At 37.9% G+C, this 72,089-nt stretch overlaps 1 protein-coding gene across 1 annotated transcript; it reads left to right on the top strand.

Annotated features, from left to right (window-relative positions):
* The first annotated feature begins 32,428 nt into the window (after positions 1-32,428).
* On the top strand, positions 32,429-61,240 carry LOC146001437 (uncharacterized). Its single transcript, XM_083138756.1, has 2 exons — positions 32,429-32,556; positions 60,827-61,240. Exon 2 carries the CDS (start codon positions 60,857-60,859, stop codon positions 61,238-61,240), a length of 384 nt encoding a protein of 127 aa, XP_082994882.1. The 5' UTR covers positions 32,429-32,556; positions 60,827-60,856.
* The last annotated feature ends 10,849 nt before the right edge of the window (positions 61,241-72,089 follow it).

Below are 72,089 nucleotides of genomic sequence, written 5' to 3'. Positions count from 1 at the left end.
AACGTCTGTCCTGTAAATCGTACATTATATTTTCAACACAATTTCTCAACAATCGCACATAAAGTAAAGTAACACAGTGCAATTGTTAATTAGTGTTGGCTACCTACGAGATGTTCAAAGTATTATTTTCGCGGGCGATGTTTCAACTTCAAAGCTAATAAATCTTATCTTGCACTCAATATTCAATGAAGCAATACTTAGAAACAGAGTTCGTATTGTGTAAAGGTTTTTGAAAGTTACATAGCTACGTGATGATATGGAAGGCGAGTGTGGAAGTAAGACCAGAGGCGCAACCACGAATTTTCGTCTGGAGGGGGCAAGTGCCAGGATAAACGTACCAATAATAATAATAGTAATAATGATAACATTAATAATGGCATTAGTATTACTAGTGGTAGTAGTAGTAGTAGTATCAAAGACGTTATTATCCTCATAAATTACGCAAAAGGGAGGTAGATGTCTGCTAAAGCATTTATTTGGAACAAAATATTGAATAAAATTTGAAATATTCTTTTAACACCAGAAATTTTACATTAGCTAATAATTGAAAACAAGCACACAAACTGTATTTTTGAATGGCAGAAAATGAATGTTAAATGCATGCCGAAGATATTGTTTTTGTACATATAACATGTATAACTTTCATATGTTTTACACATATGCAACATGGAGCGACATAAAATAAGAAAATACATATGCAAGATGCTAACACTAAATTATGTACGTATTCAAAGTTTATTCATTACATATATACAAAACATATTATTTAAATACATCACATTACAGAAAACAATTATATTGTGAGCGAAGCGAGAAAGAAAATTTTTAGATCCAATTTTTGCAATTTAAAACAATATTGATTTAATAGGGAACAAATAATATCACATGGCGCCAAGGCATTCTCTCTTTCACAACTTTATTTTTATTTAGATTATTTGGCGCCCATTGCCGACTCCCGCCGCCCCCTAGCTACGGCTTTGAACTTGACGAGACTGAGAAAAGCAAGCATTGCAAGCAAAGCGAACTAGAACATTTTACGAAATGTATTTTTATTTGTATAACATTTGAAATAGAATGGGGCAATTGCTCCTCTGTGCCCCCTGCAGGTGCCTTTGGCCATCAATGTTTGCCGCTCCTAGAATTGACTTCCGTCGAAGGTTGGGGCAATGCCCCTGCCCACCCTGTGGTTGCACCACTGAGTAAGTCCGAAATTTGGAGGAACAAATTGAATCAATCCTGCTGCAGCAACTTCTATTTTGCGAAGCGATGATTATTTTATTCCAGGCGATTTTCTTCTATTATTATTGCACGTGCCAAGAGCACAAACAGGGTGATTTGTTCTCATTCTACCGGCATTCAAGAAAAGGTGTGTATAAGTAAAAAATCGCTGGTTTCACTCGAAAATGATCCTCTAGAGGCGCTGGTGTTGACCCCGGTGCTTGGTGATCGCCTGCTTATAATGGAAGTACATGGAGTTTTCACTGCAACGTCTGATTCTTTTACATGAAGCATTTCTATGAATGTGATAATTGCTATGATATTTGGTACAGTGGTCGCGAAGATATTAACGAACATTCTTTCGTCATACTTTCGTTAATAATACGGGAGGAAAAATACTCGTGGACATGGACGTCCGCAGGATTTTTTCCAGGGAGGGGCAAGGAAGGTATTTTTTTCAAGGGGGGCAAACAAGGCACATTTTCCCCCAAAATAGTGTTGTTCCCTAAAAAAAACATTGCTTAAATTTGAATTTATGGTGTTCATGCAATAATTAACACATATTATTGTGGCTAAAATGAAATTATAAGTGTGAAATACATAATTTTTGGTTGACTTTCATTTTCCAGGGGGGCCACGGCCCCCCCTTGCCCCCCCTTCCGGACGCCCATGCGCGTGGAATGCTCTTCGCAACTAAATTTTTGTGTATGAATTAGTTTCATTATTATCATCATCATCATTTCTTTTAAAGATATACACACTGAAGCATTTGTATTGTTGATATTTACTGTCTCTTTTCTTCCGCTTTAAACTAATAGCGGCGATGATGATAATGATGATTGCATGAAACGACAAGGGGAACCCCACAAAACTTTCTTAGTGCCATCGACATGAGTATAAGGAAACTTTCAAACCAATGGGACAAGCGACACGGGATGTTCACACTGTCACACTAATGACACACACTTCCAGACTGCAAAATAACATTCATTGCACATGAGGGTCTAAACAGCAAACGACACGTTCATATGGCGTATTCGCGTTCTACTTGTTACTTCGGTCGGAAAACTCCTTAAAGGAAGGGTGCTCAGACCGAAGCGACGCGCTACAGGGGGAGTTCCCAACTAAGTGACAAGCGACATGGTGCCTTCAGTCTATTAGCAAGCGTTGCTTGCGAACAACAGATAGGCGACACGATAAACCACACATTACAACAACAGATCTAGGCGACACGATAAGCCACACGTGTCGCTTTGTCGCTTCTGCGTCGCTCAAACTGGGCCATTCCCTCAATAGCTTGCAACATGTTGCCGTGGTTTGTTGTTCGCGCATACGCGATGCAATGAGTGTCTTGCTTTAGTGAGATTCCGCACCAAAGCGACAAGCGGCACGCGACACTTATCGCTTGAGGATTTCACCAACCGAACGCTGGCCTGTGCTTCCCGTCATGCCGCTACGATGTGAAATGTTGCTCTTGATTGGCTCCTTTCCAAGCAACATGTGTCACTTCGGTATGAAAGTTGCCTTGGACCGAATGACCCGTGTCGCTTTGGTGCGAAATCCTCGTCACGTTTGTCGCGTGTCGCTTGGGTGTAAAATCTCCTTGAGGAAACGGTGCAGTCAGAGCTTTTGTCCCAACGGTTCGAAAGGCTGCATTGATTTCCGACTGCTCGCTTTCAAGCGACATTTGTGGTTTGTCGCCTCGGTATGAAATATATCTCAGGATACTATTTATATTCCAATAACATAGAAAAATAAACTCTAATACACAGTCCAAGACCTGACGTCCGGAATCACATTTGCGATGTTTCTTCTTGTGTTACGCATGCTATTTATTTACTAATTTTATTTTACTTTTCTTTCCAAATTAATGCCATTTCGTGACTGCAAATCACTCCACAAATACAACTGTTTCCATCAATTCACTTACCGCCTTTCAAGACAAACAAATCTACATAATATATTCCAAAAACTAACAAAGCCGCATTACTTTCATAAGAAAACCAGCACCGACATTGATCGCACTGCCATCTATGTTTCTCATCCGTCTGGGGAACCAGCTTCTTGGGTCGTTTTCCACACTACGTTATTCAAGGCGCTGTCAGGGGGTGCTATTCCGGCTTCCCGCGCTACGGCGGCACGTGAAGGTCTTCTGCTAGAGTGACGTCAAAAAGGGGATCCCTCAGCTGCGGGCCGCTTAATAACATGTAAAATCATACAAGTTTATCGCCTCATAGAGGCGATTATAACTCTTGGGAAGCAATGTTTATAACATGTAGTTCTTCTTCACTGCTTTCCCGTATCTTCTCAAGTTAACTGAGGATGGCAAACGAACAAATTCATGCTGAATTCAGCAAAAAGGGAATCAATGTATTTGGTTCTTTAACACTATTTGTCTACACTTCTACACGCAGCAATAAAGTTGGTTGGTTGGTTGATTGGTTGATTTGGTGTTTTAAGTCCACTTTATGCACAGTAAGGCTAATCGGGACTGGACCTACAGGTTAAAGTGGAATTCGAACCACCATGTGCCTTCACCGGGTATCGACCCCGGGACCCCTTGATTACGAGACACAGCAATGAAGTTAAATGATTATTAGATGAGAGTCTCATCTTGAGACAAGCACAATAGATAGAACACCCTAAAAATCGTAAAGTGAAACAATTTAAAATGCCTGTGTGTGCTGGAGGAGGGTGGGGGTAGAGTCTCGTGCACATATTTTCATGCAAATAGATTACTAACTTAATTAATTATACCATGGACATAACTGCAACAGGATCGAGAGAGTAAGATTGAACGGAAAGGATTAAGTAAGTCCCTCTACATGTATATAACGGGTCTCCATGACAGCATAACGCTTTAGCAAGCCAGAGACCCCAGTTTGAACAATAGTAAGGCATATAAGTAGTGGGAAAGGCCATATTATAAACCCGAGAAAGTATGAACCCCCCTCAGGCAGATTTGCCTACACTTAAAACTAGATCAACATGCCCATATGAGCTTTTTGCTCAAGTGTGGAACTCTGTCTAATACAAGATTTTTGTAAAAATGCCCTCGAGAATTTCCTGTGAAAGTATGACCCCCCTCAGATTGATTTGCCTACACTTATAAAGGCACTTCTGTGAGATTGTTGTCCATAAATTTGTTAAAAATATGCCTCTCTTGATATTTTTTTTTGGCCACACTTAAAACTAAGCCAAGATGCTCATAAAAGCCACCCTTACCCACCCACACCTACATGTATTTACTTCCGGTCCGGTAATATGCAGAGATTTTCTAGAATTGCTCTGTGACTCTCTCATTTCTTACATCATAAACATATGATTTTTCACCTATAAGAATAACACTACATATGGTGTCATCAGGGAGTGTATCGTGGAATTCACAGATAATTTTAATGTTTGTCCTGTCATTTACCACAACTTGTTTCCATTTTGAAGTGTTGATGACAAACATGGGTCTCTGTGCTTTGAATTCATCTGGTGTGTAATACATGTCAGTATTGCCAGTAGTGACCCTTTTGTATGCTGTAAATGCTTCATATAATTTAAGGAAATCATCCTTGGACATGTCTAAATTATAATTTTCTCTAGGGAATACCTCATTTCTGCCATTTTTAAGATATATGTTCTTGATGTTGCAGTTATCAAATTTACTTGAATTTTTTTCCTGATTATTGTGTCTTCCAGTCTGAAACAATACCACCACAAAATCCGGCATGTCATATTGTATACTGGAGAATGAATTTGTAGCATCAAACTCATAATAAGTACCAGTTGCAGGCTTCTGGACACATTGATATGTATAAAATTGTAAAGGAATTTGTGGATTTTTTAGAATATCTGCTTTGTATTTAAGAGCATAACTGGCCTCATATTCAACAACCGGGATTCTTAGCTCCATAGTCTGAATAATGCATTTGCCTGCATCAGGTAGGGTATTAGGCAGAGCTTCCCCTGTAGAGTTTATTGCACTGTACCTCATCAAAACATTATTATCATTGGCAGCTCTTCTAAATGTGATTCTTAAACCACCCTTCCACATAATATCTTTGTAATCTGAGAAGAATCCTGGCAACAGACGCATGGGGAACAGCACTGTGTGGCTTTTAGATAATATCTTATCAACAGCCTCAAATCCACCTATTTTGTAGTAAGAAGCCTCGGTTTTGGATAATTTTAGTGTGGCCAAAGCAGTGGAGGTAATGCCGGGATAATCTACTCTGTTTATAACAACACCATGCTTTCTGATCTCAATTTCAGAGAACAGATGCGGCACAAAATTGTCCACCAATCTTATATTTGAATTTGCCGGATAATCTGTACCATCGAGCTTTACAACATCAAATTTGATGTATAGATCTGCTCTGTGAGGGTGTATAAAGCCATCCCCTACATCAAGATCAACCTCAATCTCTGTGTTGGGTTCATTTAAATTTGCAAATGTCCTCCTGTTTGGGGGGAATGATTGTAGCTCATAACTCTCAATATTTTCCATTTCTTTTTGTATGTATTTTTATTTAAATATTAATTTCTATGATTGCAGTTGTTGTGGCTCCAGCAAAATCAACTAATTCTTCTTTTTCATTAGTGACCATCAACTCAATGTAATCTATTCTATTATGGCACACAGGAAAATATAATGTTGGGGATGGAGTGTAGATGATGGGCTCCATAAATTCAGAATTATGTTTGAATGTTGCAATGATGCCAGTTTGTTTGTGAGTGCCTATGCCATTTGATTTGGTGATCATACCCTCAGCCACATAACAGTGAATATTTAGAGTCTCTATGGCTAAGAATTTAGGTATATTAATAGCAGTGTGTTTGATGGCTGATTCAAGTTTTGTGTGGTTCTCAAAGCCTAACAGCTCTCCTATAGTACCCAGATTCACTGTTTCTGTGGCAGATACAATTTCTACTCTGTGAGTGACAGAATTTTGACTTAAAACTACACCTCTGGGTAATTGAGCATTTAGAGTGTACAGATTATATTGCCCTGGAGTGATGACAATTTTTTGATCCCCTACTGCAATTGTGTTGTTGTGGTGTGTAATATTAGGGATCAAGTACATGCCATAAAATGCTCTGAGAGCTATTGTTTTGGGATACACTATGTCATCATGTAATCTGAGTTTCAATATTGAATTTTGGCTGGTGAGATGGAATACCCCCATGATGTTTCAGATACCACAAGGCTTTTTGAAAATTTCCAATTGATGGTTTATTTATTTGAGACAGATATCTAAGAACAGATAAACACAAATGTCCACAATTAACATCTTTGAAATTTTGAACACGGGCATTATTGTAATAAAGATTAGCTGAATATAGATATTTTATTAAATTTTCAGGTGGAACACCTCCAAATGAATCAAACACAAATGCCTCATCTTTTAAATATTTAAGATAACAAATCCAGTGAGTGCCCTGATTTTTGTACTTATCCAAATTAACTATGCCACACTCTTTGTTGAGTGGTTGCTCTGGCAAAGAATCAGACATGTACACACCTCTAAAATTTTTGATGCCCAGTGGCTTGATTAAAGCTTCAATATCTTGGTTTGTAAGCGGCTCTTCTAATTTTTGTCTGCAACATGTCTCTTGTCAAGATCAGAATGTGTGTTGTATGCTATGTCATGGTCTCTACAAGCAGCATCTAGGGGATTAACACCAGGATCACCTCTGTTTAATCTATGATCCAATTTTGTGCCTGACCACAATACTGATAGCCTGGAATGTGTAGTTCAAATGGCAGCTTGTTTATAATGTCATTAACCAACCCCCGACCCTCAAAGATATTCCAAAATTTGGGTGGTAGAGTATTAATAATTTTTATAAGATATCCAATACCCTTAGTGTCATTCACTATAAAATTAGATAATTTGGTGCTTATCATGTCCATAATTCCAACCTTTTCATTGTAAAAATTGTGGTTGCCAGCATTTTCCTCCCCAGCTATCACCAATAACCTATCTACAAGTTTCCTGACATCATCAACCCACACAAATTCTTTGGGCAGGGTGTTGTATTGTTTGATTCCACTACCAGTCTTGATCTGTGACCATATGGGCTTGATTAAATTGTTGTATTTTGCTCCACTGCTAGACTTGACTCTTTTTTGTGTAGGATCATTGTTCTGGTATAGAGCATCTGATTTTATTAATATTTCTTTGTAATGCTCATAATCTTGATCTGTATAGCTGCCAGGCCTTTTCCTAGTCATCAGTTCCCACAACCCAGGTGTGCCGGGATATTTAACAAAACCACCTTTTTCTCCAAGATGAGATTCTGAATCTACAATCAGATCATCTCCCATAAATGTTACTCTGAAATTGCCAATTCTATGTATGATGCTACCATCACGCTCTGTGTCAGTATATAAGCCAAAGACCTCATCTTTGTTGTCTTTAGGTGTGCTTAAATATTTTTGAGCAAGAAGACCCAATTCAATAGGATCCTGAGTAGCTTCGATTCTTCGAGGAGCAACAGGACTAGGTGTATGAATACTAGAAAGTGGGGTGAATGGATAATCTAATATGTTTCTTGCAGCTACAGGTACAAGCTCTGTGATCAAATTTTGATTTTGCTCTGTAACAGTTTTGATATTTTTACCTAATTCTCCAATAGCATCAATAATAGGCTGTTCTGTGCGCTTGTGTTGCTCATAAAAACCTCGGTTCACTGATTTCCATCCCTTAAATCTTTTTACAAGATAATCTCTTAATTTAAGATCATCAATGATTGGCCTTTTCATGTTTATTTATATATGTTTCAATGTCTAGAAAATTGTTGATTTTATTTCTGTATTTGTCACTATTGGGTTTTCTTGTCATATCAATTGTGACAAACCCATAACTGTCCTGGTTCCAACACCCACTGCAAAACTTGGAAAAATCATTGTAGCTCAAGTCCCCACCTACATATTCATCATGTATGTGTTTGGGGTTGTTATGATCTTGATGAAACACACATATAAAATTGCTGTTGTCTCGGATCAGTTGTTTCGGTATTTTAGAAAAAGTCTGTGCCAGGTATAAGCAATCAATGTTTTTGTGTCGACCCTGTGTAAAAAAATTTCTAACCTTGTTTTGATTATCCAGTATAATGTCATCAAACACAACAACAGAATTATCGAGACATTCATGGAGTGGCTTAACATCTGGTTCAAAAGTGGCAATATCCAATCCATCATATAGCTTCATCAGCTGCTGATATTTTAATTGTTCCAAGCTCTTAGAGAAGACATACAAGTGCCTGTTTTTCCAGTCTAACCAGTTGGGTGCCAATAAAAAATTATCAATCATTAGTGTAGTTTTACCACAAGCCGATGGCCCAACAATAAGACATCTAATATTATCAGGTAGCAACTTGCCATTTCTCTTAATCTGCTGTTCAGGTTTCTTACAGCCTTTTTATAACATCCCAGGTGCTCATATTATCACTTTGTCTGCATCGATCCAGCTGTGTTCTGGGAGACCTAGCCATTTGACAAATAACTTGTTGCCTTTTCTGCGGATGATTTTTTCTATGAGATATGTGTCAGGCTGTTTAGTTTTGGTGAGTTCTTCTTCATAGAACCTGCCTTTGAGAATTTCTCCTCGGTGGTCTTTTATTATATATGTGTTAAGGGTCCCAGGTTTAATTTGAACCACTGTAAATAATTCAGTGCTCCAGTTTCTTGTAAAGCCTCTTTTGAATAAGTGCTTTTATTTGCTGATTCTTACTTGATCACCCACCTTGTATTTGGCTTTTCTTGTTGTTGGCTGGTATCTAGGATAATAAACAGTCCTGATCAATTTTTGCTCATCAGATGAAGTTACTTCAGAGGGTGTCATGTTGATTGTGGAATGGACCGAGTTGTTATATTTATGTAGAAGTTCTGGAAGAATATTAAGCCATTTATAATTACCTTGCAGGGTAAATTGTTTATACATATGATTTTTTTAGGGTTTTGTTGAATCTCTCTACAATTGAGGCCTTGAGGTCACTGTAACTCGAGTAATGTTGTATTGACTGGCTTTTAATAAATTGTTGGAACACAGAATTATAGAATTCTTTGCCATTATCTGTTTGCAAATAGCGCGGTGATCTTCTACTCTGATTGATGATTGTCCTGAAGGCTTCTGTAACACATGCTCCAGTCTTGGATTTGAGTGGCACAGCCCAGGCAAATTTTGAAAATGTATCTATGACAGTGAGTAGATACTTGTAGCCCTTGTTGATTTTGTCTAAGTTTTTCAGCTGTCCACTTGCGAACTCAACCAAGTCACCTTGCCATAAATCATCTATGCATTTTGTAACAACTGGCAGTCTCTTATAATTATGTCTGGCTTGTCTGTGTAATTCATCAACAATAATTTGTCTAGACATAATATGTAAACAAGAATATTGCAACTATAGGATGTTCAGCAGCTGATACTACAGGATTTTCTAAATATAATTTGTCCCCTATTTGTATTTTAAATTCCAGAGGGCCATCATCTTCAGCATAGGCTGTTTCTAATGTATTGGGGTCTGTAAAATCCTCTAACTCTACACTGGTGATTTTTGGTTTGTTGTCAGCATTTGTTATTGATAAGGTAGGGTAGTGGTGTGCCTGTGGTTGAATCCAATATTTGATCTTGATTGGTCTAAGTGTGCCCCCAACAAAAAACTGGTAATAAAAGTGTGCAGGGGACAGCATATATATTTTGCCACCTGGTGTAAATGGTGAATCATATTCTTTGTTGGGGATGCTGTACAATTCAAGAATTACTGTATGTTTAGGATTATCGATTATGCCTGTTATTTCTTTTTCTGCTGTAAGCAATCTACTTGTTACAGATTCAAGGTGCTCATTGATGGTCCTAACAACATCATCATGGCTTGGTTTGATCTTTATGTCCACAACAAGTTTCTTGTATTGTTGCACAATCTCTTGTAGCTGGTTGGCAAAAACAGACAGAGCATTTGCTTGATTGGATTGCATGGTCCCTAGCTGTTGCTTGATATTAGCTACAATTTGCTGTAAATTTCCAACAACTGCCAATTTTGAATTTTGAGCAGTAAGATCATGGACCTGTCTTCTGATATCCTCAAACAGGGAATGCAGTTCTTTAATATGTTGATTGATTGGTAGAGTGGCCACTGTCTGAGTAAGTTGTTTGATCTCTGTCTGGATATTCTTGATATCTTCTGATTTCAATATGCGATTCACTGCCCTCTTAATATTTTTAAGTTCGTGTGATGTAGGCAGATTTGACACAGTATTTTGCAAAGATTCAAGTGCCAATTTCACATTATTTAATTCAGAAGCATCAGCCACATTTTGCGTAGGATTTTGGAGCAGGGCTATATTTGCCTGAGTGGGTGTTGATTGTTGTAAAATTTCAAGCTTTGTTTGGATATCATCGATCAAGTGATGAAAATGAGATAGCTCAGATTCAGTGTTGAAGTTTTCAAGTTTTGTGATCTGTTGCTGGACACTGGCAAGGGTATCTACAATCCCAGGCAATCGGGATTCTAGAGTTTCTTGTACATTTGTCAAATCACTTTGCACTGCTGCTATTGTACCCTCAAGATGGGTTATGGTACTTTGAATTTTTCCAAAATCTTCATATGTTTCAAGTTGCAGCTTGATGTTGGCAACACTCCGAGTTATTGCATTCAAAGCATCAGAAGATGGCAAGTTGTTCATAAAATTTTCAAGTGTCTCAATTTTTTCTTTAACCTCGGCTATGGCATTGTTCAAGGGGTCCAGATTAGGTATCTGGAGTGATTGAATCTGTTCTCTTAGAGTGGAAATCACTAGATCAAAATCTTCTTGTGATTTTATGATTTTGACAAATGTTTGGAGCTGTGCCTGGACATTATTTATTTGCTCTTCCAATTGTTGTTTCAATTGCTCAGATTTGGTGGCCTGGGTCTTAAATTTGGCTTGAAGAGCTGCTACAGCTTCTTCTAAACTTTGAAAATTATCCAATGTGGCCAAATCAGTATATTTCTGGAGCAATAATTTGAGTTCAGAATCAATTTTAAGAAGAGGGTCCATGCATTGTGATTGCAAATTTGTAATTTCTAGTTGAAGACTGGCATTGAGTGTGGTTTGTAAAGCTTGTAAATCACTTCTTAATTTCTTGACTGACATCAAGCATCAGAATCTCATCACTGTGATCTTCATGTCTTGTATGGTCAAATATATCATTAGGCATTTTTGTTTTAGTGGTTATTTATTATTGAATACCTGATTCTTAATTCTATAAAAAAAAGGTATAAGCTTGTCATAGGATCCAGGGACCTCAATATATAAGCAGTCACCAGCAGAAACAGTATATACAGTACCAGAAATCATGTTTGAGTGCTTAATTCTATAAATATTTCTCCCTACTGAAATTTTGACATCACCCTCAGGGGTTGTAATAAATTGTAATTGACCACCTACAGGTAATTTGTAATAATTTAAATTATTGTTAAATATGTCCAATGTTTTACCTGTTTTATCATCAACATCTGTAAGTATGCTGTTCAGATGAATAATTAACAAAGCACTTAGTTTAGATATTATATCAGGAGAGGGTTACTGGTGTTGGCAGGTCCATAATAGCCTGTTTTTTGAACCCAAATAAGTTCATAGGCATGTTTATTTATTTCAAATCATGCTCTGTAATTGGGCATTGATTACCATTTTTCAAATCACAATGACCCCATGGTAGACCCAGTCAACACACTAACGTTGCCACAACGTTGTATGAATGTTGCATTTATGATGAATGTTGTATGTAGGGGAACAACGTTGTGATAACGTTGCCACAACGTTGTATTTATTATGAATGTTGTATGTAGGGGAACAAGGTTGTGATAACGTTGCATCAACGTTGCAAAAAACATTCCACTGAATACGCTTTAGTTTGGATGATCACCACCATGAGCGCCACAACCATCAGATCGGAGTGTTTTGTTTAATCTGAATTTGTGTGTGCAGTGACCACCAAAACTTATATTTCCTACAGCATACACTAGATGGCAGTGCGACTCAAATGCAAAACAAACATAACTTTTAGTAACACAAATAAGGATACTTTCGATTGTAATTAGTGAAAAAATGTGTTTTATTATCCTTCGAAAGATGTGTGAATATTGAAGTTGTAAGGAAGATCAGAAAATGAAATGTGTTGAATACAAGTGAAACTCCCATGATAAATATTTTTATTCCAGACTATATAATCAGGAGCTAAGTACTGCAAAAAGAAACTGATTACCAGGTGTAGTTAGAGATTGGTTAATTCATCACAATCTCCAGACTAACAATGGCCTATTTTGGTGGAGCAGGAAAAGTTTTTATAATATGTAAAGAGAAACTGTGACGTTACAAACATGAGTTTTTCCTGTTACGCATATGTATTATATACAAAAATGGCTTACCATGCGAAATAACCATATTTTAAATATGCATTGTTTTATTCATAAATTACACAGGCAGTAAGGTAATCTTGCAAAAAAGTTGTGGCAACGTTAACCCCTGACACAACTAACGTTGCTACATAATGTTCAGTATATGTTGTGACAACGTTGTCAACCGACGTTGCAGCAACGTTGAAAAAAATGACCCTTAAACGTTGTTACAACGTTTTCACAAAGTTGTATCAACATACATTCAACGTTGTAACAACGTTTTGTATGTTAGGGGCTAACGTTGCCACAACGTTGTGGTAACATTACCTTGTTGACTGGGGAGTATGTATGCCACATGATAAAATGCATCTCTTATCATCATGTGGGTCCAGAGCCACTTTTCTTACAATATTGCTAGTCAACAAGTGATCCACACTCTAAATTCTGGATTCTGATGTTCTGATTGTGCTACATGATTTGAGGCAATTTTTGAAATCTTCAAATTCAAGCTCTTTGTCTACAGTCACTCTGCCAATGCCCTTGGCTCTTTTGGCAACAACACCACTACATGTTTCAAAACTGTACATGTTGGCCCTTAACCCGGCAAATGCCACAATAACATCACCAAGTGTCTCATCTTTTAACTTGCCAGGCACCTTTTTGTTGTGGTGTTGAATTTTTGAATGTTCACTGGTATCAAAGTATTTAAACAATTCAGGCTGGGACATATTTTGATAAACATCTTCTGTCTGAATATCAAGAACAAAACTATCTGTGTCCATGTACATCAGTTTTACACGATCCTTATAAAAAGGCTTCAACACATCATAATACAATTTTAAAATGTGTAATTTGGCCAATTCCAATATCACAGCCCCTACATAAATAGGCTTATCAGACTTAATCTTTGTTTTTTTCATATTAAAAAGTGCCATATGCTCATCATAAATTCTTCTGTAATTGAAGTTCGGCTTTGCAATCAATTTTTTTGCTCCGGCTGGGGTCAGTAATTATTTTAACATCAATATGTTTTCTGACATTTTCTATTGTTTTGCCATACACAGAATTGACCATCAATTTAAACAAGGTCTTATCAAATTGGCTCATTGCAGATGTTCGAAGCTCCGTGTTTGTATCAATATATGGCTTCAACCATCTTGAGTGAATAAACCTCAAAACTTTTCCAACTTTGGTCACTTGAACACCATGATTCATCAGGAACTGGAGGTTTTTGTAATATATGACATAATCCTGTTTTGGCTCCAGTGTCATCATCAATTTCTTCTGTTTAGAGCCAGGTGAGCATTCAACCTCAGGAATTGGGGGCAGATCAGAAAATTTGTTGTGTAAATTATCAGGAATTGTCAGATCAACCTCTAAGAAGAGGCCATAGTCACTGTCATCAAAATCCTTAAGATCTTCAATATTGAAATCTTCAACCCACTCAAGCCCTGCATATGGCAGTTTATCCATCATAGCATAACCATAGAGGCTGTTTGCATCTACATACAGTATATAATTTGATGGCAGTGCTGGATCATAATCAGGAATATATTTGTTATTTGCTCTGGCATATCTCTGAGAACATTGCACCATGCCTCCTCTTATACATTGCTCCATAAACAGATACATATCTTGATCTTGGATCAGATCCAATTGCATTTTAGTGTTCAAAAACATTGCAGACCATGCTAGGCCGGGAGCACTGTAAAAATACATTGGATCCAGTTTATAATTTTGCATGGAAGATTTTCTAAATGCCTGCAGTATATCAGCTAAGAGGGTCACATCAAGTTTCAAATATGCCTTGTGATAATCACCAAATGTCTGGCATTTTAAATTGTTCCACATCAACTGGGCATGGTGATAATCATCATCAGTGATTCCAGATCCTCTGATTTTGCTGTAAAACTCTTGTTGTGGTGGCAGAGAACACTCATCAAATTTAGAAAAATCTGTAACATAATCATATGGATATATACCCTTCCGCCTAATTAATTTCAGGTCCTGATTTGGAAACAAAGCACATGTGATTTTGAATTGATCATCAGATAATTGAGTGGCCAGTGTAGCCAGGCTAGCCGATAAAATTCTGTATGAATCAAGAAATCTTAAGTGAATAGGAACACCATTAACTTTAATTATTTTGCTAATAGCAATATATTTCTCATCATTTTCTGCTAAAATATTTAAATTCTGCTTGTCAAACCCCTCGTACCTAATCAAATGATGAAAATCATAATTGGATGCTCCATGGCAAAATATAGGGACAAATTTTGGTCTCTGGATCTTAATATTACAGCTATTACACAGGGCCATTAAGAATTTACCATCTGTATGGGAATGGTGTTTCACCTTGAAATTTATATCTGAAAATTCAGAATCACATACCGGGCATTTTTCTGCATTGTTGAAATCTTCAATCTGTTTCTCTGTTAAAAGCAACATAGGTTTTGATTTTAATAAGATATTAGATGCTATGTCATGGCACTCATTTTCTATTCTATGTGCAAATTCTTTGATGGCATCTGCTCCTGTGTATAAATCTTCTTTACTAACAACCCCATCCTGTACAATCACATAATAAAAGCTGGAAGGTTCATGTAATTGATATGATGTAATTGAAGATTCCTCAGGGTCTGGGCTACAGAATGCAAGAGGTTTGAGATTTGATTCAAAATCACAGACAATATATGCTGGGTGTTCCAACAAGGCTTCAAACTTTTTGAATTTGACATTTTCACTTGGCATTGGCATCACCATATGAACAGGTTTATGGTTGCCACAGTATTTCAGATGCTCAAGTAACTTGTTTTTAGCAATTTCTGCATTCCTTTCACGAACCCCATTTATTATTTTTTTACCATCAAATACAGTCAAACATCTTCTGCACAACTTGAATATTGTATTGGATTTGTCTAGTTGTGTTCTCACTAAAGCTTCAAGATTATGTATCAGAGTGTAATGATATGTATCATCCCCTTCAATTAAGAGCAGATCAATCGGAACAGCAGAATCATCATCAAATGTACTGATTCTGAGAGGTGCTATCAAGCAATTGCCACGGCCAGTAGAACAAATAAATACATTAATAGATAATTGTTTTCCATTGATATTCCTGGCCTTTTTTTCAAATTTATCAATATTCTGAAGAGACATTGGATATTCTAAACCCTCCATTGCTTCATCAAAATCATGTTCATGTTGTTTATAATAAGTTATTCTCTCAGGATGCCTTAAAACTGGATACAAAGCAGCTAAAATGCACAATAAAAAGCATTTCTCATCATTATTTTCAACATTGACCACGGCTCTTTTGTTTTTAATATTGTCAGGTAATGGCAAATATGTAGATCCTTGTAATGGGCTGAATTCAGAAATATTAACATAGAGCTTGTGTGGAGATCCGCATAGGCTCCATCCAGACTCTTTTCCAGCAAATTCAGAGTGTTTAATATTCAATTGATCTATCAAACTGCTTATTATTTTGTCTAAATTTGCATTTGAATAGACCGGTACAGTTTCTGTTATGTGGGGCTGTGTAAATTTTGTGCCATTTGATTTCTTATATTGTGTAAACAATTTGAGGGACAGCTTATAAGAGCCATTTTGTGCATTAAGAATTGCCTGCACATCAGGATTTATACTGTTTAAAAAATTCTTAATGCCACATCTTGGCTCTGATTCAAACCGGTAATCCCTAAGTTGGCCATTAAAACTGCTATGGATGAGTTCATAGCATGGCTGCTTTGCTGCTCTAGCATTAACAGGTGCTTCATGCTTCCTTTTCAGACCAGATGTAGATGGTTGTGGGGGCAATGTTGATGACTGTGCAGAACAAGTACCTTTATGTTTATATGTGAAATATTCCAGACTATATTTTCTATGGCATTTAGGGCATATTTTAGTGGGAGTTCTGTATTTGTCTGGATTACAATTCTTTTGATGCTTAGCCCAATTGGGGCTGGATATATTTTTATTGCATTGATTACAATATTTTTGATTTGGCATTTTTGTTGTTGTTTATTATATACAATTCCTTGGGAGTCAATTCAAAATTCTATGCTTAACAAAAAATATCAATTGGGTTCAGCAGTGTGATTTGTGTGTGTATATATGTGTGTGTATGTGTGTTAATATTTTTGGCTTTGGTATTTTTGTTGTTGGTTTATTATATAAAATTTCTTGGGAATCAAATCAAAATTCTATGCTTGATAAAAAATATCAGTTGGGTTCAGTACAGACAAAAAAACTGCATAGCTCAATGTCAATTAGTTCTTGAGATATTAATTATTTTGTATTTAGGAAACACTTTGGCCCCCCCTGCCAAAAATTGGCTTTTATTGTATCAGTGTATATTGTTTCTATGACCTTACTTGGGTTATTCCACCAGACAAAAAAACTGCATAGCTCTATGTCAATTAGTTCTTGAGATATTAATTATTTTGTATTTAGGAACCACTTTGGCCCCCCTGCCAAAAATTGGCTTTTATTGTATCAGTGTATATTGTTTCTATGACCTTACTTGGGTTATTCCACCAGACAAAAAAACTGCATAGCTCTATGTCAATTAGTTCTTGAGATATTAATTATTTTGTATTTAGGAACCACTTTGACCCCCCTGCCAAAAATTGGCTTTTATTGTATCAGTGTATATTGTTTCTATGACCTTACTTGGGTTATTCCACCAGACAAAAAACTGCATAGTTCTATGTCAATTAGTTCTTGAGATATTAATTATTTTGTATTTAGGAACCACTTTGGCCCCCCTGCCAAAAATTGGCTTTTATTGTATCAGTGTATATTGTTTCTATGACCTTACTTGCGTTATTCCACCAGACAAAAAAACTGCATAGCTCTATGTCAATTAGTTCTTGAGATATTAATTATTTTGTATTTAGGAACCACTTTGGCCCCCCTGCCAAAAATTGGCTTTTATTGTATCAGTGTATATTGTTTCTATGACCTTACTTGGGTTATTCCATCAGACAAAAACTGCATAGCTCTATGTCAATTAGTTCTTGAGATATTAATTATTTTGTATTTAGGAACCACTTTGGCCCCCCTGCCAAAAATTGGCTTTTATTGTATCAGTGTATATTGTTTCTATAACCTTACTTGGGTTATTCCACCAGACAAAAAAACTGCATAGCTCTATGTCAATTAGTTCTTGAGATATTAATTATTTTGTATTTAGGAACCACTTTGGCCCCCCTGCCAAAAATTGGCTTTTACTGCACCAGTGTATATTGTTTCTATGATCTTACTTGGGTTATTCCACCAGACAAAAAAACTGCATAGCTCTATGTCAATTAGTTCTTGAGATATTAATTATTTTGTATTTAGGAACCACTTTGGCCCCCCTGCCAAAAATTGGCTTTTATTGTATCAGTGTATATTGTTTCTATGACCTTACTTGGGTTTTCCGCCAAATTATATGCTTCTAAGTCTCCTATACTTTGGTGGAGCCTGTTCAGGTTCTATCCCCCGCGATGTGGGTTCCTCTGCCGATCCAGCAAAGGTGAGGAATCTGCACTGTGCTCTGGCTTATATAGATTTATAGAGCCAATAGAAACCTTGCTTATTTAAACCAATCAGAAAACACCACATCATCACATTATGTCATAACCAATTCATCAGAAAATAACACATGCCTAATAATTTTTTGCATAATATTATGCAATAGAAGTGTACCGGAAAGTAAATATGTATGGATGTGGGTAGGTGTGGGTGGGTGTGGGTGGGTGTGAGTGGGTGTGGGTGGGTGTGGGTGGGTGAGCATCTTGGCTTAGTTTTAAGTGCTGTGTTCAAAATAAAAATATAGTGGCTGGTAGCTGTATCCAAGCCTTCTTATAATTTTTGTTTCAACATTCTGTCACTAATTTTGATCCTAGGATAATTATATTTATGGGGGTGACTCTGCATGGCCCCAGAGCAACATACTGAAATTTTGAAAAAATCGATTATTTTATTTCTGAATTTTTCACTAGTTTTGATCCTAGGCCAGTTATATTCCTGGGGGTGACTCTGAATGTTCCCCAGAGCAACATACTCAAATTTTGAAAAAATCGATAATTTTTTGAATTTTGATTATCTCTGGAACCATGAATCCTAGACACATGGGGTTTGTTGCTTTGGCCTGGGCATGGCAAGATGCAACTTTTTGATCTCTATAATTTTTCAAAAATCTCTTGTTGTTCTCTAGATCTTGAATAACTTGCCTATTTTTCAAGATAGGTGCATGGGGGTTGCATATTTGAAGTTTAGAAGTTTTGTTAAAAAATCGATAATTTTTTGAATTTTGATTATCTCTGGAACCATGAATCCTAGAGACATGGGGTTTGTTGCTTTGGCCTGGGCATGGCAAGATGCAACTTTTTGATCTCTATAATTTTTCAAAAATCTCTTGCCGTTCTCTAGATCTTGAATAACTTGCCTATTTTTCAAGATAGGTGCATGGGGGTTGCATATTTGAAATCTAGAGGCTGTTTAGAAGTTTTGTTAAAAAATCGATAATTTTTTGAATTTGAGATTTTTCAAAAACTATCAGTACTGGAGACTTAAAATTTTGTAGGCATATTCTAGGCATGATTCTCTACATTTTTTGTCTCTATAATTTTCCTGATATATGCAATATTTAAGCTGTAAATGCCTAATTTTTATAAATAGAATTTTCTGAAAAGTGCAATATTAACAGAATTGTTAATATTTTGAAATCTATACCTGCTAGGGCACTATATCAGTCACTATACTTAAGATATCAAAAAATATCAAGAGAGGCATATTTTTAACAAATTTATGGACAACAATCTCACAGAAGTGCCTTTTATAAGTGTAGGCAAATCAATCTGAGGGGGGTCATACTTTCACAGGAAATTCTCGAGGGCATTTTTACAAAAATCTTGGATTAGACAGAGTTCCACACTTGAGCAAAAAGCTCATATGGGCATGTTGAGCTAGTTTTAAGTGTAGGCAAATCTGCCTGAGGGGGGTTCATACTTTCTCGGGTTTATAATATGGCCTTTCCCACTACTCATATAGCAATGTTTGTCTCATTCTCCACTCATTAGTTCATCATTCATCCTCATAGTAGCGATCAGCCCAGTAGAAATTCGTATTTAAATGAACGACACATACATACGTATTGATTTATTATTATTTCGTTTTTCTGCTACTTCTGGCTAATCGCGAATATGAGGATGAATCGTGATAAGATGAGGCGGATGAAGGGACAATCATAAACATGTAAGGACAACACAATACGAGCCCCACCAAGGATTATAATGGCCACGAGTCCAGACGCCAGAGCCTCGCTAGTCACTAGTATGCAAAATGCAGGGGTATGAGTCCTGTCGAGTTGCATCCACGAGAAGCTCCAAAATTTCGGTGTTGTGTGCGTGTGAATAAAACTATTATTATTATTATGAAGTTACAGTTACGCAATAATAAACTTCTAAGCCGTATGAATGCAAATATTGCCATCAGTTTCAATAATACGAATGTCTATAACAGTATCCTTCTTATTTAATTTTTATTTAACACATAGTGTTTTTTTTTGATACGGAAGAAACATGCATCAAATTACGTCAATATATTGTACATATATTCAGGTAGTGTTGTATTTTAAAAATTTCCAGCAGTAGAATTTCAGCAACTTCTTTGCAGGGTGACTTATTGTTGACAAGAATTAATTGAAGTTACTGCTGCATAACATAATAAGTACGAGTATATTGCAAAATCATAGACAAAATGCAGTGGGTGGAGGATATCTATGCAATTTATCCTAGTGGGGGAATTTTCTTTAAGAGGATATTCTTAACTAGAGAGATAACATTCCAAAACCTTTCCCTGTTTGAGCACTGCTGCCTCTCCTGTGAAAAAATCTTGCGGGCGTCCTTGTCAAATTGCGTCATTACGAGGCAAATATTTTTTTCTTATTTTTGGGTTGCTTTCCTGTAACTTTTACCTAATTGGATGAGTAATGAATAGATGGATACCCGCAAAGGGACACATTGTCCAGGCGGGACTCGAGCCTTAAACCTTCGCTGGGTAGCGAGATCGTTACTGAACCAATTAACGTTCTCATCTATTTCTATTTTGAGGGCCTCCCGATGGCGTAGTGGTGGCGTCATCGCCTTATAATCGAGGGATCCCGGGTTCGGTACCCGATGGAGGCACGTAGTTGTTCGGATCCCACTTTAAACTGAAGGTACAATTAGCCTCAATGAACATAAACTGGACTTAAAACGCCAATTCAATCAATCTGTTTTATTATTTCACGTCGCTTTTTGACATATAGAGCAAACTAGGGTAATGAAATGAAAATGAAAGATGAAATAGATAAGACACACAATGATACACACCCATGCCTAAACCAAGGTTCGCTTCTGAGTTCATAGAGCGTTACGCTAGCGATTCCTCCAGGTAAAGGATATTCGATAGACGATTTGATGTTCACCGAGGGGGTTCATACCTGCAGTTGGGAACATTCAAATGGAAAGTAATTGCTTCCAGTTTCCGAAAGCGACATGGCTTTCATTGTTCGGTATAAGCCAACTTCGAGGCACAGATTTCTCCCAGATGTCAGAAAAATCTGCAGGTCCAGTAGTAGCGATCAGGTATTCGTTTACAAAAGTGCTTGTGATGTTTGTCTTGAATATTAAAGCAAGTAATTTTAGTTCGTATTACGTGTATTCGGTGTCTGTACCATGAATAAGCGTGCCAAAGGTAAACATTCTTGTGCTGTTGCAGAGTGTACCAATTGGGGCTTTAAGGAATCTGGCACCACATCTATTTCTATTTTGAGGGCCTCCCGATGGCGTAGTGGTGGCGTCATCGCCATATAATCGAGGGATTCCAGTTCGGTACCCGGTGGAGGCACTTAGTGGTTCGGATATGGAAAGCATGTTTGCATCACTAGTTAAAGATTTTCACATCTACAAAAAAAAATATCCAAAACCCATTTCCACCTCACTCAAGGATTATGTTAATTCAATTCAAATTGTGCGCGGGTTCAGTGCCATGAATCTCACCTTTACTGAACAGAATGAGATTGGTTCATAGAATGTATCGCCGAAAATCAATTTCGCTGATATCCCGTTGTCGCTGTTCTATTTTCATTAGATACGAGCTCCAATTACCATTTTAATCCTTCGTTTTAAAAGTTATTCGAACACAAAAATAGTTATTGGGGGTCATTTTAAAGTTGTTTCTTTTTACTTCATTACTGTCTTCATTTGATTTTTTTATTTTCTAAGAATTTCGGCGGGCTGCAGCCACTTAAGCCCCCCCCCCCTGCGTACACCAGTGATTGCCACACTCATCTAGCCCATCAAATTTATCATTTCATCATTCATTTTTATTGTTGCGGTTACCCTAAATACGTAGAAAAGCGAAGTCATATAACAACAGCGACAGCGACATCCTATGTATACTAGATATATAAATTATAATGAACAAATTATTAATAACAAACATCTGTGAAAATTTGAAGGTATGAAGGATAATAAGTATTGGTGTGGTAGCGAAATATTTAATACGTAAAATTGTATTTATTTACCCATACGCAACATCAGATTTCAATGTAGGGGCGATATAAGAGGATAGTCGTGATTACTTTTTGTTTGATTTGTATAACGCCATTTATTGTAATTGCGTGCTGTAAACTTCTTCATATTATTGCCTAGGTCTTATTCCTTGCGTTTTGCTTAATATTCTGCTGCAAATGGTTAATAGAACCAAGATATGGACAATTAAAAATGAAAATATTTCCCGTAAGCTTCCATTGCTACGCGGGCCTAGCCCCTTCACAGACCCCCTTGGTCACGTCAGAGCTCGTTGCGGCTTCTGGCCAATGGAAGAGCTCCGTGCATCGGAATGCTCTTCCTAAAATACTCCTATATTCCTTGAGGCGCTGTAGTATACGCTAACGAAGTAAGTTCCATTCATCATCATCATCATCATCATTCATTGTGGTTTTCTTGTTTTCAGTTTCGTCCCTTGGGACCTGACTTGACTTGTGTGTTTGAGATTTGTGTGACGATGGTGATTTGTATGGATTGTTGTAGTAGTGTCACTCCCTGCAACTGCTACAGGGTGTGGGAGATGGATTTATTTGCTCCTTTGTTTACTGGAGCGGGTGAGGTTTTTGGAGGGGATTATTGTCCCCTCCGGGAGGCTGTTTTTTGTTTAGCCTATCGTGTGTGATTCCTTCTTAGAGGATTGATATGGCAGTACGGCTTCAGGTGTTGTGTTGGTGTTGGTGTTAGCTCTTATGCAGGGTACAAGGTATATTGAACAGGGTATATGGAGAAAATACATGGAGAAGATACATGGTAGAGTAAACGTAATGAAGTCGATTTACATGACTATAGGTGGAGAAATACACGAAAATACATGGGAAATACATGGAAAATACATGGAGAGGAGGCGTAGTGCAGGAGTTAAATGGAGAATACATACATAGTGGTGGCAGTATGGGAGTGAGGGTTGGACTGAATTTACTGGAGCCTGGCTACGTTTCTGGGATCGTGAGGGCGAGGAGTTCTATGTTTCCATCGCAGGATGGGTGTTGTGCCCATGCTGCGGACAGCTGGATTCTGGTGGTTCGCCAATTGGCGCCAGAAGGTGAGTGTAATTTTACTTGTCTGGGTCCGCAGCATCTCCAGGTGCAGGTCTTCATGAATCTGCACTATCCTGGTCCTTCGGTCGTGGCCTCCGACTAGTCTTGCAGCCCGGTTTTGTACGACTTGCAGCTTTTGGAAGGTTGTTGGTGCCACCTGGTGCCAGGCTGGAATGGCGTAGAGTAGTAGTGGGCGCACACATGCCTTGTAGATATGGAGTCTCGATTCCATCGACAATGTGAGCGCTCGGAGGATTGGATACAGAGCCGCGAGTCGTGCTCCGGCTCGCCGGCAGATGTCATCTACATGTCTGGCGAAGGTCATCCTGCGGTCCAGGGTCAGGCCAAGGTATACTGCACTCTCTTGGTGTGGGATGTGCTCCCCTAGCAAGGTGAGGCGTCTTAGCTGTTGCGGTCGTCTCGCCCTGTAGATCACTGCAACGCTCTTGCCAGGATTTGGTTGGATCCTCAATCTTGTGGTCCAGGTTTCCAGAAGGTGTAGTTGGTCTTGCATCCGGATGTAATTTTCGTACAGGTCTCGATGTGATACGAAGAACGCTGTATCATCTGCGAATACAGCCGGGGTGATCCTTGGCGCTATCGGCATGTCTGCCGTGTAGACAGCGTATAGCAGTGGGGCCAGCACTGATCCTTGTGGTACTCCCGCATGGATGGTTTCTGGGGCGGCTGATTTTCCCTTCTGGTGTACTATGAAGGATCTCTGGGTTAGATAGCTTGCGATGAGTTTCGTGTAGATCTCAGGAAAGTGGTAGGTGTGCAGTTTGTACACAAGTCCCTCGTGCCACACCTTATCAAAGGCGCTCTGAATGTCTAGGAAGACACCGAGGATGAGGTGCCGCCGGTTCATCATGGAAGTGATGTGGTCCACTACTCGGGCCAGCTGGGTGGTGGTGCTGTGCCCGGCCCGGAATCCAAATTGATGTTCCGGGAGGATGTTGGCTGCTTCTACATGGTCTTGCAATCGGCGCAGGATCACTCTCTCACATATCTTGCTTACGTGCGAGAGCAGGCTGATGGGTCTGTAGCTTGTTGGCATCCTCTGGTTTTTCCCTGGTTTTGTGATCATCACCACCCTCGATGTCTTCCACTGCTCAGGGAACTCTGCAGTGATCATAATGCTGTTGATGATCCTGGTGAGCAGTACTATTGCTTTTCGTGGTGCCCTTTTGAGTGCCATTGGAGGTATCTTGTCGAGCCCTGGAGATTTGTTTGTTGGTAGCTGTTTGATGTAGCTTGCTACTTCCCTGGGGTTCGTGAGTCTGGGTAGCCCCACGACCGGTGTGTGGCGGATTTCTCTCACTGTTTCCTGGACTTCTTGTAGGAAGGGAGGTGGTGGCGGCGGGTTGGGTTGGAAGATTCCTCTGAGGTGGCTGGCAAAGATATCTGCTTGTTGCTGTGGCTCGACTTCTGGGCCGTTTGGCCCGTTCAGTACTGTAGTGTACGAATCGGGCTTTGGCGTGGTGAGTTTTCTTATGATCCTCCAGAAATCTCTGCCCATGGGCGCGATGTTCTTGAGCGCTCCTTCCCATCTTTCGGTGATGGAGTTTTCGATCCTGTTCCTGACTCGCCGGCTCATGCTGTTATAAGCCTCCTTCCAGCGTCGGTCTCTGGTTTCCTGCCATTTCTTCCTGAATCTTCTTTTGGCCGCTAGGAGGAAGTTTAGTTTTTCGTCTTCCTCTTCTTCCTGGCGATTATTTCAATCGGCGGGTGGCGCGCATATTGGATGGCATCTGTCATGTGTTGAGTTAGTATGCCAACTGCCGTATTTACCTCTCTGCTGTTGTTGAGTGGCATACGTGGATCAACCAGTTGATTGAGGAACCTGCAGTAGTCATCCCAGTTGACTGGCGGTGGTGGTGGTGGCGGTGGTGGTGGTGGCGGTGGTGGTGGTGGCGGCGCGTTGTGGGTGATGATCCTGTGTGATACCGATATATGCACTGGGACGTGGTCAGAGTCCAGTGCTATATCGGCATATGGCTGCACCTGTATCCCACAGCCTGCATACAGGATCACATCTATGACATCTGGCTGCTGGTTTGCTGCATCTGGGTAGTGGGTTGGCTCTGTGGGGGCAGTGATGTCCAGGTGGGATCTATCCAGGATTCTGTTTAGTTCTCTGCCAGCGTTGTTGTGTTGTCTGGAGTTCCAACGTCTATGTTTTGCGTTGAAGTCGCCTGCAAGTACGACGTGCGGTCCTAGTGCCTCTAATGTCTGAATATCTTGCTCCAGGAGTTGGTGCCCTGGTACTTTATAGCAGGAGGCGATGATCAGCGGTGCCCCGGGGGCGTGGATCTTGATGGCCATTGCCTCCATTTGCTGCAGTGGCGGAACTGTGATTTCTTCGGAAGGGATGCTGCGTTTTATGAGTATAGCTAGGCCTCCTCGGTCTGCGTGGAGGCGGTCTTTTCTATAGGTTTTGTATGGTCTGGTGTTGAAGGTTCTGTTTGGTTTGAGGAAGGTCTCCTGGACGCACAGCACATCTGTTTTGTGGAGGTTGAGGTAATGGAGCACTTCTGTCTTCTGTCTTCGTAGTCCCCTAGCGTTATAGGTTACTAGCCTTATGCTTCTGTGGAGGGTTGTTCGTTTAGATGCAGCCATCATTGATCATGTCTGCAATCATAATTGTAATTGCGATGATTCTGGAGCAGTCGTCTTTTGCTGCCTTAAGTAGCGGGGATGTCTTCATTATGTGAGGGACCATCTTATTTCTGGTGGCTCCCTGGAAGGCTTGCATAAATGAGGAGAAGGAGAAGAATTTGTCTTCCTCTTCATTTTTGCGTGGCTGCTCTTCCCGGCGTGGCTGCCCTTGTCGGCGTGGCTGTTCTTCTCGGCGTGGCTGCTCTTCTCTGGTTGTTCTTTCCTCCTGCATCCGAGGTTGGGTAGGCGGTCTGTTGTTTCTTGTGGGCATCTGGTAGCGGTTGGTTTTCTCCGTTCTCGGTATGGCCTGCCTGGTTTCTGTCGCATCTGCTTGTTCCACTCTGTTGCCAGCGTCTGATCTGGGGTCGTCTGCTGGTCTGGTGTTGTTCGCCGGTCTGGTGCCCGCCGCCGGTCTGGTGTCGGCTGCCGGTCTGGTGTCGGCTGGCGGCCTGGTGTCGGCTGGCGGCCTGGTGTCGGCAGGTGGGCGGTATTCGTCAGGTGGGCGGATATCTGCTGCTTGTGCGTATGTCTTGTTTGCCGTGGTTTTCGCAAAGACCCGACATCCCCGGTAATTGGCTGGGTGGGGTCCGTGGCAGTTGGCGCATTCGCACGGGTCGGTGCGATTTGGTTTGGTGCAATCGCGGGCGTGGTGCTCACCAGCACATCTGACGCATCTTGGAAGTGCTCTACATTGCCTGGCGGGATGGCCGATCCTCTGGCATCTCCAGCATTGCAGCACGCCTGTTTCTCTGTATTCTTCTACGAGCACGTTGTGGTATGCGATGAATTCTTCCTGGTATATGTCATTTATGCCAGGGCATCGGTGGAGCGAGACCAGGAAGAGTGGGATTGGGCGTCTTCCTTCTCCTGGTTTTCCCCTCTTCGTTAACTGCTTGACCTCTATGACAGGGTATTGCATTCTTATGAGGTCCTCCATGATGTCCATTCTGTCCTCTTAATGACGATATAGCGCGCACAGAATCATGGGAAAAAATCCCGAAACCTCGGGCATGGCATACCTCAAGGTACCTTTATTAGGTATGCCATTCCCGAGGTTCCGAGATTTATTCCCATGATCCTGTGCGCGCTACGACGTCATTAAGAGGACAGAATCGAACTTACTTCGTTAGCGTTTACGGAATCTTGCCATAAATGTATCGATTTTTATGTGTACGCACCTTTTCTTGAAGTGCCCGTATAATGAGTACAAATCACTATGTCTGTTCTGTTGCCACGTGCAAAAATAATGGAAGGAAATCGTCTGGAATAAAATACCATTGCTTCCCAAAAAATAAGTTGCTGCAGCAGGAATGGGTGAATCGATGCAAACGAAGAGAGAAGTTTAATGTTAACAATTCACGTGTATGTTCAGTTCACTTTTTACCTGAAGATTACAAAAGAGATCTGAAAAATGAATTTTTAGGATTGCCTTTGAAAAAAGAACTTCGAGCCGAAGCAGTTCCTAATTGGCACGGAACGCCAAGCACATCACAAGAATCGGTAAGTAATGCATTTCTATAAATCAAATCAATGTAAAGTTAAGTTTACATTGTCTAATTGTTCTTTGCCCTTACCCGTGTGCGATAGGTCAAGAATGGTGCTCGTGTCATTACAATTTTATTGTTACATACTTAGTGTTGGTCTTAATACTGGGTTGGAAATGTTATGTTTAACACGCTTTTAAAATGCCTTAGACAGCAGCAACTTACGAGTTGCACAATTAACTTTTCACGACATAAGTTTTCATAAATTATTCAAATTAAAGAGGTTCAATTTGTTTCTCCAAACTTCAGACTTACTTCCACATTACTCTAAACGCCCCCCACATCATCACATGTGTAACTTTTAAAAACCACTACACGATCAAAACTCAGTTTCTGGTTATTTATTTACTAAATATTGAGAGTAATATAGACCCTTTCAGCTTTGAACCTCAAACATCACCGAGAAATAAATACTTTGAATATCCCGTGGACAGCCAACACTAATTTTAATCTACACTTGTATTCACATTGTGCTCGTTTGTAGACAAATTTGTATTATACAAATAGTTGAGAACGTAATATACGACTTATAAAACAGACGTTTTGCCCTTGCACATCTTTTGAACATTCTCGTCAAACATTGAGGTTGTGTAGATAATAGCTAAAGAAGCGAATCATTGTAATGCATACGTATCAAAACTAATAACCTTCTAGGCTCGAGTCTAGTTTACGTCCTTCTTGTCCACACCTTCTTGCCCGTTTATGTCTTTCTTGCGCACTCCTTGTTGCCCGTTTACAAAACCGTGCTATCAGACAGCCGGCGCTCCGGCATCCGTAAGGTAAGTAAATTTTTCTTTTTACACTTTCTGTCACTAACCATTCACGGAAACGAGGTATGCCTACGAGGTTAGGTTAGGCCTGTTAGGTTAGGTTCCATTAGCACTCATTTCACCCCTAAATATGTGCTTCATCATCGAAAAATGTCCTCAGTACGTTCAATCACGCATATCCAGACAACATCGGTTTTTCTCGATTTTCTCCTCCAGGAAATTGTTCCTCGCCTTGGGATTTACTTTGTTAAATTCCTTATAAAATAACTTTTCCAACGATATATGACACGTATTCCTTAGGAAAAGGACGTAAACTAGACTTTTACCAAAGCTTAAAGAGTCTGTCACATTACAATATATATTTATCGTAGCATAAATAAATATCTAATTTAAAGACACCATACGAAATCTAATACTTCGTGTTGCTGGATTGAATTGAATTTATTTTATATAAGCTCAAATGAGCCACGGTGGTCCAGTCGGTTAGGCGTCTGACTGCCACGCTGAAGACCTGATTTTTCCATCTTTCTACCGAAGTTCCAGAGTGGGCATGGATGTTCTTTGTGAGTGTCTCTTCATCAATTTAATATAATCACCACTTATCCTCATCGTTAGCCAAAATGGAAAGAAAGAGATGCTAAATAACAAAAACACAAATACAGATTCATCCTAATCGCAATCAGCTTGGAGAATCTGAAGAGTAACGTAATATAGCTAACATACAAATACATACCATCTGTAAATTTGAAAGTGTTAATAAACTACAGAGTGGGTGAAAAATAACTCGATATTAGAAATATTTAATAACTTTAATATTAATTGATCGATTTTAGTTCGCACAGCAGAATGGTAAAACTTTACAAGTGCTAGAAGTTCACATAGGCACAATTGTTAAAATTCCACATGTGCCAGAACATGCCGAATGCAATTATCCAACTGATCCAAAGTCTTTGGCTTTGTTTTGTAAAGTTCTTCCTTCGCCCACTTCAACACTTAAAAGTCAAGTATGGTGAGGTCAGGGCTTCTTGCTGGCCATTCATGTGGACCGCGACAACCCAGCCAACGTCCCGGTTATTTGATGTCGAGTCAGTCACGAACAGTGCGTGCAAAATACGAAAGGGCACCACCTTGCATGACTATGAGGTCATTTAAGTTTTAATAGAGAGTTATTTCTCACCCACCATGAACTTAGTAATTATTGTGATACTTACAATATTGTCCTTTTTTTAGGTTGAAGCAAGAAGACAGCGCCTTCAATCAAGGGAGATAAGAAGCAGGGCAATGTCGAAGCTAAAGGGACTCTTAGGGAATATTAGGACCACATAATAATGTCCAAGTAGTCATGCTTAGAGGTTTGTGCGTTCAGTGGAAGCAACCTGTGTATTATGATTTTGATGTAACCATGACAAGTAAATTGCTTCAAAATAGTATCGAAGAATGTGAGAAATCAGGATTGAAAATTGTAGCAGTCACGTGCGATATGGGGGGAAAGAATGCCAAGATGGTGAAGGAATTGTGTATTGATACATCGAAAACTTTTTTTTTTAACCCTGTTGACTCTAACAGGAAGGTGTGGTTTTTCTACGACTTCCCCCATCTTCTAAAGCTTACGAAACCATTTTTTGGACGAGGAATTTATTTTACCCAGTGGTACAGTAATAAAGAGAAGTCTCATCGAAGAACTTCAGAACTGACAGTAACTCATCACATAACAGATGCCTACATAAATGTGAAAGGACGTGCCCGTCAAAATGTAAGAATGGCTGCAAGATTATTATCTCGCCACACAGCATGCGCCATACAACATGTGTTACACAAAGACCGTGAAGCAAAGTTCTTCCAACTAGTAAATGATGCCTTCGACGTATTAAATTCTAGACGTCCTTACGACAACAAAACGCCATTGCGTAGTGGTTACAGTCTTAATATCCAAAGTCAAGAAAATACCATAAAGAGGTTTGCAGAAATTTGCTCACAATTGCGTGTCGGAAAGAGAAGTGGCATACTTCCATTTCAAAAAGGTTTCCTAATATCAATAGAATCTGTGATTGGTTTATTCGAAGAAGTCAAAGCATTCAACGTACCATATATTCTTACCTCCCATCTGAACCAGGACTGTTTAGAAAATTTGTTTTCACGAATCCGAGGTCTTGGTATTTTTCATAATTGCCCGTCACCTTTCGAGGTGCGCAATAGAATTCGGTTGCTCATTATGACAGGAAATGCTTACGACATTCCCCTCTCTACAAGTGCTCCAGTTTCTGCTTCTGAAAAACACCACGAATGTGCAGAAACTACTGAAGATCAAGAAGAAAACTTAAAAGATTTTATAACTGATGAACTTTTCCTGGGAATTGTTGATGAGAAAAATGTAACATCTTTTCAGAACACGTCACAGAGTACGGTAGATCTAGACTTACTTTCACATGAGACCTTACATGCAGACTTGACAACTTTACAATGTGATCAAGACGTTAATTTGGATGCATTGCGTTATCTTGGTGGATATATCGCATAGAAATGTCGCCATATCAACAAACATCTGGGAAAGCCAAGCACAACATTTCCAGTTCCTGACGAAAGTTCCAGTGACAGTGATTGGATAGCCATTATATCTCGTGGAGGGCTTACAGTTCCATCAGATCAATGGATGGACACCATAAAATAGTTTGAGATTGCATTTACACTTTTCCACGGAGAAAGATATGCAAATGCTCCCAGCGTTATGACTTCGTTATGCAAGATATTAAAGAAAAAATTCCAGGATATTCACGAGAGAGTTATATCAGAATATGTCCGGACAAGAACTTCCATTAGAATTAGACATTTAAATAAGTCTCTCCGAACAGATACAATAAATAGGTCAGCAGCAAAGAAAAGCCGGCAGTTGACTACATCGACAAGAAATCACGCAAAATAATGTATGATGAAATAAAAACTATGCATTGTTTTCGAATAAATGTATTCTCCTATCGCGTATTTCATCTCTTGTTATCAAATTAAATTAACAGTTTTGGTCAGGCACGTATTTAAAAATTTATTTCGGGGGGTGGGTCCGAACCAAGTGTCTCAGAAATAATAATAATAATAATAATAATAATAATAATAATGTAAACGCTTAAATTAAAATAATTATATTATTATTACATTAAATTAAAATAATATTAATTAATAAATATTAAATTAATATTGTAGGTAAAAATCGGTGTAAGAATAGAGATATAAAAGCATGTATTCATTATCTAGCCTACGTGTAATCAAGATCTCTAAAATTTGTATAAAAGCAAATGACCTGGCAAGGAAATCAGTGCCAAATAGATAAAGAATTGAATATTTATTAAATAACAAGATAGAATGTTAGATAAAGTTGACGAAAATGAAAGTTTCAGATAATATATTTGGTACTGCCATTCAAAGTTCGCGGAAATATCCCTCGATTATACAGCAAATGCTAAACATGTATATTTTAATTGTTTAATGTTAGTTCTTGGTAAGTCTTGCGTCGGGGGCTTCACCCCTAACAGTGGCGTGCCTAGGATTTTGGAAAGGGAGGGGTTATGTATACCTTTTCTTGGTCTCATTTTGTCATATTTTCCTACCTTTGACGATCCTTTGTTAGGAATACTGGGCCAAAGGGGGGTTTATAACCCCCATCAACCCCCCCCCCCTTGGGCACGCCACTGACCCCTAAATATGTCATTGTCAGTGAGGTAGGATAGTTTAGTGTCAAGCGTCTCCCAATAAAATAATTATGTTGTTGTTATGCAACAAAAGAGTCATTGTACTGTGTTAGCTTTTGTTTAGACACATACACACACATCAAATTAATGTTAAATAAAGGAATTGTAAAAACTAAATATTTACTGCCTTCAAATAAATTGAAACAAAATAACCCTCGATTATACAAGAAATGTTAAACAATACATATTTTCATTATTTAATTTTTGTACTTTGTAAGTCTTGGGGGGGCGGACCACCTGGACCCCCTAAATACGTCCTTGGTTTTGGTGAATAATATCAAAAGATGTATGCAAAAACAGTCTTTCGTGGGCCATCTACTACATTCTCCGCATAGCTTTCTTCCGCTCGTGTCCTCTTGGTGACGTCACAAGCTCTAGCCAATACCGTGTAAGTCGCGGAGTGGCCCCCGCTGGGCATACCTAATAAAGGTACCTTGTGAATTGTCCCTTTCAAATGTACACATATCCTAATCTACACGTGAAAAACGACTCCATTATTAAGAAGGTAAAGCCAACAAAGTGGGGAATATTACTGAACATTAAGGGGACGCTGAAGAAGGTTTGGAAATTGAAACCTATGAAGAGGAGGACTACATAGATATTCGAAGAGAAATACATAACTGTTACCAATTGTAAGTAATATTAGGATGTATTCCTGAGTAGAGTAATAATAATTTCATTAGTGAGAATGAAAAACATTGGCATTACTTCTGTATGTTGGATGATGTTCGAAAATCTGATGTGGGATGTTCACTAATGATAAAAGGTTGGTTTATAGATCGTAATGTGTTGGATTGAAGCAGCAGGTAGCATTAATTCTGGCTAAATTTAACAACAGAATAGTGAATCATAGCAGCTGTAAATTTGGTAACAGTTTCATACATCGGAGACACATTTCTTCAATTTTACACAAGAAACTACGGTACTACTTTACTATACCGGAGACACCTATCAATGATTTATTTCGCAATTTTTTACATTGCTAATGTAGTATTCTGCATTGCGGAACATTTCTTTAGGTGAAATAATGAATTTCTAACGCAAATAATGTCTATTTCTTACATTAACGACTACTTACTGTTGTTCCTTATTTCCCACAAACCATCCACGGGTAGCCCCAAAAACCATTGACGTTAGCCCAAAAATTCACGATAGCCCCATGAACCATCACGGGGACGAGGTATGCCTACTAAGTTAGGTTAGGTTCCATTAGCACTCCTTTTGTTCAATTTAGCATATACGGACAACATCGGCTTGTAGCAGCAATAATAGCACGTATTGTGCTCTCATGCAGAAAGCAAATGTCGGCAGCAGCAATAGCACGTTGGAAATAGATTTTCATAGAAAACCACATGCATTCGCATTAAAATGGATCAAAACTTCATTCCCGAACATCAACAACGCTACAGAAAATGATTTGCGTAAGTACTTTCTCCTGTAAATTTGAAGAAATCCGTCTCCAGTATAGTAAAGTGTTACCGAAACTACGTACGCAAATGAGTTTCTCCAAGGTATACAACATTCGTCGAGGTATTTTCTTTCATCGTAGAATATATTTGACCGGGATATCATGTATTTTTCAAGAGAAATATCTCACCGACGCACAATTGTCATTGCTTTCATTTGCTTGCCCTACGACAACCGGATGCTGCGTACGTTAGATTATGTAAGCCCCTGTCAGTGTTTGAAACCCCCCCTTTTTTTACTATGCTTGCCAAACATAACCAAACCTAACCTAACCGTATTGGAAATGGTTCGTGGGACTATCGGTCAGCTACCATGCATAATGGTTCGTAGGGCTATCCATGAATGGTTCGTGGGGCTATCTGTGAATGCTTGTGGGGCTATCGGTGTATGGTTTGTGGGGCTATCTGTCAGCTAGCCGTGCATAATGTATAATTTCCACCGGTGACAAACACGATAGTATGTATTTTTTGGTGAAGAAGGTTTGGTAACAGTATGTTATAGTGAAAACACATTTCAAATTTACAGGATAAACTACTTACGAAACTGAGTTTCTGTAGACTTTTGGAAGCTCGTGGAAGTGTTTTCTCCATTCGTTCAACTTATTCGGCCGGTAAATTATGTATTTTTTGACATTAATGTATCTCCGATGCACAATAGCTTTTGCCACCATAACCGTCGACTACGTGAATTATATGTTCCGTGCATTCGATTATGTAACCCTTATGTAAGATTTTTTTTCTATGTTTGCCTAACCTAAACTTCTGTGAATGGTTTGTGGATCAATTTTCGCTTAAAAACCTTCTGTGAATAGTTTGTGCAGCATTTTTTGGTTAATAAGTTTGGAAACACTGCATATCAGCTGACGATAGACAACGTAAGTCAAGATTTGCCCACCATATTGTGTGTAATGAAAGCGAATTGGCAACGAACAATAAATACTTGTAATGTGAAAAATTATGCTTTCTTAAGTAAAAAAAAGCAAGAACTCACGTTCAAAAATGTTCCGCTATGCATAACAGGTCAGTACAAATGTAAATAATTAGGAAAGAAACGAGTGAAATGTGTTTTCACTATACCATTTACAGGAGAAACTACTTACGGAACTGAGTTTCTGTAGACTTTTGGAAGCTCGTGGAAGTGTTTTCTCCCTTCGTTCAAAATATTCGTCCGGTAAATCATGTATTTTTCGACATTAATGTATCTCTGATGCACGATAGCTCTTGCCACCATTACTATCAACTACGTGAATCAAATGTTTTATGCGTTCGATTATGTAACCCCCTGTTAGTGTAGCAACCACGTGGTAGTTTTACAAGATGATGTGTGAGCGTTTTTTTTTTTTTTATTTAATTGTCTGTGTTTGCCTAACCTAACTGAACCTAATCTAACCTTCCGAGAATGATTTGTGGATCAATTTTCGCTTAAAAACGTTCTGTGAATAGTTTGTGCGTCATTTTTCGGTTAATAAGTTTGGAAACACCATATTGTGTGTAACGAAAGCGAATTAGCAACGAACAATAAATCCTTGTAATCTGAAAAATTACGCAATTTTAATGAAAAAAGCATAATCCCACGTTCAAAAATGTTCCGCTATGCATGACAGGTAAGTACAAATGTAAATAATTAGGAAATAAACGAGTGAAATGTGTTTTCACTGTACCATACTGTTGCCATTAAAAGTTTACTAAGTATTATTTACTGCAGAAATTATGATTTAAAATGTAGCTTATGTGCTACTTTTGTATAGGTGAAACATCTATAAATAATTTATTTTGCAGGTAAACTGTCCGTATCCGGAAAATGCCTGAAACTCGCTATTTATGTCACTTTCCATATTTGTACTTACGTATTCTGCATTGAGAAACATTTCTGAAGGTTTCATTTCACTTTTTTTCATTGAAATAATCTATATTTTCGAAGTATGAAGTAAATTTTGTTGGTTTATTTTTCCCTTCGGTAACATGCTAAATGGCAGTCACAGTTTCACTACCGTAGTCGCATGCAGTGTTACCACTCCACTCCACCCAAAAATATCGATGTAGCCCCACACACCATTGACGCATAGCCCCATGAACCATTTCCGGTAAGGTTAGGTTGTGTCACATTTAGGTTAGAATACTTAAAAATTGGTTTAGAAAAAAAAAATGCGTAGCCCCACACACCATTCTCGCATAGCCCCACAAACCATTTGCGGAAACGTACCTTCTTCAGTTACAAAAACACGTGTTTGGAAACACTGACTGGGATTACTTCGTCCCACACAGGCAACATCCGGCTGGAAGGAAATGGATGCAACAGCTTTTGTGCATTGGTCACACATTTATATCGAAAAATACATGATTTACCGTCAAAATTCAATGAACTATGTGAGAAAACACGAACTTCCACAAGTCTAAAGAAACTGCATTTGGTAAGTAACTTCTCCTGTAAATTTTAAGAAATCCATTTTCTGGATACTTAAAGTTTACCATTTCTCACTTTTTTACATTGTTAACATACTATTCTGCATTGCGGAACATTTTTTAGGTCTAATAATGAATTTCTATAACACATTATGGTGACAGCATACTGGTTGATCACGCATTGTGTGAGTGTTTTGTCAATTTATGCAGTGTTGCAACCTTTTTCACTGAAAAATACCTACTTTCATGCCCAGATTTGAAATTATGCTAATACCCCACAAACCATTCACATTAGCCCCACAAACCATTCATGTTAGCCCCACAAACTATTTCCCGTAAGGTTAAGTTTGGTTAAGTTAGGCAAGCATAGTTTAATTTAAAAAAAAACAAAAAAAACTCAACACATCATGTTATAGTGAAAACACGGCGAGGTTTGAAACACTGGTAAAACTTTGATAGCGTCCCAACACCTCTCACTCGTTATTTCGTCATTCTTCAAGGTGCTATTTTGCTTTTTTCACAAAAAAAGTTCAATTTTTGACATAAAGAGTAATTATTAAACCATTGATGTTAGCCCCAAAAATTCACGATAGCTCCACGAACCATCGCGAGGACGAGGTATGCGTACGAGGTTAGGTTAGGTTCCATTAGCACTCATTTCATTCCATTTAGCATATACGGACAACATCGTTTTTTTTCAATGATACAAAACACCAACAAGAACTTCTAAATGCTACAGAAACTAATTTCGGTAAGTAGTTTCTTGTGTAAAAATGAAGAAATCCATTGGGACGCTATCGAAGTTTTACCGAAACACTTACTGGGGGTTATGTCATGTAACACACGGAACATTGTGCTCCCGTGCAGAAAGGAAATGGCGGCAGCAGCAATAACGTGTCGGAGAGATATTTTTGCAGGTAAACACATGATTTCGCATTAAAATAGATCAAAACTACATTCCCGAACTTCAACAACGCTAAAGAGAATGATTTGCATAAGAACTTTCTTACGTAAAAAGTAAGAAATCTGCTATACGAAAGTGTTACCATAGCTTATTCGAGTAGACGTCCTAGGTTGTGGCATTGTTCTCAGTCTACACAGACACGTCATTTTGATGACATTCTATGTCTTGTAGCACCTCGCTCTGTATACCAACTGCATAACCATTTTCTGCAAACATATTTGATTTCTGTGATCACTGATTTCATGGTATGTCACTGTTTTACTGTTTTCATTCTTCAGTAATTATTTTATTTGACCCCGTTGACTTATTATGGTTACTATTTCTGTCTAAATGAACTTTGAAATCTGATACTCGTTACGAGTGAAGAACAGCAGATCCGAGCATGGTTTTCTAAATCAAATGATGATAAAAGAGGAGACATGGAAAAAGGTTTGATTCGTAGGGCCCAAAAGATAATGTTTTTTTGATGAGCCATTGAAAAGTGATAATGGTAGCAACTCGGATCAATCTTCTTACGAAGACAAAATTATTTTTACTTGTTTTATTTTCCTTAAAATATATATTGTTTGGGTTGAAACTATGAAGTAGAATGTACATATCTCTTGTCAAGAAGTAATTTATTACTAATGTTTTGCAAATTAGTAAACAACAAAGTGAATTCTTCTAACGGGCCCCCGTGGTGCTGTGATGCAAGGGATCCCGGGTTTGAATCCTGGCCTAGGAATGAATGTTTGTGAGTATCCATTCATCAATTTCATCATTCATCTCAGTCTTTCCAATTACCCAAAAGTAACACAAAAACAATGTAAAATAAAGCAAATCAGTTGAATGGAAATTCTTAATTAAATTATCAACATTTCTATGTTTTTCTTCGTAATTTCTCTCTCCTAATAGGTAATCAGTTCTATTGCAATACAAGAATATAATTCTGTTATTACATATAAAATAAGATAAATCTTAACTTACAAGTGATTTATATTAGGTATTATATGTTTATAAACTATTTTTAACATTAAGAATGTGAATATATATTCGAAAATTTTTTTTAAAAAAAACAATAAAATTCACATGTAAGCATGACGCTCGCCATATACCAACTGTATTTCTCTGGAAGATGCATACCAACGAAGGGTTAATGGACATAATTAGAAATCAGACCATGTAAGAAATGCCTGTGCAATGTGATAAATTCGGAATTAAGCAATCGGAACTTGCACTATCAAGCCTTTGTAATGTACTCAGCAATGATTTTTGAAATTTGGTGGGGGGAAATCCTCCCCATATACGACCTAATTGCCGTAACTGTTTTCATTAAATTCCAAATTCCAAAAGGATGATTACCATGAAGCATAATCAATGCCTCCCTAGCTGTTCTTTTTCCAGTTCTTTCCATCATTAACTGTATATAAATTGATGCTTTTGCTTTCTTATATTTTTTCTACGCGCAATTACATTCATGTATTCTGTGTAAGTTGTGTTACCATGCTCTTCAGTATGTGATTTTCCTCTTCAAATAAAGAGCATTGCATGCTTTGCAATGTTGGGAATAGCAGATAATCTGAGAAATTTCATTTTGTTGATGCCACAGAAATCCTGACCAGGTTGTAAACATGGAAGTTCATGAAGATGGGAAAGTAAGGTTCAAGGGACCTTGACTTTTAGTGGATAGGAAATTTGTACATCATTCCTCCCAATTATGAAGAGAAGAAGAAGGAAATGAAAACTTTTTTTTTTTTTAAGAAAAAGAAAGAATTGTTGCCTCTACACTGATAAAGTTCTACAACCATACAAAGTTTCATTGAAAATATGCTGGGTACTTCTTTGAGGGGATAATGGCAATGTGTAATGGTAGCGGTGTTGCCAACTTACATAAAAAATCTAGAATTTCACTTCTAGCATGGATGCTGCATAGACCAATTTTGCAGCGAAGAATTATCGAAAGACCTCGCTTTGAGGATGTGTAATGCCAGCCTCCCTCTATCCAAATGGCGATTGCACAACATCTCTGAAAGTCGTAAATTTTGAACTCCTAGTTGTCACATTTTTAAAATGTTCTTTTGTTCTCATATCTCATGTAGAGGATAAATGTCAGAAAAAAGTGGTGGCTGAACAATTATAGCCCATTTCATAAAATCTATCCCATGATTATGCGTCCTTCCTCTTTTATCCTTACACCCTACCGACAAAGAAAGAGAGAGAGGAAGGAGGAGAGATTATCATGGGGAAGACCAGGATATGTGGGTCATTCCATACCAAATCGTCCTATGGTGGTTGCGTGACCATTTCAGAAAAAAAAATCATTTTTTAGTACACAGGGTTGCACATGTTTCTAGATATCAAAATCAATGTTCAATAATAATTGTTTTCCTAAGTTCTCTTTGGGTGGCCATTTTTCCAATATGCTGCATGGCTTTTTTTGCTCTTGTAGCACTTTACAGAAACCTTAATATCTTAAAAACCATTTGAGCTAGAGACCTGAAACAAATTAATTTTTGCACAATGCACAATTTCCAGTAAGTCAAGTATTAAAATTCTGTGATACTGAGGCTTTGTAAACCCAACTTTAAAAGAAAGAAAAAGAAAAGGCTTCATTATATGCACCTTACTCTGCAAGGTCACAAATTATGTCATAGGGTGCCTCATATTGACCAAACAAGTTGAGTCTAAAAGTTCAGATTTTTACTGTGAGTTACGTTCATGCAGGCTTCCATTGAGCCAAATTTCAGAATTTTTCATGAGGACCCATTTGAGATATTTAACCTTGATAACTGTCAAAATTCCACAAATAGCCATGTTTGACCCACGCTGGAAAAAGGGTTGCATTTCTAAGTACTGATACTTTACTACTCTGCAGGTAGGTACACACAAAAAATTAAAGCCTTAGAAAACCCATTCATTTACAAAATCTGGCCTAATATCTGATTTTTAAAATTATATATACTCCAATTTCCACCATAATTTTTGTACTTTGGGTGCAATTTTTAGCAAAACATACTAGCTGTAATAGCTTTGGAGATATTAAGGTTTCTGCCACATGATAAAAAACAAGCAAATGATACTTTGAACTTTTTTTAAAAAATGGGTGTCCCAGGAATTATTTTTGAACATTGGTTTTGGTGTCCCAGGAATTATTTTTGAACATTGGTTTTGATATCTACAAACATGTTTTATGTACCATGATTATGTACTAAAAATATTTTTTTTCTAAAATGGTCATGCAATATGACAAATGTTGTCATAAGGCATGTATGTTATTTAGTTTTACATACGGGCATATGGGGATTAAAGAACACCTCTCACGTCCAAAGTTCATGCACACTTATAGTTCGGAGAATTCACGAGAGGTGGGGTAATAATGCAGATAGAAAACATTTTTTTCTTCCGCGGTAATGAGAAGGGTCACTAGATGGCTCTGACTGGAAAACATAAATAAATCGAAAATGCTCGATTTACGTCTCAACTGATTGTCAGTTATATGAGAAAGTCGTTTTCATTGTCGTATAAGCTCCATGGCAATATACATTGTTTTGGATTAATCAAGTTTCTCATTTCTTGTTTGAAACCCCGAAATACTTGTTATTGGCTTATGCACTGGTACGTCTCGAACTGATGGTAAATTTACCAGGTTCTGCGGTCTGTACGAGTGCATTCAGAGATTAATCTATTCAGCATTATTCATTCTATGCTGAAGCATAAATTGTTATTTAGGAGTATTTATGTTAATCTTACACTAAGAACCTTGATGCACACATGTATGGTTGTGAAGTCCAATAAAGCATATATTATATGTCGTAACAACGTGCTGTACAAAAAAGAGAAGAAGGAGGAAGGCGGTTCCCATGTAATGGACGCTGGAAAAAAAAGTCATCGCATAGAGGAAGTGGTGTCAAAAATCTGCGGATTTCTGCATGCAGGCTTTAGCTGGATGATGATACATTTCTTTAGGGCTAGGAACGTTCAGTGAATGATTCAACAAGCACGGATCATTGGTGATGACAACTGGACTTTGATTGCTAATGAAAAATTAAGGCAGGATGAGGAACTCATATTTGATATTTGCCTCGTCACAGCTAATGGAGGTAAGCTGCATTTCTACTATTTGTGTTGCATGGGCTCATGTAAAGACATTGGTTGGTTGATCTACCCGTTTGTCATCGCATATCATAGCATGCTAGCGTGTGAACCATGTGATACTTGAGAAAAGGAATATATCATTGTTTGTTCCGCATGGCCGAGCACGATGGTGGAGGATGCCATTGTTGTTTGAAAATTGAATTTTTAATACCTCGGGCGTAACACGAGTGAGATTTGATTATAAAGTTGTAATGTGGGTGTAATATATATCAGACTAATATCACCACAAATTTGTACTGCATGATGTAGTACATTTTATGTTCTTAAATTCTGGAAGGTCATACGACCATATTTGGTATTGCTCATGAGCAGCTGATTCACAGCTGTGTTAACAAAATCGTCGAGATACAGTTAGCCTCAAATATAGGTATTGTTCTCAGCTCACAGAGAAGTATGTCATGTTGTCCTTGTAAATTATATGTAATTAAGTTGCCAAATGAAAGAATAAGAGAAATATAAGATTTAATATTAATCTTGTTTATAGTTGAGAATGGTGACAATGTAAAAGTTGGTTTGCATACAGTATACTACATGTGTGGTAGTATTGTGATTATTGTATAAATTTATCTTTCATCTCAAATATGAGTTACAATTCTCAGAACTAAAATAATTTTATGTTTCGGTTAAACATGACAAGTTCTTTTTGCATATACTCATAAATCAGCTGACTTGCTGTACATGCATGTGATATATGTGTAACATTTCAATATGGAAAATGGCGGACGAGTAGCGGATGTGTAGCAAGAGCTCCCGATTTCCCCCCCAGTCTTGCTGGCACATACATTACTCATACATTACTACCAGAACAAACTAGTGTCAGCATAGGAAAGCATCACTTCCAGCACCTCGGTGGTGATCTAACAGCTAACGAATCTTACTAAATCGCATAATTATGCCTAAAGCTTCAATCAACGTAGTTGCCAGCCGCGTGGAAAGCGTGGAGGAGAGGCTTCGGGCCTTCGAGAGCCAACTTCTGAACGTCACCGGTCAGCAACCACCCGCTGAAAGCACGGAGAAGGGATTCCAGGCGGCGTTGCAGGATCTCAGCATGGCCTACCTGGAATTTAAATGGGAGGCGGTGGACATGCTGAAGTCTGTCAGGCTGGATATCCAGGAACTCCAGAAATCCACACAAAGAAACTTGACTATGATCGACAACATGGAAATGTATTCCAGGAGGAACTGCCTGCTGTTACACGGCATTCCTGAGACAGCCAACGAGGACACAGACGAGCTTGTCCTCCAGACGATACACAAACACCTCCACCTGCAGCACGTAAACCTGGACCACATCGAGCGCTCTCACCGCATCGGCCCCCGGAGGAGAACAGCAGCGGATGCGGTCAAAACTGGGAAGAGGCCCATCATCTTTCGGCTTTGCAGCTACCGTACCAGGGACGCCATCTGGAAGAACAAGAAGGCGCTGAAGGGAATGAGAGTTCTTATCACCGAATCCCTGACTGCAGCCAGGCAGCAAGTGCTGCAGATGGCCAAGGAGCAGCATGGCCCCAGGAACGTGTGGACTCAGGATGGCAGAATTGTCATACTAAAGAACAATCGGAAGATCTCAGTCACCACGCTGGAGGAACTACACAAAGTGGAGTGAACGGGAGGGGAAAAAAAGGACGTGCAGGGAATAAGCAGCCACTCAGAACGTTTATTTTGCCTACTGAGGGCGCATCAAATTCCGCCACGTTATTGCGTAAACTCAGTTATTTTTGTGTATCAGTGTTTGTGACTACATTATGTTAGTTATTGGTATTTATGTTACTACGTTAACCGTTATGCTCTTGTCTGTTTGTGTTTGTGTGTGTGTGTGCGTATGCGTGCGTAAGTATATAGAATCCAGTTTTCGGTGCCCTGCAGGTTCTAAATACATCACTTCTGCTGGCTTGGTAAGTGAATCTCCAATTTCCAATAATTTGTGTTCAGTAGACGTAGCGACAAATGTTAATTTTATTTATTTATTATCTTCTCATTCCCTATGGCTCAAACTGATATTCTGGTGGATGTAAATCTGGCAACGTCCCCACCCGCTGCTTCTGTAGAACTTGAAAACCTGCCCCCCTCCTCTTCAGTTGCCATTAACCTCGCCCCTACCCCCTTCCAGCGGCAGACCGTAAACTCGCTACCCAACCCCTCAAACTGTTTGCCCGCCGGCAACCTTACGGCAACACCGACGTCGGCATTTTTCAGTCAATTAAGAAATATCTGCATTTCCCCAGCAAGCGACAACGACCTTCGCTCCCCAACCCTGGTGCCACAAATGGGCGACCCACCTTCTGGACCGCAGCTGAACCTCCCCTCGGGCAGTCTCAACGTCATCCACGTCAATGCACAAAGCATTCTCGCGCATCTCCTTGAAGTCCAAAATATTGCCCAAATAAACAAACACGTGCATGCTCTGCTCGTGTCGGAAACGTGTCTGAAGGAGAGCCTTTCGAGTGAACTGGTGCACCTTCCAGGTTTTCGTCTGTTCAGAAGAGACAGGATCGGGAAGAGGGGCGGGGGAGTGGCAATTTATCTACGCGAAGATATTCCTGCCAAAATCCTTTCGGAATCACCCGGCGACTACAACCGATCTTCCGAATATATAATTATGGCAACTACCGTCTGTCAACAGAAACTCCTCCTTGCCGTAGTCTATCGACCACCTACCACTCGCCTCGAAAACTTCGAAAACGATATCGCAACATTTCTACCAAAATATTCTCATGCAATTGTTTTGGGAGACATGAATGTCGACCTGTGTACCACCAAAGAGGAGGCTATGCAATTCCGCGATACGTTCTCGGCCTTAAATCTTACAATCTGTCACCTAAACCCAACCCACCACACAGCCACTTCAGACTCCTGGCTTGACGTCATTCTGGTCTCGGACGAAAATCGCGTAACGAGACATGGCCAAATTCCGGTACGTGGGATTTCCTATCATGATTTAATTCACGTATCATATAACATCCGCGTTCCAAAATTTAAGCCTAAACAAGTATCTTACAGGGACATAAAGAACATTGACGAAACCCGCTTGAACGAAGACGCTGCACTCGTTCCGTGGCACGTAATTAGCACGTTACCAACAGTGGACGAGCAAGTTCACCTGTTAAATACATTTATTCTTGAGCTGTTCAATAAACATGCTCCCGTCAGAAAGAAACGGGTCTCACGTCCCCCCGCCCCCTGGCTGACGGACGACGTACGTCGACTTATGGTCATGAGAGACAGAGCTTACACCAAATACAGAAATGACGTAAAAAAAGGTGACTCTAGCACATGCAGCTTCGAAAATTATAGAACCCTGAGGAACCGCTGCAATCAGGAGGTAAGAAAAGCCAAGCGCTGATTCGCATACGAATTGCTCAACCACAAAAATAAACCGGACGTTCTATGGAAAAAGTTGAAAATTCTAGGTGTTGGGAAACAAAAAGGACGACTACATTCCTAAGTTTGCACCAGATGCACTGAATAATCATTTTTGTGACCTCCCGACTATTGAAAATAATGTTAAAATTGAAAATATTCGGAACATCGCAACACACTCCATAAATGCTTCAAAATTTTGCTTTTCCTGGATTTCACCGGAAGACGTTAGAAAATCTTTACTTAAGATAAAATCGTCGGCCGTAGGAGTAGATGAAGTTTCCATTCTCATGATCAAAAAAATCCTCCACCATGTCCTTATTCCCATCACGGACATATTCAATTTCTCCTTGCTTTCTGACACATTTCCGTCGCTTTGGAAACTCGCCCAGGTATGCCCTATACCTAAAACAAGCAACGAAATCAATTTAAACAATTTTAGACTAATCAGCATCCTCCCAGCTCTGTCTAAGGCTCTAGAACATCTTATTAGTGGTCAAACCCGTGACTTCCTAGCACGAAATAACTTAATAAACCACTTTCAATCTGGGTTCTGTATCAACCACAGCACATGCACGGCTCTCGTCAACGTAACCGACAACATCAGGTTAGCCATGGACAATCGACAACTTACAATCCTTGTTCTTCTCGATTTTACCAAAGCTTTCCAAACCATTGATCACGAAATTTTACTCACAAAACTATCATCCCTATTCAGCTTCTCGAACTCTATGGTTAACTGGTTCCGTTCCTACCTGTCTGGACGTCAACAATGTGTCGTCGACCCACATCGAAGATCATCCTGGAAAAGCATCCCCTGTGGCGTCCCTCAAGGCACCGTTCTGGGCCCCCTCCTGTTTACACTGTATATTAACGACCTCCTGTTGGTGCTTAATCACTGTAGGTATCACATCTATGCCGACGACTTTCAATTATACTTTTCTTTCCCTCCTCAAGAAATATTGAATGCAACCGAACGTGTAAACAACGACCTGAAAAAAATCAACAAGTGGTCTGTAGACCACGGCTTGCACGTCAACCCGACCAAAACCCAGTGTATGCTCGTAGGCTCCCCAAAGATTCTGAACAGAATTGACGAATTAAATCTCCCTAATCTTATGGTCAACGATAAACACTTGCCTCTCTCTACCACGGTTAAAAATCTGGGAATTACACTAAACAATAATCTTACCTGGAGAGAACACATAAACTCCGTGTGTAAAAGAGCTTTCGGTGCACTACACTCTCTTTACCGGCTTAAAAACTTCCTCCCCGAACGTATAAAAACCAAACTTGTCCAATCTCTTGTTTTCCCTATTATTGATTACTGTGACACTGTTTACTCGGACGTTAATTGCAAGCAAGCTAAATGCCTTCAGCGAATCCAGAACGCCTGTGTCCGCTTCGTTTTCGACATAAAATATTCAGAACATTTGACACCATATTATGCGAAGGTCGAGTGGCTGAAATTAAGTGATAAACGGATTTACCACAACCTTGTCCTACTGTACAAAGCCCTAGAAATAAAAGATCCAAAATACCTTTCCGGGCGGTTTCAATATCTTTCGGACTTTCACTCCCGCAACACCAGATCACGTAAAAAATCTCTGTTATCCATCCCTATCCACAGACCTAACTTCTACGCCAATTCGTTTACCGTTACCTCTGCAGGACACTGGAACAGACTGCCCCCCGAAATCCAAGCCTCCTCCTCAGTTGTAACATTCAAAAGACAATTAAAATTATACATGCTAAACAATTGGACCTAGATTAAATTACCAGAAAGAAATACGTTATACATTTAGCCCATGAAATATGCTTTCTATGTAGGTACTTGTGTGTGAATGTGTGTTTGTGTGTGTGTGTGTGTGCATGCATGTAGAAACTGTATTGATTTTATTTTTAATTTCTTCTAAGCTACATTTTTCCATTGTGTTAGTAAAAATAATGAGCAATGTATGTAATTAATGGTTAATCCAGGGCTTGACTGCTCGTATTCAAACTGTATTGCTTTCATTTTTAGTTTCATTTTACTTTCACTACTTTATTTTTCTTTTATTATTTCATTTTTCATTTATCTTTTTTAATTTTTTAATTGTATACAATTTACTGCAAAGAAAAAAATGATCCCTGTAATTAATGGTTAAGTGGAAGAGAAGGCATTAATGCCTTAACTTCGCCATGTAAACAAAGTCGTAAAATAAATAAATAAATAAGAAATTGGTTATTTAATCTCTATGTATAATATCAGTTCTTGAACATCCACACAGATAGTTATTTGTGATAATCGTGACTTTGCATAATGAATAATTCTTTCCTTTCTGGTATGTGCTGGTCAGTTGTTACAGTGTTGTCATATTGATGGAATTGATAATTCCACTGGTATAATAGCAGACAAAATTGACATACAATAATTTAATTTGATTCAGGGAAAATGATTTTATGTTTTTTATCTTAACATTAATAGTCCATAACATCATGAAAATAGCTCATGTTGCATGTTGCAAAATTTATGTGAATGAGTTGTAGGAGTAAGGCGGTGTGCTCAGGCAAAATCAGTATACGATGTATGGTGTCATTTAATTCAATACATTCATATATTTACACCTAATATCTCTCAGTACAAATTGGGTTAATCGAGGGATGCATGAGTAAATTATCACTTTGACAGAAAATATTTATTGATTGGTGTTTTCAATTTACAATAATATTTGGTTGTTGATAGTGCACATTTTGTAGCCTGGGAATTAATTATTTTGACTGTGGCAACCTAAGGTATAGAATTTAATAATCTGCAGAACACTTGTTAGTGTTACCGGTGTTACCAGGCAAGTTGTCCTAGAATAAGGAAAAAAGAATGGGTGTATCGGAAATTGTGGTGTCAGGCAAAGTTGTTTCTTGAAGGAGTCTAGTGACGCACACGGGTTTGAAAAACAGGAGTTTGTGTCTTGAAGTATCACTTTGAATTTTATTGTTAAGTTTTCAGAAACCCATGTCGCAGCAAGCAATTATTTTGAGAATTGGTTGATTTGTCTAATTTTTCAATATTTGCTTGTTAATAATAGCAACAATGGATATATTCTTTTGTACTTTGAATATGGCTTGCCTGTACATGTATGCAAATGAACAAAGAAGACAGAACTGAAATATTATGTATAATTTTGAAGAAATTGTGTGTTAGTTGCTGCCACATGCTGATTGACAGTATACTGCCGATCTGTCTGTAGTGCAATACACATGGTGTCATTATACATACCAGCTGTCCACCAAAGTTTAAATTATCTGCCTTTAACACTGCCTGAAGTTATTTGTACAAGCAGGTAATGTGCAATAAATGTTCTTGAAGTATGTAAAATTTCAATTACTGAAAATGTGTGAGAAAGTATTCCCTGATTTTAATGTAACCCAGCATAGATCCTGTGACCCGTGTGTTGTGGACTAATCTGCCAATAATACATACATTTCACAACTTCAAACAATGAAAGAAATATGCTTGGAAAAGTTGAAATCAAGCAAAGGCAAATCACTGTGAGACCTTCGTGTCACCAACCACTTCCTCCATTGTTCCCAAACACCATCCTTGCTACCATCGACATCACTTCCCTTTACACCAACATACGTACCTTACTCCCATAGCCATTGCTCCATTGAGATCTTCCTCAGCAGCAGACCAGCACTAACTTTCTGATCCACCTAACTCACCTTGTCCTCACATGCAACAACTTGACCTTTGAAGACCAACGAGACCTACACACCCGAGACATGGCCATGGGCACTAGAATGGCCCCATACTATGTCATCTTCGTGGGGAATGCTCTAACAAAATCTCCTGGAGACCCAACCTCTACTCTGCCTTCATTTTACAGACAACATCATCATGATATGGACCCATGGAGAACCATCCCTATCCCCTTTTCTTGACTCACTGAACCAACCAAATCGCCTTTCTTGTTGTACACATTGAGAAGGGTAATTTGAAAACGTCTATCTAAGCCAAATCCATGAACCACATGCAATACCTACACTTCTTCAGCTCTCACCCATTCAACACGAGGGTCTCCCTGATGGTACAGTGGTAGCATCGTCGCATTGTAATCAAGGGGTCATGGGTTCGATGGGTTTCTGGTGGAAGCACATAGTGGTTTGGATCCCACTTTAAACTCTAGGTCCAGCCACGATTAGTCTTACAGTGCATAAGGTGGACTTAAAACACAAACTCAATCAATCAAAACCATTGAACACCATGAAAGCCATGCCATTCTCCCTGGCCTTCAGGAGACACCACCACAACAGTTCACCCGACAGAACTACAACCTGCACCGAAACCAATCCCTGGTCAAACATGGATATTCATCCAAGCTGGTCAACATACAAGTATCCGAAACTGCTTTATACACATCCACCAAGAGACCTGCCACTATCTCTCATGTACTTGTCACCCAATATCACCTCCATCTCAACAAAATCAGGCACACCCTATGCTCCCTGCTCCCCATTCTTTACACAGATCCTGAAACATCTTTTCTGACAAGCCCAGAGATGTTTTCAAAGAATTCCTCCTTCCCCAACCTCCAAAACATCCTGGTGCACTTCACCACACAACCAATACCTCCTCACTCACTGATGCAGGCATCCAACGTGCCAAAACCTGCCCCATTGTCATTACTTCTCACACCCTCCAGATTCACACGAGTAACCTTCAACCCAAAGGGGCATGCCACCAAGGTGGAAAAAACCTTGATTTTTATTGAAAAATTATATCTGATGATTTTTTAAAGTTAAATCGGATCTTTCATTTAAATCGATTTTTTTATCTTTTTAAAAACACAGTTAAAATTGCTTGAATCATTTTTGGGACCATACATGTAGATGTATGTTTTTTTATAAAAAGGCTTTTTCTGGTAAAGGGCCCTGTATAAAAACAATAGTTTGATTAAAGCATATAAAGAAATATATGTAAATATACATTTTTCTCATTCTTATATTGTGTGTATTAATTTACTATGTAAATGTTTGTTGAGTGTGTTCATGAAAATTTAATATTTTCAGTAATTTTTCTTCCAGGATAAATAAAACATTTCAGATGTACTATATAATTGTAACTTCAAACATTTTTTTATAGTCTTTGTAGCTAAATTTTGGCAATTTTTTAATGATAGTTTTCAAGATATGAGCTGCCATATTTATTTACAGTTTAATGATGATGATATTTTTTATGGTTTAACATGATTAGTTTTTTGTATATTATTCTACACAAAATGTTTGCTATTTTTGTCTATAAAAAATTATTGAATTTTAAAAAGAGAAATTTAAGTGTGTTTACATATTACATTTCCTTCCTTATGAGCTTCACCCCCATCGGTACATGTATTTTTTTTTGTCCTTAGGACCAATTAACACTATTAAATGATTACAAGGTTATTTTAATTTCACTAAAAGTGAAATTTACAAACCCTTATGTACACTTCTCCAAAAGTTACTTGACCGTCCTGAAAGTTTTCTAAGTCCAGAAAGCGTTAATTTGGCACCGTAGCTCTTGAGAATGAGCATAGAGTAGCCAACTTTAGTGCAGGTCCCTCTACTAGGCAAGAAACCCTCTGGTGGAAGATTTACATTCTTTCTAATAATATGAAGTCAGAAACTATAATTGCTCAACATATTGATAGAGAACAATATGGAAAACTCAAGTATGAGGAATAATTTAAGAGAATACTTGTGATTCGGCACATTAAAATTGGAATCAGAGAAACTGTTGTGAGGTTGGAAACACTGTACTTGCTCGTGGTAAACCTGCATGAAAATCGCTGTCAAGTTTGAACACAGGAGGACATAATTACGAATAGGTTATCCAAATAAAATATAACAACACCTTGCAAAGTACTGTGCAATGAGAGAAACTAAAGAATCTCGCACTTTACAGCGAAAATGTGTTCGTCGCATAGAAAAGTGGTAGCTTGAGCAATCGTCAACACGTTTCAAAGAATTTGCTACAAGCGATGTTGTAGAGTATTGGTAAAGTACTCACCTCACAAATATCTTTTTCCTAGGGATTAAGGGTCGTGGGTTCAAATCCAAAGTAGTCCATTTTTTTTATTTCTTCCTTTCTTTTTTTTTCTTTAAGTGTGGCTTCAGATATCTTGAGCATGGAATTTAGTAATGAAGTTGAATAATTCTGTTTCAGAATGTTCACAAAAAATAATTCGGTGTTGAAATTGACGAATGTTTCCAGCAGTTCAATGTATTTGTTTCTTCTTTCTGGCACTAACTTTCATAAATTATTGTCGTATTCCAACCGATAGTATTTGGTCAAACAAGGAATGTACTGACTATGGCTCGGAAGTTCATAAAGAATCATCTTTTCTGAGCCTTTAGGTAATTTTTGATCCAAATTGATGAATGTTAGTGCCAGAAAGAAGAAACAAATACATTGAGCTGCTGGAAACATTCGTCGATTTCAACACCAAATTATTTTTTGTGAACATTCTGAAACAGAATTATTCAACTTCATTACTAAATTCCATGATCAAGGTATCTGATGCCACCAAAAAAAAAAAAAAAAAAGAGATTCGGAGTACTTAATTCTTAGGAAATAGATATTAGTGAGACGAGTACTATACCAATACTCTACAACATCGCTTGTAGCAAATGCTTTGAAACGTATTGATGATTACTCATGCTACCAACGAGTAGCATGTGTTCTATGCGACAACTCATTTTCGCTGCAAATTGAGAGATTCTTTAACTTTCGCTCATTGCACAGTACTTTGTAAGGTGTTGTTATATTTTATTTGCATAACCTATTCGTAATTATGTCCTCCTGTGTTCAAACTTGACAGCGATTTCCTCCAGGTGTACCACGAGCGAATACAGTGTTTCCAACCTCTCAACAGTTTCTCTGATTCCAATTTTAATGTGCCGAATCACAAGTATTCTCTTAAATTATTCCTCATACTTGAGTTTTCCGTATTGTTCTCTATTAACATGTTGGCTGAATATAGTTTCTGACTTCATGTTATAAACAATATTGTAAGTCTTACACCAGAGGGTTTCTTGCCTAATAGAGGAACCTACAGTAAAGTTGGCTACTCTCCGCTGGTTCTCAAGAGCTATGTTGCCAAATTAACGATTTCTGGACTCTTGAAAACTTTTTCAGGATGGTCAAGTAACATTTGGAGAAGTGTACATTATTCTATATATTTTTTTTATTTAAAGTGATTTCATCGCTATTTTAATCAACCTGATTTAAGTCCTTGCACCTTGCCTGCCACACCTCAAACCTTACACTGACCCACACACATTTTGCTGCCTTAAATGTTAGACCTGTTTCTAGGTTTATTTGATCTGCTAATTTAAAAAATGGCACAAGTTTTCCTCTATGAGCTATAGTGTTTAATGTACAGAACATATGCCATATACCACTCTTCACTCTGCTAGCCGATAAGAAATACAAGTGTAATTTCATAAATATTGCACGAAGTGGCAACACTGCAGAGTGGATTATACAATCAGAGTGAATGTTACATCACTTGCAGTGGAGGCAGCAGGTGTGTTCATCACTTCCCTAGTCAATGCCAGTTGGAAGAGATGAGTGTTAGAAGTGGCATCTGTAGGCATCTTGGGTACTGTGGCAGTTCAAGACAAAAGATCGTGCATTACCTTGTTCATAAAAAAATCTGGATTTTTTTATTAAAGTGTTCAAATACGGAGAAACTAGTACTCACTTTTATCCGTGAAGCTGTTTTTTCTTCTTTTTCGATTAATTTCAGTGGCCACTGCCACTGAATCGAAAAAGAAGAAAACACAGCTTCGTTGATAAAAGTGAGTACTAGTTTCTCCGTATTTATATACCACCGCATCTCTCTTTTCCCAATTATGAAAGTGTTCAAATTAATGTATTTTAAGCATGAAGGAAACATTAAGAATTAATAAAGTGAATAGAATACTACATGAAAATTACTTATTTCATACCAAAAGCACAGATTTATGATACAAACTTCCCAGTCATTAGACACACAAGAAGCTCCTTTTGTAATATTTCCGAGATTGGAATGTGCCAAGATGATCCTGCATGAGATACCAACAATAATCTGCCATCTTGTGTGCATCCCATCTTCCTTGATATTTGGCATCCATTGTTTTTATGTCCTGATGAAATCTTTCACCTTGTACTTTGCTTAAGTCACCAAGGTTCCCTGGAAAGCTATCTAAGTGACAGTGCAGATAATGGAGTTTGACACTTATGTTACAGCCAAGCTTTTGAAATAAAAGATGATATCCTCTAGTAATTGCTTGTAGTTGTGTGCCTTCTTGTTGCCAAGAACGTTTTTCACATTAGGAACAAATGAAGACTAGGCACATGATTCAATTTTATTCATTCATAATACGAAGGTGGATTGAAAAGTTCGTGGCCTGACCTAGAAAATGAGAAGATATTTGAATAAGTTATGTTTTATTTTTCCACGTAATCCCCCTCGAGGGAGATACATTTACGCCACCTCTCCGGTAACGCTGCTATACCACTTTTAAAAATGATTCCTCAAGGTCTGCAAAATACCCCAGTACAGCACTTTTCATCTCTTCATCCGAAGAAAATCGCCGACCCCCAAAAACTTTTTCAGGTTTCCAAACAGGTGAAAGTCCGAGGGGGCCAGATCAGGCGAATAGGATGGGTGCGGCAACAGTTCGAACCCACAGGAATGAATTTCTGCCATGGATGCAAGGGACGTGTGAACGCGCGCATTATCCTGGTGAAACAACACCTTTCTTCGCAGCATTCCTGGCCTCTTAATTTTAATTTCCTCGCGTAAACGTCGCAGCAGGGTGCAGTAGTATTCAGAATTGATAGTCTTTCCTTTTTCCAAGAAATCGATTAAGATAACGCCCCTAGCATCCCAGAATATTGATGCCATAACCTTGTTTGCCGACAAAACCTGTTTGGCTTTCTTTGGGGTAGGAGATCCTTGTCGTTTCCATTGCTTTGATTGTTGTTTTGATTCCGGTGTATGATGGTGCACCCATGTCTCGTCCATAGTCACAAATCTGCCAATAAACTCCTCCGGATCACTTTCAAACAGTTCCAAACAATCACGGGAAAGGGTGAGTCGAGTGCGTTTGTGTTCAACTGAAAGCAACTTGGGTACCCATCTCGCAGACACCTTAGAAAACCCTAAATCGTTCACGATAATGTTTTGTGCTCGCTCATAGGAAATACCCACAGTCTCAGCTATCTCACGGATTTTGATTCTGCGGTCACTCAAAATCAGGTCACAAATTTTATTGACATTTTCTGTTGTGGTCGACGTTGCAGGCCTGCCACTGCGGGGGTCATCTTCAATGCTGTTTCTTCCACGCTTAAATTCAGCCACCCACTTTTTCACCATGGAATACGTGGGCGCGGAGTCTCCAAGCATCTCTACCATGTCCGTATGAATTTGCTGTGGTGATAAGCCCTTTTTATGCAGGTACTTAATGACAGCGCGATGCTCTATTTTCTCCATGTCACAAATTTCCGTCACTTCTGCCCACTAAAAGTCCTCACCTGAAACAATAGAGCAATGAAATGAAATGAAATTTTACACAGTGACTACCAAAGGATACAGCTATGCAACTAATGTATGAAACTTAAAATTAAAAGCTTCCTTCCTACTCAGGCCACGAACTTTTCAATCCGCCCTCGTATCAAATGTGGGTCAGTTATGTTGTCTGATCAGTGAACCATCAAAACTGCCTACAGTTTTTGCATGATAAGTCCAGGTAACTTTTGCACTATGTATTCAGTGTGCTTCTTCAAAATTTTTACCAAGTATTTAATCAGGCCTAGCTTTACGTGTAGTGGTGGCAGTATGATTTTATCTCGTGCTCCCAAATGTTCATTGATAACATTTTGTTTTCCAACAACCATATATTCCCTCGTAGGCCAATCTTTTCTCACCCAATTTTGATGTTTGGCTCTACTATTCGAAAAGCATAACAAGAAAAGATGCTTTGTGTAGCCACTTCGTTGACGAAGAAGAAAATTAACCATGTTCAAGTCTACACATATCACCCATTGATGTTTTTTGGTATTTTATATTTTCCAAGACTAAAGAGATGGTCTTGGACTCTTCTTTCATCCTGGTGGGGTGACAGATTGGAATAGTACCATATTTGTTATATATATATATATATATATATATTATAAAAGAACACATTTCAAACTATGTTTTGAACTGCTGAAAAACCAATTTTCTTCAAAAGGTTTCTGATGTCATTGCAGAATACTTAATAGTTGTGTTCTGTAAAGAATGAGAGCAAATGCTTTTTTTCTCATTTGATAAAATGTAATTCTTGTTTCCAGGCTGAAGTACTTTCTTTTCCTTTAGTCTGGAGACAAGCAATTCCAAAGACTCCTTGGAAAGATTTAAGTCCTTGATCAGATCACATTTTATTTTCAGCTCATTTGAAAGTACGGAAAAAATTATTAAAAACGGTATTTGTTACATTGTAATACGTCAAGTAGTTCTCAAGTAATTGTAACCTGAAGTTGAGCGTGTGATATGTTTGTGTGGTAGTTGTGCTGTCTAATATGTTTGTGTTCATCTTGTGTAGTAATTGTGCTGTCTAATGTGTTTGTGTTTGTCTTGTGTAGTAGTTCCTCCATTCATATTGGGGGTTAGGCATAGAGCTGACAACTCTGCACTGTAAAAAGACATGTCAAGAAACAGCAATATAAGGCCATGGATGTTCCCAAGGTAAAATATTCCGGAGGTAAAATAGTCCCCGATAAAATAAACCATTCTTGTAATAATACTTAACTCCATATCCGCAAGGTTTCCACGTTCTAGTCAAGGCTCACAGGTGTACCGGAAGTTAAGAGCTGAGTCACGCCACTTTGACTCAGCCAGCTATCATGCCGTGGAACACCGTTGCTGGAGTTGCTGTTATCAGAATCGGCCCGGGGAGAACACTGGTTTGCCCAACAAGGAAAAAACTTCTACCCCGAAAACTGTATTGTAACGTAGTTGGTGTTGCACTTCCGAAAGGTCACCATTAGACAAGGGCTGTTTAACAAAACCTAAAAAGGGACTAAGTTTAGGATTAAGTAAATGCGGTGATTGCTGCAGTGGCGAACTCTGAAAGGCCACCGGTGAAGCGGCAGGAAGGGGCATCTCAACAATTGGACTTTGAGGTATAGTATCTAAAGATCTACTAAAACGCTTGGTACCAGCCAAGGTAGTGGGCATCTGAAAACTAAAGGTACTGGATTCAAAAATATGAGCCATAATAAAAAGGCAACGAAATGAACTGAAATTTAAACAATTTAAAACCCTGAAAAAAAAATATATTAATAATCAAAGATAGTGGGTATAGGAAAATTCTGCAATTCGGCAAGGCAATACATTAGGTTAGCAACAATTCACTAATAAATTCAATTCCCCGAAAAAATTTCACTGCAAACCTGTTTAATAGAACTAAACGCAGTTTCACAAAAACACTTTTTTTACAATGACGATCCACGTCATCGATTCATTTTTACTTTGGATTCCCACTAGCTCTTACTTCACTTATGCTACCAAAACTAAGCCCATGATCATTCCTTCTTTTGACTACATATATACTTTGGAGGAATTAGACCCCGGCGATAGGAAATTATTATCAAAAAAAAAATGAAGTTACGATCTTTTCCCACAAAATTTTTAAGTAAAAAAAAGGAGATGAAAGATTCAAAAAAAAAAAATGTCTATTAAGGTACCCCGATAAAATAAACCATTCTTTTAATAATACTTAACTCCATATCTGCAAGGTTTCCACGTTCTAGTCATGGCTCACAGGTGTACCGGAAGATAAGAGTTGAGTCACGCCACTTTGACTCAGCCAGCTATCACACCGCTAGGTGTCAGTCTCGTCGCCCCCCAGGTTTCTTGGGAAAACAAACGAAGTTTCTCCGCGAACTGACACTCCCACGTATCGGTCTAATTCCTCTATACAGGGTGGGCCGAAGAATGTGGCGAAACGGGATAAACAAGTCCCGATTCACCACAGGAGGTCCCTGGATTATGGATAAGATCTACATTAGGAATAAGGATATTAAATTAGGCACCTGGAATGTTCTGAGCCTTTACCGGCCTGGGGCATTTCAGTGTACAGTTAATGAGATAGTTAAGTATAAATTAGATGTAGAAGCTGTCCAGGAAGTTAGGTGGCCAGGAGAAGGGAATTGTAAAACTAAAAATTATACTTTTTTGTATGGTGGTACTGAAAATCATAATTTTGGAACAGGCTTTTTTATGAATAATAGAATTATTTCGGCTCTTAAGAGAGTAGAATTTATTAATGATAGGATATCATATGCAGTTTTACAGGGTAGGTGGTGTAAAATTATTTTAATAAACATACATGCACCAATGGAAGATAAAAATGATAATACTAAAGATGATTTTTATATGGAGTTAGAACAGGTCTTTCATAAATTTTCTCAGTATGATAAGAAAATTCTGTTAGGTGATTGTAATGCACAGATTGGCAAAGAAGAGACATTTAAACCCACGATTGGTAAAGAAAGTGTTCATGAATTAAGTAATGATAATGATATAAGATTGATTACTTTTGCAACCTCAAAGAATTTAATTGTGAAAAGTACCACTTTTAAACATAAAGATATCCATAAATATACCTGGTCTTCTCCAGATGGTAAAACTCATAATCAGGTAGATCATATTCTCATTGATAAGAGAAGGCATACTACTATAATTGACGTTTGTTCACATAGAGGTGCTGACTGTGCCAGTGACCATTATTTAGTAATTGCTAAATTAAGAGAAAGACTCTCAGTGATAAATCATAAGCAACAAAATCTAAAAGTTCTAAAATTTGATACAGGAAAGTTTTCTGATGAAAGAATTAAGAAAGATTACCAAATTAAACTGTCAAATAGATTTGATGTTTTGCAGGATTTAAATGATGATGAAAATATAAATGAAACAGACGTAAATAAGAATTGGGAGCACATACGTAGTGCAATAGAATCAGCAGCTAAAGAAATCATAGGATACCATAAACCGAGAAAAAGTAAGCCATGGTTTTATAATGAATGTCATAATCTAATAGAAATAAGAAATCAGGCTAGACTTAGGTGGTTAAATAACTCTGATGATACAAAACTAAAGAATTAAAATAGAATAAAGCGAGAAGTTAACCGCACGTTTAGAAGTAAAAAAAGAGATTACTTGAAAAGCAAAATTAACGAAATTGAAACAAACAGCAAAAATAAGAATATCAGAGATTTATATAAAGGTGTAAATGAGTTTAGAAAGGGGTGGCAACCTAAAGTAAACTTGATAAAAGATAAAGACTGTGATTTTCTAGCTGACCCAAGCGATATTCTAAATAGATGGAAGAACTACTTTAATGACCTTTTAAATGTCCATGTAGGAGATAAATCAGAAGTAAATGAAGTCCACACAGCAGAACCTTTAGTTCCAGAACCTAACTTGACTGAAGTTAAAGATGCTATTAAAAGGCTAAAGAATAACAAAGCACCTGGTATTGATTTAATACCAGCTGAGTTCATTAAATATGGTGGAAATTCATTAATATGTCAAATTCATAAATTAATTTGTTTAATATGGAATAAAAAAGAAATCCCTCAACAGTGGAAAAAATCTATTATTGTTCCTGTGTTTAAAAGAGGTGATAAAATGAAATGCAATAATTACCGAGGAATTTCTCTACTCTCAACAACATATAAAATATTATCTAACATTCTTTTAACAAGACTAACCCCATATGATAATGAAATTATAGGTGATTATCAGTGTGGATTTAAACGTAACAGATCAACTACAGATCAAATTGTTCACATCAGACAGACACTTGAAAAAAAGTGGGAATATAATCAAAATGTCCATCAGCTATTCGTTGATTTCAAAAAAGCATATGATTCGGTCAAAAGAGATAAATTATATAAATTATTAGTAGAGTTTGGAATACCTAAGAAACTTGTTAGTATGATAAAAATATGCACCAGTGAAACAGAAAGTAAAATTCGTGTGGGTATTAATATGTCTGACAAATTTACAATTCGTGATGGGTTAAAACAAGGAGATGCATTATCTCCATTGCTCTTTAATTTTGCCTTAGAATATGCTGTTAGGAAGGTAAAAGAAACTAAAGAAGGACTAAAATTAAATGGTGTGACTCAGTTGTTAGCATATGCAGATGATGTAGACTTACTGGGGGATGATGTGAATACAATTAAGAATAATGCTAAAATATTTTTCAAAACTGCTAAAGAGATAGGTTTGGAAGTTAACAAAGAGAAAACTAAATATATGCTTACAGGCCGAAACCAAGTGTTAGGTAATAATCAAAATTTAATTATTGATAACAACTCGTTTGAACCAGTTTCCAAATTCAAATACTTAGGAGTAATATTAACAAATGAAAATTATATTAAAGAGGAAATAAAAAGTAGGCTTAATTCAGGAAATGCATGTTACTTCTCTCTTCATAAACTTTTGTCTTCTCGTTTAATATCTAAGAAACTAAAAGTTAAAATATACAAAACAGTAATTTTGCCCATAGTATTATGTGAAACTTGGTCCCTTATATTGAAAGAGGAACATAAATTGAGAGTATTTGAAAATAAGATCCTTAGGAAATTCTTTGGACCTAAAAGGAATGAGGAGGCAGGTGAGTGGAGAGGGTTACATAATTTAGAACTACATAATTTGTATTCATGTCCAGATATTATTAGAATAATTAAATCAAGAAGACTTAGATGGGCAGGCCATGTGGCACGAATGGGAGAGGAAAGAGGAGTTTACAGGTTTCTTGTTGGTAAACCTGATGGTAAGAGACCTGTAGGAAGGCCAAGACGAAGATGGAGGGACAACGTTGAGATGGACCTAAAGGAAATCGGTAGGGATGGAAAAGAGTATATAGATCTTGCTCAAGATAGGGAAAGATGGAAGGCCTGTGTTGCTGCAGCCATGAACCTTCGGGTTTAAGAAGGCTAGAGACTTAGTTAGTTAGTTTGATCAGATCACTCAATTCATTCTGGTCAAAACGTTCACTATGTGAAATTGTTTGAAAATAAGTGACACTAACCCCACTGTCTTCATTTTGTGCAGTATCAGACATGTAAGACTCATCTGCTGAGAGCTGTGGTAGTTCGTGGATAGGTGGAATGGGTACAAGATACGAGTGTGGAACAGGTCTCTTGGCTGAAGGTAGATCAGGATAAGACCACTTGTCACGATTATGAAGATTGATGCCTGGGATATTATCAATACAAAAATAACAGTCATATAAGTGTTTTTCTGTTTCCTTCAAACCATTGGTACTCCAAAATTTCAGGTAACTTCTCTTTCCATTTGTCCACTGCAGCAAATGCTCCGTACAATTTTGTCATGCAGTATGAGGAGCCCATGGCTTATCCTTATCTCCAATATTGACACCAAAATAAGGTACATATGCTCTTTTTGCAAACTCAGAAATAGTTTTCCTACCTGCTTTCAGTGTGTACTCTCCACAAATATAGCAAAATGTGTTGGGATTATTCAGGCAGCTCTGTCTTGAAGTATCCATGACCTGTATGGTGTTGGACCTGCAGAAATGAAATGATATGGGTGGGAATAATAGTTGTGAAACAAAGGTCAGTTATACATAAACAAATGTGGCTAATTTAAACACATAAATTGCCAAATCAATGAACAAAGCTTGTTATGATATCACCATTCTGCAAAGGAGATCTTTTAAAGAATGCACTAAAATTTTGTGCGTTCATATAACATATCATATCTGTATCTAACCAGATCTGATGCAGTCTATCAGATGCAATTTTCTGAATCAGCCCCCAAAACCCCAGGAACAGGCCTAAAAACCAAGACTCTCACATGCACACAAAGTTGGGCAATGTTATCTATACCTTTACCTGCAATATCGGGAGGAAGGAGGTGGGACATCCAAGGCCCTTAACCTGATCCTGATCAACAACCACCCCTCCTCCACCCACAACCTGGACTTAATAATTTCCGTTACTACCAACCATCAAAACATCCCTTTCAATGACTGCTTCTGCCAACACCTTAGTATGAAAAAGATGGGAGAGGCCTACATATCAGCCATGAATGCAACCAACCTCTGGCCTGAAAACAACTACCCAGTAATTTCCCCACCAAAACATCTCCACCCTCATACCTTCATAATCATCACTTTAAACTTTAGGCCTCCCCCATGGCGCAGTGGTAGCGTCATTGCCTTGTAATCAAGGGGTCCCGGGTTCGATACCCGGTGGAGGCACAAGTGGTTCGGATCCCACTTTAAACTGTAGGTCCAGTCCCGATTAGCCTTACTGTGCATAAAGTGGACTTAAAACACCAACTCAAATCAAACCAAAACTTTAAACTTTACACAGCTTCCATTTTCACAATCATCTTCTACCACTGGAGATGAGGCTGCAAAAATTTGGATTTTTCGATTGTCTGGTGACCTTTTTTATACTTGTTACCTACACACATATGTATATACATGCATCTTGTATTTTGTATTTTATTTGAGCACCATCTAATGTTTTTGTGTAAAATGTATTTTCAGATAGCAAGTGCCTCATCTTCATCAACACAGATGGAGTTTCACGATCACTCTCTGCCCAACCTACCGAAAGAAGAACCTGACCTCATGCATTCTTCAATCAAGAGTGAGCCAAATGAAGAGTCAGCCGGAAACACTTGGCAGCCAGCATCTTCATCACCAGTTATTAAATCTGAATCAAAGTTGGAACAAATGAAAGTCGAAGAGCCAGGAGATGTTGCCTTTCACATATACTTGAACTCTGGTGCTCGGATGACTGAATTTTTTCAGGAGGATAGTAAAGATCTTGATGCGAGTGATGACATTGTACAGTTTGGTGCTGTTGCAATTAAAAGTGACGAGACTGTAGAGCCTGAAGATGTGAAGAGTGAACTTGCAATTGAAGATGAATGTCCATCTGCAGAGACAGAAAGGTGAGTGCATGAAGTTATTTTCGCGTTAATAAAACCAAGTACCATAATACTTTGATCATACCTGCTCAAAATTTTCTCAAATTGAGGGATGTGACGACCTCATCACCCAGTGACTTGTTCACTGCAATTTACCAACCAACAGAGTGAAATGGTCAACATTGTGCTCTGTTGGGATTTACAGAGATGTCCTGTCATGGCTCTATGAGCATCCCACAATCGGCAGAAGTGGGGTATGGTTGGTGGACTACAATGTGATTCTCCCAGCTAGATCCGAAGGATCTGCTGACCAACGACAGGTGCGGTCCTCCATTCATATTGGGTGTTAGGCGTAGAGCTGACAACTCTGCACTGTAAAAAGACATGTCAAGAAACAGCAATATGAGGCCATGGATGTTCCCAAGGTAAAATATTCCGGAGGTAAAATAGTCCCCCCTTCTGATCTCCAGGCGGGGACTACTTTGGGAGGTCCCTGGACTAAGGATAAGACTTACATTAAGAATAAGGATATTAAATTAGGCACCTGGAATGTTCTGAGCCTTTACCGGCCTGGGGCATTTCAGTGTACAGTTAATGAGATAGTTATGTATAAATTAGATGTAGTAGCTGTCCAGGAAGTTAGGTGGCCAGGAGAAGGGAATTGTAAAACTAAAAATTATACTTTTTTGTATGGTGGTACTGAAAATCATAATTTTGGAACAGGCTTTTTCATAAATAATAGAATTATCTCGGCTCTTAAAACAGTAGAATTTATTAATGATAAGATATCGTATGCAGTTTTACAGGTAGGTGGTGTAAAATTATTTTAATAAACATACATGCACCAATGGAAGATAAAGATGATAATACTAAAGATGATTTTTATGCAGAGTTAGAACAGGTCTTTGATAAATTTTCTCACTATGATATGAAAATTCTGTTAGGTGACTGTAATGCACAGATTGACAAAGAAGAGACATTTAAACCCACGATATGTAAAGAAAGTCTCCATAAATTAAGTAATGATAATGGTATAAGATTAATTACTTTTGCAACCTTAAAGAATTTATTGTGAAAGGTACCACTTTTAAACATAAAGATATCCATAAATATACCTGGTGTACTCCAGATGGCAAAACTCTCAATCAGATAGATCATATTCTTATTGATAAGAGAAGGCATACTAGTATAATTGATGTTCGTACACATAGAGGTGCTGACTGTGCCAGTGACCATTATTTAGTAAGTGCTAAATCAAGAGAAAAACTCGCAGTGATAAATGATAAGCAACAAAATCTAAAAGTTAAAAATCTAAAATCTAAAATTTAATACAGGAAAATTTGCTAACTAACAAACTAACTCTCTAGCCTTCTTAAACCTGAAGGTTCATGGCTGCAGCAACACAGGCTTTCCATCTGTCCCTATCTTGAGCAAGATCTATATATTCTTTTCCATCCCTACAGATTTCCTTTAGGTCTATCTCAACGTTGTCCCTCCATCTTCATCTTGGCCTTCCTACAAGTCTCTTACCATCAGGTTTCCCAACAAGAATCCTGTAAATTCCTCTTTCCCCTCTCATTCGTGCCACATGACCTGCCCACCTAAGTCTTCTTGATTTAATCATTCTTATAATATCTGGACATGAATACAAATTATGTAGTTCAAAATTATGTAACCTTCTCCACTCACCTATCTCCTCATCCCTTTTAGGTCCAAATATTTTCCTAAGGATCTTATTTTCAAATACTCTCAATTTATGTTCCTCTTTCAATGTAAGGGACCAAGTTTCACACCCATATAATACTGTGGGCAAAATTACTCTTTTGTGTATTTTAACTTTTATTTTTTCTTCGATATTAAACGAGAAGACAAAAGTTTATGAAGAGAGAAGTAACATGCATTTCCTGAGATAAGCCTACTTTTTATTTCCTTCTTAATATAATTTTCACTTGTTAATATTACTCCTAATTATTTGAATTTGGAAACTGGTTCAAATGAGTTGTTATCAATAATTAGATTATTATTACCTAAGACTTTTTTTTTGGCCTGTAAGCATATATTTAGTTTTCTCTTCGTTAACTTCCAAACCTCTCTCTTTAGCAGTTTTGAAAAAATATTTTAGCATTATTCAAAATTGTTTATATCATCCCCTAATAAGTCTACATCATCTGCATATGCTAACTGAGTCACACCGTTTAATTTTAGTCTAGTTTCTTTTACCTTCCTAACAGCATATTCTAAGGCAAAATTAAAGAGCAATGGAGATAATAATACATCTCCTTGTTTTAACCCATCATGAATTGTAAATTTGTCAGACACATTAACACCCACACGAATTTTACTTTCTGTTTTACTATTGCATACTTTTATCATACTAACAAGCTTCTTAGGTATTCCAAACTCTACTAATATATTATATAATTTATCTCTTTTGACCGAATCATATGCTTTTTTAAAATCAACGAATAGCTGATGGATATTTTGATTATATTCACACTTTTTTTTTTTTTTTTGCTGATGAAAGAATTAAGAAAGATTACCAACTGTCAAATAGATTTGATGTTTTTCAGAATATTATTGATGATAAAAATATAAATGTAACAGACATAAATAAGAATTGGGAGCACATACATAATGCAATAGAATCAGCATCTAAAGAAATCATAGGATACCACAAACCTAGAAAAAGTAAGGCATGGTTTGATAATGAATGTCATAATCTAATAGAAATAAGAAGTCAGGCTAGACTTAGGTGGTTAAATAACTCTGATGATACAAATCTAAACAATTATAATAGAATAAAGCGAGAAGTTAACTGCACGTTTAGAAGTAAAAAAGGAGATTACTTGAAAAGCAAAATTAACGAAATTGAAACAAACAGTAAACATAAAAATATCAGAGATTTATATAAAGGTGTAAATGAATTTAGAAAGGGGTGGCAACCTAAAGTAAACTTGATAAAAGATAAAAACGATTATTTTCTAGCTGACCCAAGCGATATTCTAAATAGATGGAAGAACTACTTTAATGACCTTTTAAATGTCCATGTAGGAGATAAATCAGAAGTAAATGAAGTCCACACAGCAGAACCTTTAGTTCCAGAACCTAACTTGACTGAAGTTAAAGATGCTATTAAAAGGCTAAAGAGTAACAAAGCACCTGGTATTGATTTAATACCAGCTGAGTTAATTAAATATGGTGGAAATTCATTAATATGTCAAATTCATAAATTAATTTGTTTAATATGGAATAAAGAAGAAATCCCTCAACAGTGGAAAGAATCCATAATTGTTCCTGTGTTTAGGAAAGGTCATAAAATGAACTGCAATAATTACCGTGGAATTTCTCTACTCTCAACAACATATAAAATATTATTTTCCTGTAGTTTACGGTTATTACAAGCATAAGAAAACAAAAAATTAAATATGCTGACCAAGGCAGTAATTTATTTTGCTAAGAACACAATGAACTGGAATGGGGGACTGAAGTTAAACAAAGAATGGAAGAAGATGTTAGAAAGAGTGGAAAGTACAAGAGAGAAAGAGGAGAGGAGAAGGAAGAAAAATGAAGGGAAAAGAGCGTGAGATTAAAAGTCCAACCACATTCTATATGGAAGTAATTGTGTTTAGCCTTTTAGGTGAAAGTAAAGTTGGCATGTGAAAGTCACCTGCTAGAAACAACTTTCTAAATAGTCTGAAGGGAGTAATGTTTGTGTATATATAATGCCCTGTTTTTGTATCTTGTTACTTTTGTACTTGAAACAGAGTCTGAAGAAGACCTTGCTAGAATGTTGAAACGTTACGTTTAGTGTATGTTTTTATAAAAAAAATTACTGCCTTGGTCAGCATATTTAGTTTTTCATAATCATGGAAACAAGGCTTAATGGTGTCATAAGAAAACAGTTTTTTGTTGTGACGTTTCAGAAGAACACATGCTCCCTTCATCAGACATTTATTTTCATTTTGACTAAAGATACAGTTACAACAATGGTTAGCAATTTTTTTAACAAAGTAATCTAACATAGGAAGCTTGTTAGTATGATAATAGTATGCACCAGTAAAACAGAAAGTAAAACTACAATGCAAGCAATGCGTACATACAAGAAAAACTATATAGAATATTATCTAACATTCTTTTATCAAGACTAACCCCATGTGCTAATGAAATTATAGGTGATTATCAATGTGGATTTAAATGTAACAGATCAACTACAGATCAAATTTTTCACATTAGACAGGCAGTTGAAAAAAGTGAGAATATAATCAAAATGTCCATCAGCTATTCATTGATTTCAAAAGAGCATATGATTCGGTCAGAAGAGATAAATTATATAATATATTAGTCGAGTTTGGATTACCTAAGAAGCTTGTTAGTATGATAAAAATATGCACCAGTGAAACAGAAAGTAAAATTCGTGTGGGTATTAATGTGTCTGACAAATTTACAATTCATGATAGGTTAAAACAAGGAGATGCATTATCTCCAGTGCTCTTTAATTTTGCCTTAGAATATGCTGTTAGGAAGGTAAAAGAAACCAACGAAGGACTAAAATTAAATGGTGTGACTCAGTGGGGACGTGGGGCGTTTCCACTCCTTGCTGAGGTGTTTACTCTTTGGCGTATACCAGCTGAGCAAGATCTCGTCCATTGCCACTGTATGACAGATTGCTGAGCCTTCTTTGTGGCACCTGACACTGTGAACGTCATGACTCATGTCACTGAATGACTGGCTGGCACCTTAAAGGCAAATTTCACATACACAACCTCCCTTTCCTGCTAGTTCTGCCACCTAGCATTGCAGTCTGGAACTCATCCCGCAGACTGGTGGCATATGGGGCCTGGGCTACATATCCAGTAAATTTCATCTCTCTGTCACTTTATTTCACTATTTCATGGCATGTGGTTATTTATTGACCATACCAAATATTTTGTTTGAAGAAAATGTGAAAGTGCTCTTGGATGCAATGAATTGGGCAGTAGCTTGTCACATGGATGCTGGCATGTATTCTTAAATATCCTTCAGCATATCACTGAAAAATACTCTTCTTACAGATGATTGGCGTTCCTTGGTTGGGAGTGTTAGTTTAAATAGCATTAACACCTTGACTGCCACAATAGAAAAAAATCCCTGGGGCCACAATGTTTCATTACAAGAATATAATAAGAACGTTGGAAGCAATATGTTTCTTGATCATTAGATGAAAAATTGTTATTTTTTAAATTATTTTATGTGAGAGGTCATATGCAACTCAGGCAGTGGTCATTACATTGATGCCACATGAGTTATATATCGCTCACAGCATCTTTATTGTTTTTTTTTGGAGCTTTGTTATTGTTTTTTCTGAGCATTGAGTCTTGGGTTACTTGTAACTTGATATATCTTTTATGATTATACTTCGAGGCGCTGGCCAGCAATTCATCAATGCCAAATGCATAATCGCAAAAGGCAGAAATAAATATAAAAAAAGTTAATGTACATCTATTCATTTTATACACTTTTTAAATTGTTTGTATTAATTGTAACAATAACAGCATCACTTAGTAAGATTTTCACAAGATTTTCATGAACCATCTGCAAAGTTTTGTCCATGGGTCTACTCTTCACGTAACCTGTATGTAATAGCATGGTAGTTTGAGTTGCCTGTGCACCACGAGACTCCCAAGGTGAAAAGACATTTGAGTAAAGTATGCTTCACAAGGCCCTGGGCATAAAACTAGGTGAGTTAAATACAACTCATGTGGCAGGTAACGAGTTAACAAATTCATTTTGTTACGTTTGATGCCGATTATAATTTTAGATTATGTTTGATTAGATGTGTTAGGTTTGATTAATTTTATATTTTTCTTAGTTTAATAATTTTTGGTTTTGTGCCATTGGCTGTTACACTATTTTTTTTTACTTTTGAGTGTGTACAGAACCTGGTTTTCAGAATAAAAAAGTGGTGAAAATATTCAGGAATACATTTCTCCTATGGGGTCATATTTTGGACCAAGTATATCTGTTAATTGTGTACCTTGAAGCAAATGTTAGGTTAGAAAAGACATGCAAATCTATTGGTTTATATCACAATATTGTAAGATGAAAGGAAACTGTACAACTGCTACTATAATATACCAAATAGGAACAAAATTGGTCAGAGATTCATGTGGTCTAGTTGGTAGACTGCCATGCTAGGGAGGTGGGTTTGATTACCCTGGTGGGTGATCTAAGAAATTTTCCTGCCTTGTCTCTGCAAAAAGTGGCTCTGGGGCTCACCCAGCATCAAATCAATCGTTGGCTCTTGGCCTCAGGGGGTTAAAGGCAGGGGGAGCATGGTGCTGATCACATCACCTGCTTGACAATAAATAAATAAATATATATATATATACAGGGAGGTTATTTCAGTCGTTCACCGCCAGCGTGGCGGCCGGTCGGCGGACTCTTCATGCAACAGGTCCCGGCAAATTGCGTTCAGGAAGTCCGTAACAAAAACCGCTTGTTTTGTAATGTTTCCACTTTTCACAATTACAGTTACAATTACAATTGAAATAAGCACGTACCTTGTCGCAAGGATGCTGGAAAAGGTGTCCTCCCACATACAAATATTTCTGGCACCTTATTTCTGACATCTAATCTTAGATTAGACATCGCTACTTAACCTCAGTTGACAGAAAGGAAGACAGCATCCCGGCGCATAAAGCAAACCGAAAGCGTAAAATGATATTTAAAAGTAATAATAATGATGATCACTAACCTCCTGTGTTATAAGAGATGTTGAAAATGACCTACTTCAACAGCAATACAACACGTTTCTTAGGTTCAAGAGATCCTGTGTCTCGTAATTGCCTGACCACTTTTCTGCAAGAGTTCGTTTTCACGTAATTATCGTACATAAAAACTCTTTGTTCAAGACTATATTTGTTTAGCAGAATAACTAATGAATGAATAACAATTAACACACAATAAAGCACTAGCACGCCAACTCAATAACACAGTATAAACAACACACGTACTGATAAATGCAGACAGAAGTGAACATGAGCTTAGACTCTCTAGCTCTACGTCTGGTAGCCGACAGTGTTGCTAACCATTTTCCGGCAATGTCCCTAAAGACGTAGTCAAAATCTCCCTACAACTGACCAAATGCCCTTAAGATAAGTAAAGCGACTAAAAAAAACAACACCTCATTAGCATGCAAAACAGAAGATAAAATATACACATTTACTTACCAAATCTTTCTGCTCGGTGCTTCCACAATTAATGAAGGAGCGAATTTACAATACATGACCCCTCCCCGATTTTTGTAATATTTTGCATACTCACTAATTGAGGCCTCCTAATCACGAATTTCAAGTTAAGATTTGGGGGGTCACGTGTAGAAATTGCAAAATAAGTGACATTGAGTGGTCCGCGATCGGCACGATTGCTTATTATTTACCGGAAGATTTTGTGTTTCCAATACTTAAAAAACGAAATATACATTCCTGATATTACTACGACCCCAAATTTCAACTATGTTTGCCTATCCTAACCTAACCTAACCGTACCTGAATGGTTCGTGGGGCTATCCGTCAATGGTTTGTTGGGCTACCCGTGCATGTTTTTTTCGAGCCCAAATTTTAACTATGTTTGCCTAACCTAACTTAACCTAAACTTACCGAGAATGGTCAGTGGGGCTATTCCTGAATGGTTTTGCGGTAATTGTGATTACGAACCGATAAAAAATATTATTTTCGTAGCACTTTAACGGCAAACGTTCATCATCGAAGACGCCATTTTCGTATCCTGCAATTTTATGATTGATGTACTGTTGCCAAATTTACCTGTAATCAAATCAGTTCTTCTACATCGTGATTGTCGCTGTCACATGTAAGCACGTTCTTTGGGCAATATACTGAAATCCATAAGTTTATTAATTAGCCCACAGCCATCCTCCTGCACACTCCACCTAACAATCTGTACAACATTAACAACTTTTTTACTGTTCTCTTCCGCCATTCTTACACGATCCATGCTCTCCAAGTATGAAATCAACAGTGCGGCAACGCTGTAGACAGCGTAAGTAATTTTAATTTGTTCATATCAACAAATATGGCTACCATACTTGTATACGGAGAATCATTGCGAGAATTGAAAAGCTTATTTTACAACTTCTACACGTTAATGAACATTTTTTCCCCCTCACCCCAACATGTTAACTTGAGATAAATAATCACGAATAATTATTTCGTGAGTATAAGACGTAGCATAGAAATTACAGAAGGGTCCGGTATTGTAAATTCTTGCCTTAATGAATAATAGGGGTGTGCTGGACAGAATTTTTTGGGTCGGGACGGGATCGGGACGGTAATTTTTTTAAATCCCGACATTCGGGACTGAAAAATTTGCAATTTCCCGACCAAGTCGGAAAATTTTCTGGACGGGAAATGTTCGAAATTTCCCGAAGCACTGGAAATCTCGAATTTTACAAGTCATTTTCACTTTAAGTGATTGTTTTTGCATTTCTAGAATAAAAACTTACAACTTTCGATAAGTTCCAGAAACTTACAAGGCAGAAAACGTCGAGAATTAACGACTTTTTAAAGTAAAGAATCCAGCACACCCCTAATGAATAACGTTGAGTCGTTTACTGTTGATTATGTTATTTGAAGTCATACATGCTGCTGCTGTGAAGAGATAGATGTTGGTTGGTGATGCTGTATTTCCTGCATTCTTTAACAATTTTGGTCCCATTTTATTTCCCTTTTTTGTTTTTGTATCACTTAACATTGAAAATATTCTTTCCGTTTCCGCGTTAGAATGCGGCAATGTTAGCACTATTTTCGCGAGAGTGGAAATGTTTTCAAAAAGGAACTTGCCTTGAAAGTTTTTGGTAACCGATAACATGTTCCAAAATTCTGATGGAGATCTGTTAGTTAGTTCTTTTTTCTCCTCCTCGCTAAAGTATCCAGATAAACTAATTCATAAAATGTAATTTACCAAGATTGAAAAAAGTACCTACGTTTTCCCTCATTTGGCAAAATCTGTCCCTACGTTCCTACGCGGGCGAAATTTAGTGAAAAGTCCCTATGCGTAGGGACATGTCCCTACGGTTGGCATCACTGCCGACACGTGCAGTATGAAGCGCCATCTCGCGGCTGACAACTCACCCAACCCCCGATAAGCTGCCGGCGCTGTCGCGACAACTGAGGATAAAGTAGCGATGACTAATCTAAGATTAGACGTCAGAAATAAGGTGCCAGAAATATTTGTAATTGCGAGGACACCTTTTCCAGCATCCTTGCGACAAGGTACGTGCTTATTTCAATTGTAATTGTAACTGTAATTGTGAAAAGTGGAAACATTAGAAAACAAGCGGTTTCTGTTACGGACTTCCTGTAATGCAATTTGCCGGGACCTGTTGCATGAAGAGTACGCTGAACGGCCGCCACGCTGGCGGTGAAAGACTGAAATAACCTCCCTGTATATATATATATATATATATATATATATATATATATATATATATATATATATATATATATATAAAAGTTGGCAGCTCTACTGCAAAAACACTTTGCATCCCTGTATTTCACTCATGTAAGTTACTTCGTGTCCTCTACCATCCTACCCTATTTCATGAAAATCCAAGATGGTTTTGATCATTTTGATTGGAATTATCCCACTGTCTCTTATTTCCAGTACTTGAAGAAGGTGCAAAATTATGAGCTGATCGTTTATGTTGTATTAATAATTTTGTTTTTTAGTGCTGTTTTTCTGCTACTTGTGGCTTATTATGACAGTGAGGAGTAATGGTTGAATGAAATGGAACGAGCAACACAAAATACACCCATGTACATGGTTGTAATCAAATCCGCTAGCATTGGTGGCGAGATCGAAGTCAACCATGTAAAATCAATGAACAAGAAATAATTTTGAACCCTTAGGATTCAGATTTTTTTTTTATTTATTCACTGTACCCATGAAGAGGACAAGAAAAGTAAAATTTCAGATTTTGGAGGCTTTTAGTTTTTAAGCCATTGGCTATCTAAAATGCAAAAATTTAACATTTTGAAATCTTTAATCAGCTGTAGGTCAAAATCTGTTTGACTTAGCGAGCTCAAATATGTTTTAAATGGGCTTTAATATGAAAGAAAACTTGACTGTGGTATTTTAAGTTTGAATTTTTCAGACACTTTTTATTCTTCTTTTGAAATCAGAAACACCCCTATCAGCTTTTTTAATTTTTTAATATTTGTTCTGATCATTTTAGGCCAAAATTTATAATGAGATGACAATGGACTCTCATGGATTTTAATCAGTAGGAGTGACAACTGAAACATTGTGTAGTGGGTTAGAAACATTGCATGTTCAAGGCAGTTTGGTAAGGCAACTGAATTGCCTCGAGTTGTACCAGGAAATAAGCGACTTTTAGTCTTAGCCAGATATTCCATATTCTACACAAAAATGTTAATTGAATACTCTAAGAAAAAAATTGCCTTTTCTTTTAGGAAGACATGGTGTATTATTACAGTGTGTTTCAAAAGTCAGGCAACCTAAAATTTTATTTCCTGCAGCATGAAACCATAAGAGATAGTCAACTCTCGATTCTAAGACCCCAAATTTAACGACCCTCTCGAAGTAACGACCCTTTTCCATGGAACCGTGAAAAATTTGAAGGAAAAAAAAAAAGTTCAAAAATTCAAGGAAATCGGCCGAAAAATACGTTTGTTGCACTAATTTTATTCACTGTGTTGCAATTCCCTTCACGAACACTCTGTGGGTTGCTAGTGGGCTTGATCTAAAAATAGACACCACCACACCATGCTTGAGTGATATCCAATAGCACTTGACCTCTGTCATCCCCTTCCCCAAGCACAGTGATGGTCGCTACTTACGTGCCAGGCTTGTTTTGCCAT

Source organism: Lepisma saccharinum, chromosome 17, assembly GCF_977018435.1.
Source record: "Lepisma saccharinum chromosome 17, izLepSacc3.1, whole genome shotgun sequence".
In the NCBI taxonomy this organism is placed as follows: Eukaryota; Metazoa; Arthropoda; class Insecta; order Zygentoma; family Lepismatidae; genus Lepisma; species Lepisma saccharinum.
Note: the sequence above shows the minus strand (reverse complement) of the source record. Positions and strands in the feature narration are given on the sequence as shown.

Bases quoted from the DNA above. Each gene is read 5' to 3' on its own strand.
- LOC146001437 (XM_083138756.1), top strand. From the start codon at position 60,857: ATGGAGTTTCACGATCACTCTCTGCCCAACCTACCGAAAGAAGAACCT.